Below are 72089 nucleotides of genomic sequence, written 5' to 3' on the forward strand. Positions count from 1 at the left end.
CTTCACCACTGAAAATCCACTGGATTTCAGTGGTGAGAAGGCCAATACACCAAAGTAACCAAAGCTTAACAATGGAGGCACAAAAAGGGCCAAATAAGGCCTTAGAGGGGGAGGTCGACCCCCAACACCAAAACAACCTTAATGAAGTATCTTAAGCATACAAATACAAGACTTTTTTTAGTTATACACGAAGTCTAAATCAGTAAGCAAGATAGGTTAAAGACTAGTGCAAGATTGGGGAATCTAAAGCAAAAGTGTTACCCTTGAAGAACACCTCAAGAACAGCAAGCTCAGCCTCTTCCTTATGATCAAAACCACCTCAAAACTTCAAGAACAAACCCTCAAGACCTCCCAAGTTGAAGTATGGTGTGATGGTGTGTGTTTTAGTGCAAAAGTAAGAACAAATCACCCTTTTAGGCCCTTAGACACACAAATGAAGAGAGAGAGAGGGAGATATAAAGAGAGAATATGTATATCAGATATATATATGTATTTTGCTCTGGTTTTTTGCTGAACCCATCAAAGGAGAAGAGGGGTCTCTTATATAGACAATGCAAAGACTAAGCTTCCAAGGGAAGCTATTCAAAAAAGGGTCAAGGCTTCTAAGGGAAGCTAAGCTAAGGGTGCAAGGCTTCCTTAGGAAGTTGGGACAGGTGTCCAAACTTCTTGAGGAAGCTAAGACAAAGGTCCAAGCTTCCTCAAGAAGCTAGACCAAAAAGGTGCAAAAGGGGCAAAACAGCCACACTCGTGCATAGGGAAGAGGGTCCGTGCATTCCAGCTGGCACAACTGGCTTGCACCATGCCTGAAAAAGGCAAAAATGTGTCACCGGCCAGAAAAGGAGGCCATCGGCCAAAAAGATGGTCGGCCGACCACACTAAGTGCCGACCGGCCAATGATATATTTCACCAATGGCTGGTAGCAAGAATACACGGCCGATGGCCTCGATCCAAGGCCGGTGGGTGTCAGGGGTAGCTAACAAGCTACTCTCTACTCTCAAGTACAAAACACACAAGTCCTTGGTGCAAAACCAAGCACAGAACAAGTAAGTCGAGAGATCCTGAGGCAAGGCGCGTAGCTGAGACCTCCGGGAACTCAAAACAAACACGAACATGGAAGATCACCGAGTGTTCAAACGGTGACGTCCAAGTCTTGAGGACGGTCAAAAATGGGGTGTCTACACATGGTATGCATGACCAAAACAACACAAATCAGAGCTTAAGCATGGTAAAACAAGGTTAAAAGCTTCTTTGAGTTGAGACAAAACATGCAAGAATGATGGTCCAAACACAAGATGCATGTTATGCTAGCATGCAAGATTACTCTACAAATATGTGAAGCATGCAAGATGCTATCAAACCAACTTAAAACAGAGTTGAAGCATGCTAAAATAACACCAAAAAGTTGCTGAAATGGAACCAAAACATACTAAGCAAACATGCTACTACTATGAGCCATTTATACTAGCATACAAGACACAAGGAGAGGGGGGTGTCCCTCTCCTATTTAAGACTCCAAAACCACCTTTCCACCACTTCAGTGGTGAGAAGGTCAAAACAAGGTGGTTCCAAAAGCTTAAAATAAAGGCACAAAACAAGACCAAACAAGGCCTAAGAGGGGGTAGACAACCCACAACACAAAAGTGACCTTAAACAAACATCACAAGCATGAAAAATCAGAACTTTTTACAGTAGAAAGTTAAGCTTAAATCAGCATTCAAATAGGTCTAAAAGCTTAAGCCAAAACAAGGGATTAAAAGGTTAGTTTCTCACCCTTGAAGATCACTTTCAAGAACACAACTCCAGCAGCTTTTCTGAGTTTAAACCAACCCAAAAACACTAAAACCAACTCTTCAGTACCTCAGCAACAAAAGGATGGTGTTCTAGTAGGTGTTTGTGTGCAATAGTATGAAGATTTTACACTTTTGAGCACAAACAAAGGTAAATAAAGAGAGAGAGGTAAAATATAGAGAGAGAGATATATATAACTTTTATCCAAATTTTCAGAACCTCTGGAAAGGGAGAGGGGCCTCCCTTCTTATAGAATTTCAATTCTCAAGCTTGTTGAACAAGTTTGAGTCTTGATTCAATCCCTCTATACATTTGTATGAAGGATGAGAATTGTGCTCACCAGCTGGCACAGCTGGCACAAAAATATATGCAAAAGTAGGTGGAAAGGTCTCGGCCAAAAAAAATGGCCGATTGACTAAAAAGAGTGCCGATCGGCCAACACTTATGGCCAATGGCAAGAAAACAAGGCTGATGGCACAAGGCCTTGGCCGATGGGTTGTAGGGATGGCCAACAAGCCACCATCTTCCCTCAAAAGAAAAACTACAAGTCCTTGGCTCACAACCAAGCACAAAACAGACAAGTTGAGAGATCCTAAGGCAAGGCGCGTAGCCGAGACTTCCGGGAACTCAAAACGAACACGAGCATGGATGATCATCGAGTGTTCAAACGATGATATCCAAGTTTTGAGGACGGTAAAAAATGGGGTGTCTACAGGTGGCGACTCTGTATCTGGAAAAGCAGTCCATGTTTGGCACTTCTTTATAAAAATCAGTTTTCCAAAAACGATTTGCCGGATTTGGACTCTTCGGTGATTTATCGGTCTCACATTGCACTTTGCGAGATTATATTCAGAATCGTGACACGAGTTCGAACTGTAGTAGCCTAGAACAAAACGATTCCTGCCCTCGCGTGCGGAGAGCGAAGTTCCGGGGCGATCTACAATTACCTCTCTATTTTTCTACATATTTTGTTTGGGATGTGTTATATAAGTGCACTTTTTAACTTTTTGGCTAAAAAAGTAGAGAAAAAAAAAATGTATGTTTGGAATAACTTTTTGACTTTTTACAAAAAGATGTGTAACAAAATATTGTAGTAAAATCAAAATGACCATTCTACCCTTGTTGACTTTTTGACTTTTGGGTAGTTGAATTCAAAGGGCAAAATAATAATTTTGCCCTCTAGGCTTCCCCCACAAGCTTCCCCCAAATAATATGAACTTTTTGGCTTTTTTAGTAATTTTTTACCTTTTGGCTTTTGTAGGTTATTCCAAACAAGCCAATGTCAAAGCCTACAAAGCCCCTAGCAGCGATGGCATCCCTTGCTTCTTTTATCTTATTTATTGGGATATTGTTGGCCCATCTATTTGTAAGTTCATCCAAGATTGCTTTACCAATAAATCCATCCCAAATAGCCTTAATAACACCATTCTTACCCTTATACCTAAATTGGACAACCTTGAAACAATCAACCAATTTCGCCCTATTAGCCTCTGTAATATCTGCTACAAAACCCTTACTAAAGTGCTTGTTAGCAAACTTAGACCCTTGTTGACTGATATTGTTGATCTTTTCCAAAGTAGTTTTATACCTGGTCGTATGACTAGTGACAACGTTATTATTGCCCAGGAGATAATCCATACTCTTAACTGCAAGAAAGGCATCTACTATTCCATTCTACACTATTCAAACACTCAACCACAATTAACAAACTTAACTGCAATTTTCTTATGAGCATTTGTAGGGATATTGACTAACTTAACCGCAATTTTCTTTGGGGTGATTCCGATAGTTGCAACAAAGTTCACATTGTGAATTGGGACATAGCGTGTAATAGCAAAAACATAAGGGGGTCTCGGCCTTAGAAAGGCTAAAACCCAAAACTTTTCCTTTTTATTGAAATTGGATTGGAATATCTTGTGTAATGATAATAGTCTTTGGGTTAATGTCCTCAAAGGGAAATATCTTTAGAGGGGCACTTTGTTAAACTACTCTTCCAAGAGAAAATCCTTGCACGTTTAGGGGGGAATTCTCCAAACAATAGGGATTTTAAGGCAAGGCATTTAGTGAGGTATCAAGGATGGAACTAACATTTTAATCTAGCATGATTGGTGGTATGGAGAGGAAACTCTTGCCTCTAAATACCCAAACCACCACCAGATTAATTTTGAAAACTGTCGAAAAGCTCATGGATGATGAGGGAAATTGGGATATGAATCACATCAGATATTACCTTCCTATTAATGCTCTTGACAATGTATTGAAAGTTAAACTCCCTCAATATGTTACTTTTTCTAATAGCCCTCATTGGAAGGGCACTTCAGAAGGGGATTTCTAAGCAGCCGCAACTTATAAAATAGCTTTGGGTTGGGTGGATAACAGTTTGGACATTGAATGGGTGTGGAAACTCAAAATTTCCCAAAAGTTGAAAGGCTTTCTATGGTTGATATTCCTTGGGAGACTCTTAACTAATGACATGAGAATGAGAAGAGGTTTAACTACTAATGTTGGTTGTCCTAGGTGTGGCTTTCATACTAAGGACATGGAACACTTGCTTAGAGGTAGTGGTGTCCCAAGAACATATGGAACATAACCAATCCACATTGGTTATGAAAAGAGAAACTGTTAAATATTAATGTTTGGCTGAAAAAGAACTTGAAACCACATTTGCGTAGGGATCCTTTTTGGTGCTTAATTTTTGTTGCAACACTTTGGCATATATGGAAAGATAGAAACAAATTGGTTTTTGAAAATACTACTCATGATCTTTTTAAAAATTTACATCTTATCCATAGCTATGCCAGAGAGATTTAACAAGTTCATCTTACTAATATTTCTTCAACCCATCATCCACCCTCTTTAGTTAAATGGCTTTTTCTTATTGTAATGAAAATTAAGCTCAACATAGATGGTTGTGCGAGAGGTGAATCAGGGGAAGGAGGATTTGGTGGCGTGTTTAGAGATGAGAATAGAGTATGGCTTTGTAGTTTCTGTGGGAAACTAGAGGCATGCTATAACCTGGAAGCTGAAATGTAGGGAACCTACAGAGGCCTTACCATCGTGCTAGAGAAATGGCTCAATGAGATTATTGTGAAACTAACTTTACCATGGCATGGACCACCTTTGAACTGCCCCTACAAATCCATCGTGGAAGATTCGTGACAATTGATCCAACGGTGCAATTGCTTCATTTGCCATATTTTGCGCGAAGCCAACCAATGTGCAGATAAGTTTGCCAACGTGAGAGCTGATCAAGATGAAATTTTGGTGGTGGTAGAGGAGCCTCCTTTTGAAGTTAGGAGCCAAATTGTAGCTAATATGGTGGGTACTAGGTATCGGAGGATCTAGCCTCTAAAACTTATCACCCTTGCTCTTTATTTCGTTGCTTCTTTTCCATTTTGATATTGTAACACCTCGAAGTAATTAACAATAGTACCATCTCACAATAATTACCAATTAACAACATATTTCAGAAAATGATATTTTTACATTCATACGATCCAATTGTACAAAATATGGTACATGTAATTATACATTCATAAGCCTTTACCCTGAATCTATAGCATGTGTTATAAGCAAAAGATATGAAATAAGAGTTAAACAGATAAATAAGTGCCTTAATGGCTACAACTTTCCAAGTCAATGCTTGATTACAATAAAAGTGAGCTTGAAACTCAATACAAATAAAGCCCTTGGCTTGTACAAAAATAATTACAACATTAACAAAGAAGCTCTTGGCTCTAGATCCTCCCACGCTGCAGTCTTGGCGGAGGCATATCATCAGCACTTGAAAATGATTTTCTATATAGGGTGAGCCAAAACTCAGTAAAGATACTCTAACATAGTATATGGATCTTAACAGAGTTATAGAGTGAATGCATATGTAATGCTTATGTTAAAACATTTTATATCTCTTTCCAAAAACCATGTAATGCCAGGTTTATATCATAATTCATGAAATTATTTCCTTTACAATAGAAAACAAGGCAGTGGACCCAACACTAGAAATCTCTACAAGCACTACCAATTGCCATTTTTACTGGTATTAATCGAAAGGCTCGACACCTATCTGCATGGATTTCTGAACTTTCATCAAAGGCACACAGACTAACAGACAACTACACCCCTACCCAGATTCACCAAGCTATTCACCCATTTTTCTCAAACAAAATACATTTTCAATGTGTTAAATATGTAACAATGCTCAATCCAAATGGATGAGAAATTTGTTTCAATTTGCCTAATTCTTATGCAATTTCTACAGCAATCATATATATCATTCACCAATAGCCCAAAATAGATATCTCTAAATATATAAATAATTTTCGATATAGATATACTTTTCAAATCTCAAGATGGAAGCGACAATACATATCCAACTCCACCACCATCACCATCATCATTCCAATTTCATGGAATCTGACATCATTTCCATTTCCTCTTTACAAAACCAAATATTCACATTTTAACGCAAAATCCCACATTTCTTTATAAATTGATTCAAATGATAAAAATCCACCATTTTACCACCACTCAACCACATGTACAAATCCACAATCATTTCTAAGAAACCATTTTGAAAACCCCTATTTTGATTTCAAAACCAAAAGATTTTGTTCCAAAATCCCCAAATCACCATATTGTTTGGAAAATCAAATAACCAAGTTAAAAACCATACAAAAGTGTGGAGAAATCCCTACCTCGAAGTTAAAAGACAAGAGAGAGAGTGGAGAAACCTCGACGAAGCCAAAAACCAACTTTACTCCGATTAAAATGAAGCTCTAGGTGAGCTCTACCTTTTTCTCAAAGGGACAAGGGTGTAGAGATCAATAGATTGAGAGTATTTGGAGGTTGAAGATGAGTTTTAGAGAGAGAAGGTCTAGATTTAGGGTTTTAAAATGTTTAGAGATAGAGAGATATGAAAAATGACTCAAAAAGTGACTTTTATAGACTGATATACGCCTAGATCGCTCGAGCGACCAAACACTACTTGAGCGACTAGACATAAAAAGAGACCACTCGAGCAAATAAAGTACCGCTCGAGTGAAGAACACCACCCTCCCAGTACTTTTGAAGGCCTATAAAAGTACTGAGAATTCCAAAAGACCGCTTCGAGCACAAAAATGATTGTTCAAGCAAAGACTGCTTGAGCACAATAAACACCGCTTGAACGAAGGATGCCATACTCCCAGTAGTTTTGCAGACTTGCAAAAGTAGTAAAAGTTCTCAAAGTTCGCTCGAGCGCAAGAAAGTTCGCTCGAGTGAACAAACCAAAATCTGGACAACAATAGTTTTAAAAAAAATTAACTCCCAACCTACTTCAAACAGAACCAAGACACTCCAAATCAATCCAAATAAGGAATAAGATGAAAGAAGACATGAATAACCATTAAGACTAGAAATCCCGGATCCAAAATAATGAATGGGTCGGGTTTAAACCAGAATCGCTATAGATGTACCAAAAAAGAAGAAATGAACATAAAAGAGGCAATTTAGCAAATATTTGACTTACACAATTTTAGAAAAAGCAAAGACACCCAAAATAAATCAAACACGAGTTAAAAAAGGTATTTACACGGAGACCTCCTAAATTAAAATGGTGTACAAAGTAATTACATAAATTATTAATACCATAAAATCTCCTTAACGATGTTATCAAAACATGTCTAATTAGCAAAATGTTGCACGGCCCTATATCATTTTACCCTTTGAACTATCATGAAATATCATTTACCTATAAACTATAAAAACGTTCAATTAAACCATTCAATTATTAAAATGTCACACACACACATACACAGACACATACACACACCCCTTAATATTGTTAATGAAAACAATGAAATAACTAAATTGCCTTCTTTTTCTATATCTTAGACAATTGTTCTCATTTTGAAGTCCATCATAAATCATTACAATTTTTTTCTATCAAAAAAATATATATAAGAATCCCTAGCTCTATCTCTTCACCTTCCTACCTCATTTCAAAAAAATTCATCAATTTGGTCATTGTACTATTTTTGTTTAAAAAAAATGGTAAATTACACTTGCCTCCCTTAGGTTTTGCCTAATTGCAAAAACCTACTATGTGGTTTATGAAAGGGAATGGCTTCTCTCTGGTTCATATCATACTAAAGGTTACTATTAGGCTTCTATGGGCCCGCCACGGAGCTTGCATTGATGATCTGAACCGCTCAATGCATAAGACTTTCAAGAACTTTATTCTTATAAAAAATCACGTTGATCGGATATCGATAACTATTTGATCATATCACATTTGTGTCAACGGTAATATAATTTAAAAACTAATTATTAACATAAATGTGATCTAATCAAGTGGCAATCAATATCACATCAACATGATTTTTTAAAAGGATAAAATACTCGACAAACTCTACATATTGAACATTTTAGATCATCGATGCGAGTTCCGTGGTGGGCTCAAGGCCCAACAACACCCTCCAGTTAGTTTTCTCAACTGGAGAGAAGCTTCACCCTTTATGAAATTACAGTGATCTCCCTTGCTTTACCTTACATTATTAAGATTTCCCCTTCCCAGTATTTGACTATAAATGATGTTAACTTTTCTAAGTAAATGACAATAATACCCTTATAATAGAGAATGATTAAATATGTATTATGCCCACATTATTTTTTACACTTACCTGTCCCGAGGTTTTGCATAAAAGTTACCAAAGTCCCATACACTTGTAAACAAATACACATTAATAAATTCACATAACACTTCTTTTACAATGCACAAACAACTTAAAATTGATCATTTTAATTAATGCATTTATCGTTTGAAATATATATATATATTTTTTTTAAATATTATAGCCGAATCATTTATAAAATTGAAGCTTAAATAAATTGGTATGACAATTCTAAATGCTATTCATTTATATTATAGAAAATAGAATCTTCAGTTTGATTGTAAACTTTGTTACTAAATAAGTGATTGTGATTTTTAATATTTTTCTATTTTGAAATTAAAAATATATAGCAATTAAGCTAAGGGCTCTAACCACATGTACAGTTAGACAACTTGGTTTAAATAATTGTATTGAATTCAAATGTAACCGTAAAAGTTATTAAAATTTAAAAAATAACCTTTTTAAAGGTTCATAGTTGTTTGACTAAACTACTCAATTCATATTTTAGTCTAATATATTTTCAAGTATTTCCTCTCAAAATATTAACACTTCCAAATTTTAACAAAATCACTTTTTAAGTCATTTAAAATATACATATATTTTATTATACATAAAATAATCAAAATTTCTATGACTAAAACTTTTATTTTGTGTAATAAGTTTAGAAAGAGGAGTCATTTAAAATAGGGGTTTTTTTTTTAGGGTCCTTGGTATTAAGATTTTATAGCATAAAGGACATCTAATATTTTCATAATGTCTGAGGTCTCTCAAATTGATCCAGAGAAATTTCATCCAGAGAATTTCTCTGAACTTCCCAGAGAAATTCTATCTAGAGAAACTCTTTGCAACCCAGAGAAATTCTCTATTTTTCTTCAGAGAAATTTTGATAACTGAGAAAGAATTGAGAAATTTTGATAACTGAGAAATTCTATTAGGTTGGGCAGATCATGCAGTTAACTTCTAGAAAGAACTGACAGCATTCATATGCTGAAGATACAAGGCAACCAATAGACCTTGCCAGGTTTCTCCAGGTACACCAGCCACTTAAAAGTCAAGAAGCTTCTTCTGTTTTTTGCACTAAGAAGTTAGCACATAACATAATGTCATTGGATTATCTTTTTCTTTTTCTTTTTTTTAGATAACTGAGAAAGAATTGATCTTAGGCAGGAGCACTCCAAGTGTGCAAACTCGGGATAACATAGTCTTATTCGGTTATCTAATACATAATTATTGGGTGGATGGACTTGTTGAACTGATTAGTTAGACAAAAAATTGTACAGTTTGGACTCTCTCTTCCTTGTCCTTTTACTGGTACAAAAGAAAGAAAGAATCGAAAGGATTGAAATTTCAATTCCTAATTTCATTCATACGATTGAATTTTGGATTTGTCGAAGAAAAGAAACAGGGGACGGAAAAAGATTTTTAAATTTTTTTGGTTGGGTAACGTTATGAAAATGATTGAAAATATAATGTTAGGTCTTGTAAAGCATCGTGAATTTGTAAGTCTAGTTTGTTGTTACAGTGTGCTGCTACTCTTTTGTAAGCTAATAAAATGTTAGTTATGCTACTAGCACATTAAAAATGAGGAATGAATTCAGAAGAGAAAAGAGAATTGCAATTTTCTTTGGTTTGATCAATTTTCTCTGGTTGAGTCTTACCTGATCCAGAGAAAATTCAAAAGCACTCCAGAGAAATTCAAATTTTCTCTCCTTTGTTCTTACCTGATCCAAAGAAACTCAAAAATTTTCTACTTTGTTCTTACCTGATCTAGAGAAAATTTAAACCACTCCAGAGAAATTCTTTCATCATCATCATCATCTTTCTACATCAAATAAGCAGTTGTAGCAGCACCATGAAAGCCATAAAAGCAACATAAATGAGAGAGAGTGAGAGAAGAGCAGCGAGAGAGAGAAAAATTTTCTGTAGTGGTTTAAATTTTCTCTGGATCATGTAAGAACAAAACAAAGAAATTTTGAATTTCTTTGGAGTATTTTGAATTTTCTCTGGATTAGGTAAGAACAAAGCAGAGAAATTTTGAATTTCTCTGGATCAAATAAGAACAAAGTAGAGAAATTTTGAATTTATCTGAATCGGGTAAGACTCAACTAGAGAAAATTGAGAAAAAATTCAAAATTCAAAGAACGGAGCGAGAGAAGTAGCTCTGGGGATGATTTGGGTTTTTGGGTGGGCAAGCACTGGGCCTATGATAATGAGACAGAGGAGTTTCAACAATGGAAGAACAACACTTTGAATGTTTTTCCCTCCCGATTTTAAGTCTGCTGCATGAGTTTGATCAAAGAGGAATCCCATTATCTAATTGTTTTGCAAGATTAAAAAAAACAAACACAAAGAAGCTTCCAAGCAATTTCACAGACCTTCTATGCAACAAAAATTAGATTACAACATGGGTTTCATAGATTTTCAACTTTCCAACATGGGTTTCATGGATTATCATAATATCATAAACAAAAACAACATAATCAATCAAACACAAGGAAAATTCTCCAAAATTTCACAAACCCAAATAGAATCCAAGAAATCCCCAGAATTGGGATTCAAATACCCAATATAGAAATCACCAAAACGATGGGTTTTTTCACAAAATTTCACGTATATGAATTGAAAGTAAAAATCAATTATAGGTGACTCAGATTCTTAGAATTTCCAATTCCAAAGTGAGACAAGAACAGAGTGATCTCGTCTTTGAAATCGACGAGAGAGAGAGTGAGAGAAGAGCAGCGGAGAGAGAGATAGAAAGCGTGAGATATATCAAATTTCTCCGTGATAGATGGGTGTTGGGTTTAGGGATCTTAGACATCAAAAAATAATATTGTAGATCTCTTCCATTACTAAAAATGGGAGCAGGACCTTAGACTAATTTTCCCTTTAAAATATACATATATTTTATTATAAATAAAATAATCAAAATTTCTATGACTAAAACTTTTATTTTGTGTAATAAGTTTAGAAAGAGGTATCTTGACATGATCATCAAGTAATTCTCTCTCTCTCTCTCTCTCTCTCTAGGCCCTATTTGGAAATTGAATATTTTCATTCATTTTTTGACTTTTTACAAAAAGGTATGCATAAAAGTAAAGAAAATGATGTGGTAATTTATAGTGACTTTTTAATTTTTTGGCTAAAAATTACACTCCCCAAATGGGCCCTAAATATATGAAGTAGATGTTTAACGAATTTGATTTAGAGATCAATGTAAACCTAAGTATGAAAACTTGCTTTCTTTCTTTTTGGAAAGGCGAAGTTTGAGATTGAAGTCTTATTAAAATTTTGTCAAATATGTTATTATTAAAATGTGACAATGTGACATTATTTTAATATGTGCATTATTGTCCTTTTACGTTTTCAAATGTGGGTATGCTTCATTTGTGAGATTATAATGTGAAATAAGACTTATGGATTCATAAGAATATTTATGGGACTAAATGGTTCATAAGTCAGGGACATAAGACTTATTGGTAAATGCCCCAAAACTTGATTTATTTATAAATTTATAAGAAATTAATTTGTCTATGGAGATAATATATAGGGAATGCCTTTGCAATCATGTAAAACCTCAAGGGGGGCCAAGGTAATTTACCGCTTAACTTATGCATTGCTACAAATGGATGGTCAAGGGCATTTTTGATAGTTTTATAATTAAGATAGCTGACATCATCTTATTTCGTTAGGTATTTTATCAGATATGCAACGGAGGGAAAATTTTGACAATAGTTTTAGAAGTAATGGGAGATTAGTGTAATTATTGAAACTACATGAAAGGCCCCTGTAACTATGCAAAATATCAGGAGAGGTAAGTGTTATTTACCCCAAAAAAAATCTAGCATAAACCCTAATTCTATCCCCTCACCTCTCTATCCCATTGCAAAAAAATTGGTCAATTTCACTATTACCATTAATGGTGATTGATGGACTCTAAAGTGAGAACGAGTGTATGAAATGTAAAAAGATAGGACAATTTGGTCATTTCACTAGTTACGTTAATAACATTAAGGAGTATGTGATAGTTTGATAGTTAAAGGGTTTAATTGTACATTTTTATAGTTTATGGTGTAGAGTGATACTTCATAATAGTTCATAAGGGTAAAGTTAAAGTTTATGATATATAGACACTATAACAAGTAAGAGTTTTTTTAGGGACTGTACTTTTTTTATCTTCAAAAGTGAAATTTGTGTTGCAAAAAATATTTGGGAACCTATTTCTGTTGTCACAAAGATAGCCTTGCTTACAATTTTCATTAGACAACAATGACTTAAAAATTTATAAAAAAAAATAATTATCTAAAAGTTAGGGGAATGATGTTTTTACTTATACTATTAGGAGTGTCCATGGGCTTGATGACACACCTAACCCAACTTAATATTTCAGAGCTTGGGAAGATATTTAGTTCACAGGGCTTGGTTGGACTAAAATTTTCAGTCTATTTTATTTTAGGTCTGGACTTGAAATAAAGAGTCTCAGTCCAGACCGGCCCGGTCATTTATAAAATATTAATTTTAGATTTTATAATATTTAATTACAAAATAAATTAGAAAAATAATAAAAGATTAAAAAAAAATACATATATATATATATATTCTTTATAGAGCTTAAATTAAAACATTCCTTAAAAAATCATATTTATTTTATAATTGAATTTTATTAATATTCTAAATTTAAATATTTATTAAAAGAGTCTAAATATGTTTTGGTGTTGGTCAGAATATGTTTGGATGGTGTTCATGGTAGCCAATTTAGTACATTTGCTTCTATGATTGTGGCTGTGTTTTGCTCTACTTTGATTTTTAAATCTCTTTGTTTGTTCGTTTATGTTTGTTTTGTTTTGTCTTGGCTGAATGCTAGTGTATGATTGGACGAACATGTTCACTGCCAACCTAATTGGGTTCGGACATTCACTATGTTGCTTTTTTGCTTTAGTTTTTTATTTGTTGATAAATTATATTTATTATATCCATGCACGTGTTCATCAATAAAGTTTTTTTTTAATTAATAAAAAAAATTAAATAATTTAATAGTCCTTCGTAATTGATAAAAAAAATTAAATAATTTAATAGCCCTTCGTAATGAAAAATAAAATAAAATAAAAAACTTATATATATTAATTTAAATAGCCAAGTTTAAAATTTAGACATTTTTATAACATCAAACATGAAATGGTTAAGGCTTGGTTTGGCAAGAATGTTTGGGTGGGTTAGGGGTTAAAATAGTCACAAAAAATAAAATAGGTTATTTTAGTAATAAAAAACAAAACATCAAATCCAATCCATAATCATTACAATCCTCTCTCACAAAAAAAGTTAAAAAAGTCAAAAAATTCTTCCCAAATCAGGCTAAAATAGCCCAGGCTAAAATAATCAAAAAATTAAAAGCCAACCCACTTCTCAAACGGAGGCTAAATTAGGCCTAATTTCAGGCTGCACCGGGACTTAGAAAGATGGGTATAGTCTTTGTAATGTTGGGCTGACCCACTCCGATCTTTGTCGACTACTACAGGCTCAATGTTGGGCGAATTTTTAATTTTACAACTTTACAGGCCCTTGATGGTAATTTTCCAACGCCTATAAATAGCCAAGCCCTAATGCCCCTACTGCCCTAATTACCCATTCGCCTTTTCCAGACAGCGCTCTTTTCTCTCTCGAGCAAAACAGCATAGAAACGGCGAAAAAGAGGAATTAGGGTTTTCTTGATTTACCTCTAGGGTTTCAGGTTTCTCCCCTCAACTCTCTCTCTGTTGCTCGTTTTTGTTTTTTTGTTTCTCTATCTTCTGTGTGGTGAGATGTTCTGTATTGTTTCTTTTAGATTTTAAACGCTACAAGATTTGTCCTTTTTAGGAATTCATATCTAGATCCTGGTCAAACATAGCGGAATCACATATTTTTCATGTATTTTGTTTTGGTTTCGTATGTTTCGAGTTTTTACTTCCTTAGGGCATGGACATTGCCAATTTATTACGCGATTAGTCTCTTGTACTATGTATTTGATTTTCACATTACGGTCGCTCTGATTTTAATTATACTTTGTGCTCTCATGATTACATATTAGCTCAATTTTGTCGATTGTCACGATTAGTCGTGTTTTCTTTGGCCTAAAATATTCTATGTTATCAAATTACAATTTACAAATAAAATCTTGTTTGAAATTTTTTTTATTGTTTAACGCACAAACCCGAAAGATCTGTCTTTTCTAGTTGCTTTGTAGGCACAAAATCTGTTAAAAAACTGTTTTTTGGTAGTTTGCCTAAGGTATCATAAAGCAATCTTTGTGTCATTTATGTCTTGAAGAGCAATATATGCACACATATGCACTTTATATTTGTTTATTTGCATTGTGGAAATTTTGACCGAGCTTGCTAGCTTATGGGTAACATTTGAAATTATTCTTTGTGGTATTTGGGTCTCACAACTAAAATCTTGTTTGGAAAAATTATTTTTTAAGGCACAAACCCAAAAAAACCTTTCTTTTCTAGCTGGTTTTTAGGAACAAAATCTGCTAAAAAACTGTTTTTTGGTAGTTTGCCAAAGCTAGTGTAAAGCTCTAATTTTTGTGTCACGTATGTCTTGATGAAGTGAAATATATGCACATTTATACACTTTATATTTGTTTATTTGCATTGTGGAAATTTTGACCATGCTTGCTAGCTTATGGGTAACATTTGAAATTATTCTTTGTGGTATTTGGGTCTCCTTTTCCCCCGGTGTCTTTTCTTCCTTGTGTAAACTGTTTTGAGTGTGTGTTTTAAGGTACAGTAGAAGATGTCTCGTGTGTATGTTGGAAATTTGGATCCACGGGTCACTGAGCGAGAACTTGAGGATGAGTTTCGTGCATTTGGAGTTATACGAAGGTAAAACAATTTTGAGTTACTGTATTCCCTTTAACTTATCATTCGGTTGGCCTTATAGTGAATGATTAAATGTTAGTCTATACAATTCTGCTTCAGCGTGTTGTTTTTTCAATCATAATCAATCATCTGTGTATTTTTTATTTATAATTATCTTGCAATAATAGAAAATGCGCTTTACAAAGTTAAAATATTATGAAGTTGACACTAATATCTTAGTATATTTAATATTTATATAAAAACTTCAAACACAATGTTTTACCTTTAAAATCTCTCTCTTGCTTTTTTAATCCTGGATTTTTCTCTGTTAGCATATATACACACACACATTCGTGCACATCTATATCTATATATCTATAATGCAAACACTTGCGCTGGTATAATTGTCACAAGTTTTTTAATTCCTAAACTACCCTTCTTCCATGACTACCCAATTCAAATACACACCCATGGGCCCTTTGTAATTGCAAATTTGTAACTGCAAAGTTCAAGCACACCCACATTGGTGTGCACACCATCTAGTATCTATTTATGAACACACAAAAACATAATATTCAAGTTTCTATAAATACGGGTGATGTGATGTTGACCCAGATCATAAGGTTCAATATTTTTATTTGAAATACATAACTATATACGTGTATATAATTATCTAAAAATTATTTGACATTTTTCTTTGGTTACCACTGAAGAATGTCTTTGAGGAAAATTTTCATCTATTACAAAATGAGTTCAATAAAGTAAACGGGTTGGTCGGGTTGATTTGTCCACCCCGTACCCAAATTAACACAACCCGCTTAAACTAGTTTATGGGGGTTTGGATAAAGTTATTTTAATACATAACGTGTTTTGACTTGCTTGAACCCTTCTAAACCTGCTTATTTGCTAAGAATTTCATGTATTTGTTATATTTTAGACATGTAACAATGTTTTACAACTTGTCAGGTGCTTATCGTCACTAGTTAGGTGGTGGTTGATAAACTAAACGCTGAGTAGAGAAAAATTCATTTTATCCCCATGTGGTTTTGAACTAAATTGTAATCATTAACTCCGTTAATTACAATTGTGAAATGATTGTAATACTCTCAAGTCCTATGCCTTTTTTTGTTATTTTTTTTATTTTATCTTTCCTCTCCCTCATACACATAAGTTATAATTCTTTTTTTTTTTTGATAAATAACATGAATTATTATTCTTAACAATAATTCAATTAAATTAAACAAAAATTCTTAATTATTTTTTGTAATTTTAACTTTTTAACCTAATTCTAATTTAATTATACTTTAGATCACAGCTAATCTTAAATCTTTAATTATTTATTGTAATTCGTAACATCTCAATTTAATTCTAATTTAAGCCTCGTTTGGGAACATGTTTTTTTAGTAATTTTTTGATTTTTTGACTAAAATATGATGTAAAATAATTAATATGTTTGGGATGATTTTTTGAATTTTTACGAAAAGATGTGTAAAAAGTAGAGAGAAAAGGGGATCTTTGACTTTTTGGTATAGGTGGTTAGCTTTTAGGCTAAAAAGTGTTGTTGCCAAACGAGACCGTAATTATATTTGAGATTAGTTCTTTATTAATTATTTATTTTATATTTTAATTTAGTTCTTTATTAATTATTTATTGGGCGTCGGGGAACTCTTTGTTTAAAGGATTTCCACTCTTTTTGTTAGCTAGAGATTGGTTAGCGGTGTGTGCTTTGTAAGCTTTTGATTGTTTTTAGTCGGTTAGGAGCTTTTTCTTACTGTCTTCTCACTGTTTTGTATTCAGAGGATGCCTCATCCTCTTTTCTCCTTTTTCAGTTTTATTAATAAAGTTTTTGTTGTTGATAAAAAAAAAAATATGTACAAGATGAAATTTGAAAATTATTAATTTTGAATTTCTCTTCCAATTCTTAAATTGTGGTGGTGGAGGCGGCTGCAACAGTGGTGCCAATGGCAATAGTGGTGGAGATGGATGGATATTGGTTGTGGTTATGCTGTAGGTAGAGGCGTGGCGGCGGCGGCTTGTGGAGAGGTGGTTGTAATGGTAGCAACAATCAAGGTGGTGGTGGTAAATGTGCCAACGATGACAATGGTGGTGGTAGTGGTAGTGGTAGTGGTAGTGGAGGTGTTGTAGTTGTGGTGGCGTGATGGTAGTGGTGGCGGTTGCGATGGCGGGGCCGGTGGTGGGAATGCAGTAGTTGTGGTGAAGTCATAACGGTGAACATCAATGCTTATGCATAAGCAATTTTAAATGCAATCAACCTTAAGTGTAAAATCCCGCTACTTCAAACATTCTCAACTTTTAGCCTACATTCTAGCAGTTGCTTGAATTTGTAAGTGATACGAATTGTGGTTATCAAACAAACTTCGTTTATTTTCACTCAATACATTCTGTTTTAAATGTTGAAATGGATTAGTCTTTTCAACTCGTTAATGAAATTGAAGATTTCATTAAAAATATATTTGAATTGACAAATTACTGCTTAATTTAATTTTCAACTTCAAATCTTATGTTCATATTCAGCAAACAAATTCAGTGCCAAATTTTTAATATTATCAAACCTCCATTATGGTTGAAAGAATACAAAAACTTCTAAGAATTTGGTGTAACTTCCAAGAATATGAATTGGCATGTTTAACTACCAGGATGATCAAGCCAATATGTCTTGCTGTCAGTTCTTGTTCAAGAGAATGTTTTGTTTCATTTTCAGAAGCTGTATTCTGAAAAATATTAAGAGTAATTTGTTGAAAATAAACCACCAAAAGATGTCTTTGAATTTATACAAAACAATTTTTTGTACAAAAAAGAAAATAATATGAAAATAATAGAGGCATTGAATTTTCATTATTTTTTCACCAAATTAATTTTTAGTGTTTTCCAAGAAGTAAATTTTGAAAACAAAACCAGAGGGTTCTCAACTAAGAAGCATGGACACGGACACGTGACACGACACGAGTACGACCCGGACACGCTGACACGTTAATTTTCAAAAAATGTAGGACACAACACGTGAGGGACACGCATGAAATATGTAATTTTATATATATATTATATGTTATATATATGAATATATCATTAAAAAGATAATAAAAAATACAATATGATACTAATTCTTATAAATTTATATAGTTTTTGTTTTATTATTGTATCTTAAGTTGTTTTGTTCAAACTTATAATTAATTTCACATATGTCTAATCGTTGGACACTTGTATTTAAGCGATGGACACGTATGTCCTTCAAGTGTCCAAAGAGTATCAAAGTCTTTAAAAAAATTTAAAAAATAGGACACGTTTTGAAGAGTGTCGGACACGTGTCCTGAGAGTGTCCAAAGAGTATCGGTGTCCGACACGGATACGACACGAATACGTCACCTTCTTAGAAGTGTCCGTGCTTCTTAGGTTCTCAACAACACTTCTGATGAGAAGACATTGATGAATTGGCTTATAACTTTGGTGTTTTTTTTGAATATTTTACATGCAGTGTTTGGGTAGCTAGAAGGCCACCAGGTTATGCTTTTATCGACTTTGACGATCGTAGGGATGCGACGGATGCAATTCGTGAACTGGATGGTATGTATTATGAGAGGTGTTCATTTCACTTTTTAAAGGAGAAGTAATGTCTATGAAGTTTCAATTTTATATGCATTTCTTCATGACATTTTTGACCAACAGGAAGTCATCTTCTTACATCTTCCTTTGCCATCCTTTCCTTAAGATGATCATCAGAAAGTTTTGCCTGTTTTTCTAGTCTTTTTAAAGATCTTTCTTCTTCGTCATTAAAAATTGTCCATTTTCAATAATGAGAGAGAGGTGCTTAGATGTTCTAATAGGATTCCTTGCCGTAAATTTTTTTGGTTTCTTCAATTCACTTAATAAAGTGGTTACATTTCATGGTAGTGCTATTGACTATGTTACACTATGTTACGTTTTTGTCCATTTCATGTCTTGCATTTTTTTGTAAATTGTTGTGTTGGCGCGTGCCTGTATCGTGTACATGTATACTCTTCTTAGTTGCCTAGGCTCCTTATTTTTCACTCATTTAAGTAGTCAATTTGTAAAATTCCCATTTTGTTTAAGAAACCGCTTCCATATTTGTAGCCAAGTTACAAATTTACCTTTTTCCTTCTGTTTAATTTTCAAATTTAACAATCATTTGCTTCTATGTTTTCTCCCCTCTTCAAAAGGCATGGTTTAGTTAGTTTTTTTTATGTTTGTTTCCAAAATTTCTTTGTAAGTAGTTGCATATCATTCATGCAACAGGTAAGAATGGCTGGAGAGTTGAGCTGTCTCACAACTCTAGAGGTGGAGGTGGAGGCGGAGGTGGAGGTGGTGGCGGTCGTGGAGGGGGTCGGGGTCGCTCTGGTGGTTCTGACTTGAAGTGCTATGAGTGTGGTGAGCCCGGTCATTTTGCCCGTGAATGCCGCATGCGTGGGGCTTCTGGAAGACGACGTAGTCGCAGCCCCCAAAGGTATCGCAGGAGCCCAAGTTATGGACGTAGGTGAGGTCATTGAACAATAAATTTTCAGTTTATTTGATTTTTTTTCCCCCAATTTTTTTAATTTACTTTGGTTTGGCTGTATTGGTATCTGAGTGATACATCTGTGTTGGACTCGGTGATCTGACAGATGTGCAGATTAGTTTTTAACTTGATTGGAACTGATGTACTTATTCTTTTACTGCTTTGGTACATCGGACCAGGAGTTACAGTCCACATGGGCGATCTCCTAGACGTCGCAGTTTGTCACCTCGTGGACGCAGCTATAGCAGGTCACCACCACCATATCGTGGACGTGAGGAGTTGCCATCTGCCAACGGGTGAAGTTCCTTTACCTTGAGTTTTTTCTTAAATTGAGTATAAAATGTTTTGAAATTGGAGTTTGCATGACTTGTGTTGGGATGAATTCAGATAACAATAATCTTTGTGTCATACATCAACCTTTTTCCCCGATGATGGTGGAAACTCAGTTGTTTATCACGTGAAACATTTTGGTATAGTTATTGCTGTATGAAATGTTTTCCTCCTTCCAATCTATAATATTTTCTGCTACACCATTGATTTAAACTATTGCATAAATAATATCACATAATGTTCCCAAAGTTCAAATAATGTGAGGAGGTTGTCAAAATTCCAAGTTTTCCAAAAAGCTTTATTCATTTGGTGTACAACGGTTGACAGTTAACGGTTGACAGTTACACCCACCGTTTGGTTGCTGGATGGGTGTAAGTTCAGGTTTTCTTCCTTAACTATGTGTTGCATGCAGAAAAATTGATCTTACTAATCCCGAACCTTAATATTTTACATCTCTCAATGTGATTCTGCAAACTGTACTCTCTCTTCCCTCCCCTTCTAAGCCTCCACACACCCTCGGAAAAGAGTTTATGCTTGTGCCTGCATCCAAGCATTCTAATTTGGCATGACAGTCGACACTACACCCTCTGTTGGGTTGCTTGAATGGTTTGCAACAGACACATGGGTAGGTAGATACTGTAGACCACATAGCTTGCTGTATTGGCCTCCCAAGGATAAATGATTGTGTCTTGTTCACATCTTTTTACTCTCTTAAGAAAGATATACTGGCATGATCAATATCATTCATTGAACTTCAATTTAATGCAGAAATGGTCTTAGGGATCGCCGCCGAAGCAGGAGCTAAATTGCAGACTGGGAATTTCACTTTATTGAGGGCTTTCAGATGATTGTGTGTGTTTACTACTATGCTTGGACTTTGTTTAAGTGGGGTGACGCCCTCAGATTCGACTCATGGATTTGGTTAAGTTTCTTTCTTACTTTTATTATTAAGTTTGTTAATTTTCTTTTCCTTCTGCCTATGCACCATAGTTGTTCTTTTGTAGGCAATGGATCTTAAGGTAGCTACTATAAATTTATAAAAGATAAAAAATTGAAAGAACTCTGCTAAAATGTTTATGCTTTTTTGTTTTTGTGTCGAGGTGTCTTCCTGGTTCTGCTTCATTGGTTTTGTGCACCTACTACTCTCTGTGGTTTCTTCGTTCCTTGCTGCCCTGCCCTGCCCTGCTCTGGGATCTTCAATTTTGAATGATTGTGGGTCCCAGCTGGCTACGTTACTAGATGCATGCTTCTCTGTGATTGAATTTCTGCGGCAGTGATGCGCCTCCCTCAAAACTGTAGTGGCATTTCTTTTAGATACTTGTAAGGATTGAGGAGCTGCTTCAATCTGTTCTTCTGGCAGGTATTTAATCTGTTCTACAGAAGTTGGGGATTAGGCGTTCTTGGTTCTCCTTATACTAAAAAGGGATTTGAGTTTATTGGAACTTCACTCCTGGACAAGGGTATTTAAAAAATAATTTAAGTGTTGACTTGTGGGTAGTGAGGTGGGGTATGAAGGGCATGGTTCATGTTTTACTCTCAAAACGTAGTGTCTTGCTTTCTCAAAACAAAATAATTTTTCAACCCCCTTGCTGTGTTAACATTTTCGGCTTGCCTAGAAGATAGGAGAAAGGAGGAAGGGATTTTTATGTCATTAAAACTTCATTGGACAGGAAATTACTGTCATGAAATCTCCAAATTATTCTCATATTCTCCTATCTCTTTGCAAGCAAGTGCATAAAAAAAGGCTTGGAAATGAATGGAGTTTGTGTAGTGTACTGAGCTTTAGGTCCCATAAAGTTTTGTTTTATATATATAGATATTTTTTCTATTAAAACCACTTGATTGCATCTTTTGGTCCGATGACCTTGTCTAAGTACATGGTGTTACTCCCACTTGCGATAAGTGCTCTCCAAATTTAGAGGATCAATGCCAGTTGGTCTTTACCCGAAGAACTTCGTTGATTGCCTTTGACCAAGATCTTAAAAAGCTGACTTGAGATTCCTTCAAGCGTCATTGCATTGCTTCCTTCGAGCTTGTCTTCATTTTTTTTTTCTTCTCTTCATGGTATTGTTTTTATATTTATAGAGTATTTTTTTTTGGGTATGCTGGGGTTAACCAATATGGCTACGATGTAAAGTGGCATCTTAATTCTTTTTTGATTCTGCCGTGTGTGAGCTACTACTAAAATAATCTGGTTTGCATGGCGCTTTTAGTATATATTATTTGTGGGTATCATGAAATTTTCAGCCTACTTTTGAGACTTCCTAAATTGTGGCTTCATAATCAACTGATTGGTTTGCCTGCTTTAGGTCTTTTGAGTCTAGTTGGATTTGCAAAACCATTTTGAAAATATTGACAAACTATTTATAGCATATTATGGTTTGCCTGCTTTAGGTCTTTTGAGTCTAGTTGGATTTACAAAGAAAGTGTATGAAATTTGTATGGTATAATGTGATAGTTGTGTGTCAATTCATTTCAATTCAGAAGAAGATTCATTAAACTGGTTTATTATTTCAATAGTGGTAGTCGCATTATTTTGTGCAGTTTATTTTTGTTTGCTTGTTTTCCTATTTAATTAGAAAAGGGTTTTTGAACTGGTCTCAGTAGCAGGAATATCTCATCCAAATGAGATCTCATTGAGAGAATACCCAAATCAGGGTTGGGGTCTTTTATTGTGACCTCAAAATTACTCTGCTGTTTTCAAGTTTACTTGGGTGGTGTTTGAAAATTGCTTTTTTTAGCAGTTTTTTGTTGGTATTTTTTGTGTTCTTTATTGAAGTTGCAAATTTTTTGGAACACTATTAGGTTCAAATGTGAAAGATGCTTTAAAAAAATTAGAAGACCTACAAATGAAAACTAAAGTAGTAGATTTTATTTTAGTGGTGTTATTTTGAATTTTTTTTGTTTCTCTTAGATTCAAGGGCACCTTAAAAAATTGTTTGTTTGTATGTTTCATCTAAAAAAATTTCGTTAGAAATAACTAAATGAAAATAAATGTGATAATTTTAGCCTATTCGTAATAGAGCCCAAGCTGGTCAGCAAATCTCTCTGCTTTGTTGTAGTTGAGCCGGAGTGGAGTGGTGGGGTATTGGGGGAAAATGGTTTTGTTTAAACTTTAAGGGCATCAACTAAACCGAATATATGATTGATCTAAAAATTAAGTAACTTCTAAAATTGTAGATTCTATTATTTTGCTACTTGTTTTAGGGGTAAATTTGTTGAAGCTCTTTTGAAGTACAAGAAAAAATGTTTATTACCTGTGAAACTAGTTTTGCTGTCCAAGGTTTGTCATCAAATTTAAATAGAAGGAACCAAAATCAAAGGAAGGGCAATATAATTTGCAATTTCTACCTATATTTCAGTCAGGTCATGTTTGTTTGGGTGGATATGAGTTTGGGATTGGATTAATAGTCTAATAAAATTATTAATCCGATGTTTGGTTAAACAATTGAAGTAGGGATTAATTATTTTAAACTTGACTATTAGTTAAGATAGGATACATAATCTAACGGGTCGTAGGATTATTAGTCATGAGAATGTTAATCCAGTCCGTTCAAACAAACATGGTCTAACTGGGAAAATGATAAATGTAAGAAGTATACTGTAACTTTATTAAAGTTGCACATATATAAGTTAACACGATATTATATTAGTAATTTATATGACTTTTTAAAAGTACAAGCAATTTTCAGAGTGAATATTCAACACCAATGTTATCATAGGAATATAATCTAGTTCAATATAATGACATATGGTTGTTGATCACTTTATTATCTTATTTATTACGTTGTTTTCCCCCCTCTTATTTATTGATTATAAAAAATCAATAGGCAATTCAAAAGAGTAGTGCTATTTGCGCCTATTTTTTTTCTTAGCACCCTTGAAAAATTCTATTTTTATGTATTTACTTATCTCAGTACACACACTTAATGAAATTTTATGAATAATTATATCTTAAAGTAAAATGATCATAATGGACATCAAAATCCTAGTCAACTAATCTTATCTCTTCTTTCCTCTCTCCATCTCTCTTTCTACCATCAACAACAAACAAACTCACAAATTTTCTTGTTTTCTTCCACTCTTTATAATCCACAACAGAGAGGAAGATGATCTTAAATGGTTCGTCGTGAACAACAATCAGTCAGTCTCGTCTTCCTCGTCATCATCGCCTCTGCCGCTGTTGCCACAAAACCGCCAACTTTCTGTATACAAGTCTAATATTTGATTTACATCTAATGCACGTGCAAAGGAACTTTATTATTATAAAATAATTGAAAAGCAGTTGCAAGTTTCCTAGAGGCTAGAGGACAAATTACTAGATAGTAATCAAGACACTATAAACTTTTACGTGCTGCAACTATATCCGAATGTTTTCAAATATGTACAAGACAGACGATGGGTAACTTAATTAACCTCCAGAGTACAAGCCAAAAAGTTATTTCAGTTGAAACCAAACTTACATCTTTGGTGCCATTTGCACAATGTGTATCCGGATCCGCATCAGTTTTTGGCACATTATTTTGAACATCTGTAGTCTCCAAAACTTGATTGTGATGATTTTGCTCAATGGCATGATTCTGATCTGCATTAGTCGATTCTCCAACACCATGTATGACATCCCTGTTGTGATGAAAGTGTGTATAATATTTGAGTTAAGGGTTATAATTAAAATTTGTGGTGTATGGAATAAGACAAATAATACTTAATTAAATGCATAAATGTGTACATTAAGAAATGATGTGCATTATTTAAGTGGCTATGCGTGGTGGTCGTTGCGGGGATAGTACGTTATCGTCTCTTCACTCTGTATGTATTGCTTTTGGTTTGTTGTGCTGTGATGAGTTCTGATAATGAAAGGAGTCGTGTGAGAGAGAGAGATGACGGTGTCTCTGTCGGTTATTGATTTTGGCATTGTTTAAGTGGCTATGCGTTATGTTGAAATTTGAAACGTTTGATTGTGAGGATTGATAATGGATTATTGCCACTGGGCATTGAAAATTTTGAATTGAATCTTATATCATGATTATCATCTCCTTCTGTGCAATTCAATAGAAAAGTTAGAAGTTATGTATATTTGCTATTTTTTTGGTTCAAGGAAGGGCGAGCGGTAGCGGGAATGAGGGTGGAGGGCGCCGAAGGATGTCATCGACGATGAAGAGTTGTCGACGAGCAGAGGGGTTGCCAGAAGAAGAAGAGTTGGGGATCTAAAGAACATGGATATAGTTGGTATTAAGGTGGGGGTTTAAAGAGAAGATGTGAGAGAGATTCAATTAGGTAAGTGGGGGTTTAAAGAAGTGACAGATTCAAAATAAAAAGGTAAGGACATTTAGCGGCTCTTATTCAAAATTTATGAATGAGAAAATATCAAGGAGTTGTCAAGTAATGAGACTTCATTTATTAGTAAATCAAAACGATCTTAAATTTTTTTTTTTAAAAAAAAACATAATTACCAATTTGAATTAATTCACTTGTTTAGTTATTTAAACTGGCCTAGTTATTCTTATGAATTGTTTGGTAGAATGTAAGTGATGGTTAGAATGGGATAAGCATGAATTATGTGCAAGCGGGTCAAAATTTAATGGTTGGGGAATGTGTATAATATAATAAAAATAAAAATTAAGAGTACTCATAATTTAAAAAACAATTTCGGTAATATTATAATAAAAAAATGTTTTTAATTTAAGATTTCTAATATTAAGATTTTATAAGATAAAAAACATGTAATATTTTCATAATAGTTGGGGTTTCTCAACATTTTCACAGAAAAATTTTAGTTCTTTACAGAAAAATTTATCTGTGACGAGCTAAAATTTCTCTGTGACAAGTTGAAATTTCTTTAATAATATTATTGAGAGACTTTTAACTATTAAGAAAAAATATATTAGACCTTTCTTACTACCCAATGTTGGAGAGTAATGTTTCATTAATTTTCTCTAAAAAAAATTTATAAACAAACTGATGTAATTGAGCATAGCTAGCAATGTTTTTTCAAATTCGATGGACTTCCAGTCTTACCATCCGTAATTGTTTGAAGATGAAGAAGGGGTTGTTGGAGGTTGGTTGTGGGGGTGCTCTTTAGTTAATAAAGCTGAATCTACTCTTTCATTTGTATATTTTTCTTTAGGATAGTTGGGTGTGGGTGGGGGTGTGGGGAATACCAAGCATAGTCAAATTGGCTGTGTGAGTTGCCACCATTATTTGACTCTTCCTGCTTTCCTATTTTTCATTTGGAAGCCACCTCAATGACTTGGCTTCTCTCTCTTTCTCTCTCTCTCTCTCTCTCAAAATATCAATTTTTTTTGCTCCTTCTCTATAAAATGCAATATCACTTTCTCTAAATAAAATAATAAAAGGGATATCTACGGGTTGATTCTATTGATCAAACTTTTTTACTTATAATACTCTTTTTTTCACCCATCAATATCCTTAAAATGCTCCCTCCTTACCTTCTTCATTTCTATTATCAACACTATCATGACTTCCTCTCTACCCTTGCAAACGATCACCAACGACGACCACCTTTGGCAGATGTCTCCAATTGCTAACAACCACCTTTGACCTTGGTGACATTTTTTTCTAGTAATTTTTTAACAATTTTGACCCATTTTTCAACAAAAACGTCCATCCTACCATGTCATTACTCCTACCACTTCCTCAGATCTGGTAGTGATAAGAAAAATTTTAAGAGAAGGAAAACGAGAATGAAAATCTAGCACTAATAATCAGTATTAAAAATAAGTGAAAATAATTTTTTTTGTATTTTTAAAAATGTTGAAAATTTTAAAATTAATTGTATATTTTTTAAAACGAAAACAATATAATAAATAGGATTTTATTTTCAAAAAAATAAACGAACAAAGAAAACAAAAACGTTAACATCTTAAAAAATTCATCTCATTTTTTCTCTTTAAAAACTTATCCCGGAGATAACTCTCTTTTTTAGTGGAGTTGACGTCATAAATTTATTTTTTAAGACCATTGATATTTTAATTTTAATTTAATTTTTTTGGGACCAAAAGAACACCACCCAAAACACCACAATACACTTCTATTGAATCCTAAATTGGGTTTATTCTTTGAACAATGATGTAGATTTGGGGGTCATAATCACAATACGGCACCACGTGGTGGATATTTTCTCCATGTTGCATGAAGGGGTGTAAATCCGGCCCAGGAACAGTTGGGCTGCAGCCGAAAATTCGGCTGGCCCAATCTGAAAATTTCAAGGGGCGCTGGGTCTTAGGGTCTAGGCTAGGCCTTTGGGCTTGGACTTGTTGTCCGGCCTGCGTGGAGTCTAAATCCATTTTTTAAATTTTTTTTTGAATACGGTGGACAAAAAAATTATTGTATGTAAAATAATAATTTTTATAAATGAAATGAAATACTATAAATTTATATTATCTCATTAGGGAAATTATGGTACGGTAATTGTATTATTATAGGTCATCTACATCACAATTAGGCTAGCACCTATAAGTCTACCAATCATATGCATTATATTCCAACTCAAAATAAAAATAAAAATATTAAAAAATAACATATTCAAGAAAAATTATTAATTAATCATTAGAGGAGTTGGGCAATCCGTTGGACAATTAATCCAGATTGCCCATTGTGATCTCACACTTCTTTGTCATGGGAAAGCCTCGAGAGAATGTTAGAATTGTTTCCAAAACCTTCAAGGAGCAAGTTGATTGCTTGATGATTTTGGGTACAATTTAGACAAAGTTCAATAAATGCAATGAACAACAAACACGCCTCCCTTCTATCATGGAGTGAACTCAAATAGAGAGGTAGAAACGCTTCAAGATTTGTCGAAACATCATGAATTAATGTAGGACAACCCTTGACACAATAGATTCGGTATAGTGTCCAGTTGAACCCCGAGCAATATAACTCATTTTCTTTATGTGGGTTGATTCATTTTAAGCCAAATTCGTTAGTCTTTTTCATCCTTTAACCCATTTAGTCCAAGGTGATTATTACATCCACTAATAGATTACGTCCACTAAGTGAGAAACATGTCAAACGGGAGGTGATTCTCAACATGAACAAGAGATTATGCTGTTGACAATAAACCTTCGTAGAGATTAAGCCATTAAGCATAGATCTCTAGTTCATGTTTTGGATAATCGTCAACCGATTGAAATAACTCTCAAATGAAAGAAATGAATGGCAAGTTGATTTATTAAAATGAAGTTCTTAAACATGGAAGTTAGTTAAAGAAAGGCTAAGAACAATATTCAACAAGCTATGTATGCAAATTTATGAGACAACAATCAAACTAATCAAAGTATGAACTATTTAAATAACCTAGGAAAATCCTAAAATAGCCCTAAAACAGCCCTTAATGGGTGAAAAACAGTGGCTCAAAGTACATGAAAAGAGCCTAAAAAAGCTAAACAATAAAGAGAGAAAACAAAACTAGTAAGTAAGAACAAGGAGGGGTGGCTAACCCCTCCACTTTTGAAACCTTAAAGCATGATTTTTAGCCTCTTTTTAACTCTGAAAAATAATTTAGAAAGCAAAGGAAATGGTGTAAAAGCAATGGTTTGAGCTATAAGTAAAGGTGTAAGGAAGAGTGTTAACTCTCTTTACCCTTTTGGTAGCTCTCCAAACCCAAGCTTAAACACTTGGAAGAGAATCAAAACAAAACAACACAAAACTACAAGAACTAGATAGCAATATATAGAACAAGAAGTAAAAGAGAGGATGACAAGATTATACCTCTCAAAGAAGTGAGCTTTTGCTTATGAATCAAACTAAGTCCCAACACACTCTCAACCTTGAATTATAGTGTTCAAGGCTCAACCAAGGTCTCTAGGCTAAGGTGTGAAGGTGTATATGATGTATGAATATAGGTTCAAGGTGATAGGCTTGTTCAAAGGGTTGCTTGCACAAGAAGAAGGAACTCTCAAGAAGGTGTAGAGGCTTTTTAGAAATTCTTCAACCCTCAAAACAGAGATACAACTTCGTTTTTATAGAATTTGAGCACAAAAGATCATAAATATCTTCAAAAACAGACAGCTGGCAGGCCAACGCCCAGAACAGTGCGTATCGCCATCGAGGTACGGCCGACCTTCAATAGCCACAGCTGGCCCTCAATGAGGCACGGCCGGGCCTCAATGTGTTCCCCTGTTTTCCTGCTTCAGACTCAGCACAGGGTGGCACAATGTGTAAAAGTGGATTTCTTGGATGTAATCAGTGGGAATATGGGAGGTTTGGTATTGTTTTGAAGCTTAAACATACCCATTTCATTGAGACCTCGAACTACGCACAACACCACTTTCATCATCGAGTATACCGGGCAAAGCGGTCGAGCCTTGCGGGCGGTCAAAAATAGGGTGTCTACAGCTGGAAAGCTGAGAACAGGAGAAGCTGGAACGGCGCGCGGTTGAGGTTCAAGGGAGTCAGAGTCAGTTATCTTTAACGTGGACTCGTTGAGGTCTGGAAAGAGAGGTCTGGAAAGAGAATGAGAGAACCGCAGGAAAAGGCCATGTTAGAGGAAAGTGATACAAAAGAAAGGCGTTGCAGAGTGGTGGCAGAGAGAGTTTGTAACTTTTTTGCTCTGCCACTCTTACAGGCCTTGGTGTAAGTAGAGAACGAGGAAGGAGAAGAACACAAGGAAGGTGAAGAAGCCAAGGCAATCGTTGAAAAAATCGAGGGTTTAGCTCTGTCGGTTAGGTGACGTATTTGTTGAAATTGCATGCCAAACACGATGCTTGAAGAAGATGAAGGAAAAGAGAGAGACAAAAATAGGAAAGGGAAGAGAGACATGTATATATATGTATGTCTTTGTATGCATATATCTGTTTGTATATACTTTGTATGTACATGTATATTGATGTATATGTATACTTATGTTGTGCATATTGATGCCCTTGTACATCATTTAAACCTGGTTAAAATCTTCCCCTTCTCCGTATGAGATACGATTAGGTACGCTTGTTGGTTACACCACCTTTGCTCTTTTTATGTGAAACGTGTTCGGATTAGATATTTACACGGTTAAAACCTTTCCCCTCTCCATATGAGATACGGTTAGGTACGCTGGTTTGTTACACCACATTTGCTCCTTTCATGTGAAACATGTTAGGATTATATGTTTTTCCAGTTAAAACCTTCCCCCTCTTCGTATGAGATACATTTAGGTATGAATGTTGGTCACACCACCTTTGCCCATTTCACGTGAAACGTGTTAGGATTAGATGTTTACCCGGTTAAAACCTTCCCTATCTCCGTATGAGATACGGTTAGGTAAGCCTGTTGGTCGCACCACTTTTGCTTCTTTCACGTAAAACGTGTTAGGAGTAGATGTTTACCTGGTTAAAACCTTCCCCTTCTTCGTATGAGATATGGTTAGGTACTCCTGTTGGTTACACCACCTTTGCTCCTATCACGTGAAACGTGTTGGGATTAGATGTTTACACGGTTAAAACCTTCCCCCTCTCCATATGAGATACGATTAAGTACGCCTGTTGGTTACACCACCTTTGTTTCTTTCACGTGAAACATGTTAGGATTATATGTTTATCCGATTAAAACCTTCTCCCTCTTCATATGAGATACGGTTAGGTACGCTTGTTTGTCACACTACCTTAGCTCCTTTCACGTGAAACGTGTTAGGATTAGATGTTTACCCAGTTAAAACCTTTCCCCTCTCTGTATGAGATACGGTTAGGTACGCTTGTTGGTCACACCACCTTTGGTCTTTTCACGTGAAATGTGTTAGGATTAGATGTTTACCAGGTTAAAACTTTCCCCCTCTCCATATGAGATATGGTTAGGTACGTCTGTCACGACCCAAACCCGCCCCTATTGGTTCACTACAAGAAATCAGCTTTTTAGGGACAAATTTATTTTGTCCCTAAAAGTGTAATATTTGTTGGGAAAAACTTTAGCCAACCAATTTCCTCCGTCGCGAAGTTTGTCCCAAATGGTCCGTCCGGAAAAGTCAAAAAATGACTTTTAGAGACAAAATTTTGCATTTGTCACTATAAATAGACTTTTAGAAACAAAAATAGGTGGTTGCAAAAAGTTTTGATTTTGAGACAACCAAAATTTGTCTCTAAAAGTCTATTTAGAGTCCAAGGCAACAGTGGTAGCTATGGAGACAAAGAAACTAATTTTTGCGACAACACAAATTGGTGTCTAAAAGTTTTAATGTTTGCGACAACACAAATTGGTGGCTAAAAGTTTTAATTTTTTGGAACAAATGGTAGTGGTCCGTAAAAGTTTTAGTTTTTTAGGACAAAGGGAAATGGTGGTTAAAAGTTCTAATTTTTGGGACAAATAAAAATAGTGGCTAAAAGCTTATTAAATATTTTTTGAGACAACTAAAATTGGTCTCTAAAAGTTTGATAATTGTTTTTTTTTTTTTTTTTTTTTTTTTTTTTTTTTTGTAACAATTATTCTAAAAATACTAATTTGAACATCAACTTATATTCCTTTCTTGATTTCTCAACAACCAAACATAAAATATATATCACCAAACCATCCACTCATCTCCAAATTAAAATTCAACTACACAAAAAAAAAAAAAAAAAAATGCTCATCGCATTCAATAACAAACAAATACCATGCTCTAATTCATTAGTACGTAATACCTTGATTGAAACAAATATCAATCATATCAATATCCTGTACTAGCATATACATGTAATCCAATCATATCAATATCCTAAGATTCATCAGATTTATTGAATGAAACAAATATCAATTACTCAAACATTCTGAAAAGATGACTTACTAAGAAGAAGAATCAGTAGAGGGTACTCTTCGACTGATCTGCTGCATCAAGAAGTCGACTTTGGCATTGTATTCCGTGCGATCAGACTCCAAGATTTGAATTCTTCCCACCAGCTCCTCATTGATTCTTCGTTGCTCTTCAGCCTCCCTTGTAGCAGCCTCATTATCCCTCTCGAGTTGGGCACGGGTAAGTTTTCCAGATAATGTTGTACTTGGTTTTCGACCACGCCCTAAGCCGCGTATGTAGCCAACTTTTTGTCCAAATACCTCAATAGAAAGTTGCTCATCAGATATCGGGCAAGATCCTTCTTCAATAGCTTTCTCTTGCCGCTTTTCAAGCTTGTACTACAATATTCATTAGTTGAGATAAAATTAAGTATCCATCCACATTTTATTAAGGATATAAGGAATGAAAGTACATAAAGATTGATGTCTTACATGTCTAATCTCAGCATCAGCATGCACCCATGCCTCTTTTTTCTCACTAAAATGCGTCTTTTTGTACAACTCAACAAGTCCAAGTTCCTCTCCAGTGGCACGGTCTCGCTGTGCCATTTATAGCACACATTAAACCTCAATATAGATTACGTTGTTCAATTACAATTACAAAACATAAATTATAGATTCTATAATTAATACCTCATCATATTGCACTTTTCTGAAGGCCTTTGAGCCAGCAGTGTGGAGGACTTTCAACTTCTCCCGATTCAACTTATTCTTGCCACATCTCACCTATTATTAAATGCATAAGTCAGAGTACAAAGTGTTTCTTTTATTATTAAACATTTCTCATCTACAAGAAATATAGAATTGGAGATAGCAGGTTGAAATGGGTTAGTAAATTGTAGAAATGGGTCAGTTTTATGGATCAATTTTCTCCAGTGCTCTATTATGCCATATTCTCGTTTAAGTCTAAGATGATCATGCTTATCTCCCGATTTCAAGTGAAAATGAATAAAAAAAAATACAAAGTAAAGACTTGGCTATTATATGACAACGATATAATAATGAGTAAATCATCTAGATATGGTTCATCATTGTCCTTTTCTTCTTCTTCCTCTTTCTCACCACCAATCATGTGGAATGAAAGCATAAAATCAAACAGATGCAGGTAGACAGGATCAATTTTCTCCAGTGCTCTATTACGCTATATTCCCATTTAAGGCTATGAATAAAAAAAATACAAAAATCTAATTCTCTCTCTCACAAGTTAAAAATCAACAATCAAACTTTTGCATGCCAATCATAATAAATCATATAGTCACAAAAATAAAATACGCATATTTTTCTTAATGCGTAAAGTAGTCTTTCAGAAATTCCTTGTTTAAAGATTCAACAAATTCACAAGCATTTTGCAAATTAATGTGTATTTTACGTCAAACTCGGCATTTAACTTCTAATAGGAACACAATTACTGTTCATACCATAGCATATTATGACACGGAGCCTAGGGCACTTCATATTTAAACCATCATGTTTGACAAAAAATGAGACAAGATTGACAACGTTACCTTATAGTCCTTGTCAGACCACTTTTCGCACAAAAACTTCCACGTCTCTTTTTCCATGTTTTCGGGTGGATCCGCAAGGGCAGATTCCATTGTAGGGAAACTTCTAAAGCGTTGTCGTAGGTCATGGCGATAGCTCTTATACCGGTCGTGCATCAAATTGAGGATAGATTCGATAGCATAGGGTTCATTGGTAAACTTAAAACCTTCCTGTCATACCAAACAAGAAAAAATTAAAGCACATTAAAATCTTCCCTCAAAGTTGTTTATGGTGCGTGTTAATTATTGTGCCAGAAACAAATAAATGGTACAAATAGTGCTATCAAAATGCTTGATGAAATAATGTGGGAAGAGGAAATTTACTGGGAAAATAATTATCCAGAAAATAATTTGCAAAGAGGAAATCTAAATCTCAGCAATTGTACCACTTACCTGAAGGTATGCAACCAATGTTTCTTTATCCTCTTCACTAATATCAGTCCACGATGGCACATTTTGTGGGGCAAATTGCCTAGTGACAATCCCTAATTCACTGGTAAATTTTTCAGATGCTTCACCATATGGTCGTCCACTAACCTTACAAATCTGAATAGGCAATCGCACCCCTTGATTTTTTAGCTTGGCCAATTTGAGGCTTCGTGACTTCCCACGTCCTCTCTTACCCTTGGATGTGCCTACTAGAAACAATGAAAAAGTATCATGTTAATATATAGATTGAAAAGACGAGAACCACCAACCAAAACAAAACATAAACTTAAAATATTTACAAACCATCAGTGTTGCAATGTGTGCTAGAAGTATCCGAGTGTGAAACTTGTGACGTAACTTCATGTACCGATTCTGATGTAAATGGGTGCAGTGTAGATGATCGAACTGATTTAATGGATGCATGGGGTCCAGGTGTTGATTGAGTGGATGAGCGAACTGATTTAGTGGATGCATGGGGTGTAGGTGCATGGGGTCTAGGTACATACCCTGCTCGTCCTCTGCCTCTTGTGGACATACCTGTTGAGAAGTTGAGGGTATATACATCATATATTGCTACACTGCATATATACTTATGCATATATATTAATAAACAGTATACATCATTAGATTTAGTACAAGTAACCAGAAATTCCATGTTCGATTAGGATAGAGATAATCACAAACACGGCACACACAACAGCAACAGCCCACGTTGGAGTTTGCTCAAGTGACCTTTGTCCTCCATAACTAGACATGACTCTCTGAAAGTAATGCAACTTTTCTAGTAGAAAAAAAAAAACCAGCTCCAATACAGGCTTGTTCTACTTTACTATCTGTTTTCTTAGCTAGCCAGAGCAAATGGGAGGGAATAGAATAATGATAATAATGATAACAATGCTGTAAAGAATTGGTCATATTTTACTAGGTTTACTACTGATATGAGTGATGCTATTAATCATTTTTATGTTATCGGGTGTTACAAGCTCATATTAGTAAGAACATGAGCAACACAGACCTTTAGGTGACAAGCTCTTCAACCTTAGTTGGGTTTTTAGGTGGTTTTTGGTTGAGTTCTCATAATTTTTTTTAAAAGTTTTAGAACTTGGTTTGGCAAAAAAAAAATGAAAAACACTTATTGTTTTCGTATAAATTTCTTTTTTTTTTCTTTTTTTTTAAAAGAAATAAATTGTAAATTTTCAAATTCTTTGGGTCATTATTGTTCCTTTGTGAGGGTAGGTGGCCTAAAAGACATCGGAGCAATATATAAATTAGTGCTATATACCCGTTTTGTTTTTTTCTATCTTAACCTATTCCTATTGGTTCTAGTCTCTGGATGAATTTATGGCTGGTTCACTCATCCTTGACTAGGTCTTTAATTCCTTTATGTATGTACCCTAGTCCAAAACTATTTCCCTAGTGTGAGTTTAATTAATTAAAAACTTAATTTGATCAACTATTAGTCAACATGTTGAAGACTAATTCCTAAACATTTGAAAAAGTTAATTTTACTTGCTTCCCATTAATTTTACTGGCTGATGCAGCTGCATTCATAAAAAGAGTAGTCAAAGTAAGCAGCAGATAAGAACCTAAGAATGTCTTGTATGGCATAGATGTTAGGTGATATCTCTTGATATGATCCACAAATTAATCATCATCGAAGAAACAGGGCATTATCTCATAGGGATATGAAGTAGGGTTTTTCATAGGTCCATCCTTTGTACCCACAATCAACTTTAGACATGCCCATATATAGTCGGATGGGTTTGTTGGGCAACCCAGAAATTGCCAAACACAAATTTAATCCAAATTCCAAAATCATGTTTGGTAAACAGATACAGAAAAAGGAACGAAGAAAAAATGCATTTTAAGAAGACATATGAGAAGATCAACTTAAATCTGCCAAAACATAAGCATTTGCAAAAAGTAACTGAAACAACTTTGTTTTGGTCCCTGCCTGGACAAATTACCAAGATATGATACATGTGACCTGTTAGGCAATCTTCATAAGCAAACATCCATAAGTGATTAGAAAAGCTTAATTAACACCCAGAAAAGGACTAATATTGACCTGCATATAAACCTTCACTCCTTAGTCCCAGACTTGCAGTTAAGCATAATTGCAAGGAGACCTTTTCATAACTAATATTCAAAGATGCAAAATATCCTTAGTAAAATGGCACATTCAGTAAATAACATCAAGTAGATTTGTATAGATTTGTATTTTTGAAAAAAATAAATAAGATTCATATTGGCAATTCAAGAACTCTTCAGCACATAGAAAAAGAACAACATTAATTTCACTCAACCTATATAACTGAAAGTATAAAAAAGGGGCATTTCCAACGAAATCAAACAATATATACAGAATTTCAAAAGCCTTAGAAAATTAAATAGCAGCAAATTTCATTGACTATCATCACTATCATAATCAATCATATCATCATTAACTTCATCATCTTCAAGATTCTCCTCATGGAATTCGCCATCAATATCAACACATATCATTTCCATGTCTTCTTTGCATAATTCTATGGGTTGATCATCCATGTGCACTGCATTTCCAAGACCAAATGATTCAAATTCTTGGTATGGTTCATCATTGTCCTTTTCTTCCTCTTCCTCTTTCTCTTCCTCTTTATCCCTTTTCACTAGAATGTCATATATTGCCCGAGGTATTATTCTTTGTACAACTCGATAATTGTTGCCAAATTTCATGTCTTTCATATAAAACACTTGTATAGCTTGGCATGCTAGCACAAACGGTTCATCCTTGTACCAAGTTCTTGTAACATTCACACTAACATATTTATAATCATCAAATTTCATTCCATTTTTTTCATTGCCAACATCCCACCAATCACACTTAAAGAGGAACACCCGATTTCTCCCTAGATATTTCAACTCGACTATATCTCTAACAACTCCATAAAAATCAATAGCTTCTCCTTTATGGTCACCCTTAACAACCACACCACTATTTTGAGTTTTTCGGTTCATGTCACGATCTTGAGTGTGAAATCTGGTCCCATTGATAATGCAACCACTGTATCGTGTCACTCGACTATCAGGACCTCGGGCTAGGTTCATAAGTTGATTGGAAACATCCATGGTCCCTTCAAGTTGTTGCTTTGTGACCTAATTCCATTTATGATGTGAAATGTATTAGCATATACTTAGTTACATTATTTAAATGCACAAATAAGGTTAAAAATTTACAGCTCTTACGTATTTTAGAAACCATGTATGAAACTCTGATTCCAGCCTCTCTTGAACATTTCTCAAACCTTGTCTCTCAAGTTCATCCATGTATTGCCTATAAATTATTACACAACATTATTTGACACAAATAGTTGTGAAAGTAGTAGAATTCACAATGAAAATTTTTGCAGTGAATATAATCATATGGTGGTTTCTTACCTCACATACGGTTGAACTTCATCACAATTATTCAACACATACCATCGAGCTTTCTTCAAATCTTTTAAATTCAACACATCATTAACTGCAGCTCCTATTCCACGTACTTTTTGCTTAAATACAGAAATATTTCCATCTTGTGTAGCTTTAATAGGCCCATCATAATTCCGCTCTGGTCTATTAAATTTTGTCTCACCTTCGTTGAAGTACATAGAGCAAAATGTAAGAGCCTCATTATCAATGTAACCTTCAGCAATAGAGCCTTCTGGACGGGCTTTGTTACGCACATAGCCCTTAAGAATATGCATGTACCTCTCAAATGCATACATCCACCGGTATTGCACCGGTCCAGCAAGGATTGCTTCACGTGATAAGTGTACGCATAAATGGATCATAATATCGAAAAAAGACGGTGGAAATATCTTCTCAAGCTTGCACAAAATTAAAACAATATCTTTCTCAAGTTGTTCTAAGACATCAACTCTCAATGTTTTTGCCGATAACTCCTTAAAGAACAAGCAAAGCTCAATTAAAGCCTTGCTCACATCCTTTTTCAAACATCCACGTAGGGCAACAGGAAGCAATCTTTGCAAGATAACATGGCAATCATGGCTTTTCAACCCTGTAATTCGACAATCACTAGTGCTCACACAATGTGATATGTTTGATGCATAGCCATCTGGCAACTTAATTGTACTCAAGAATTCACAAAAACTCCTTTTTTCAGTTGGGGAGAGCATGAAGCAAGGAGTGGGTAGGTAGGTTTTTCCATCTACTTGCCTTGGATGTAATTCAGGCCTTATACCCATAGCCACTAGATCAAGACGAGCCTTGTATGAGTCCTTGGTTTTTCCATCAACGTTCATCAATGTTCCCATCACACTATCGCATACATTCTTTTCAATGTGCATAACATCGAGGTTGTGGCGAACTTTGAGGGTTTTCCAGTAAGGTAACTCAAAGAAGATGCTTCTCCTTGTCCAATTTAAATATTGAGGAGAACGTTTTCACTTCTTCCCACGTTCATCTATCTTCCCAAATACTGTCGAGTCAAGATGCTCCAATTGTCCCAAAACCTCCTCCCCAGACTACAACTTGGGTTCCGATCTATGCTCTAGCTCACCATTGAATGCCTTGCTTTTTCGTAAAACATGATTATGCGGCAAAAAACGACGATGTCCCGTGTAACAAGTTTTCTTCCAATGATGCAAGTATTGGTGAGATGCATCCTCATTACATGAAGGGCAAGCCAATTTCCCTTTGGTGCTCCAACCGGATAAGTTACCATATGCAGGGAAATCGTTGATGGTCCATAACAATGCGGCACGTAATTGAAAACTTTGGCCATTTGATGCATCGTATGTTTCTACCCCTACCTCCCATAACTCCTTTAACTCATCTATCAATGGCCGTAAAAACACATCAAAGTCAAACCCGGGAGCCCTACGCCCAGGAATAAGCAAAGGCATCATAAAAAATGGATCCTTCATACATTTCCATGGTGGTAAATTGTATGGGACAAGAAAAACCGGCCATATGATATATGAGTTACTCATGTTTCCAAACGGGTTAAAACCATCGCTAGCTAGTCCGAGCCTAACGTTACGCGGATCTTTGGCGAAAGACTCATGCTTTTTGTCAAAGTCTTTCCATGCTTCAGAATCAGCCGGATGACGCAACATATTTTCCTCCTCTACACGTTTATCCTTGTGCCACTTCATATCAATAGCCGTCTTCCTGGATATGAATAGCCTTTGTAGCCGTGGTTTTAAAGGAAAGTATCGCAGAACCTTGTGAGGGATCTTTTTACCTTTACCTTTACCTTTACGAACCTTGTATCTTGGCGCTTTACAAGTAGGACACTCATCTTCATTTTCATACTCCTTCCAAAAAAGTACGCAATCGTTCTTGCATACATGTATTTTTTGATAGTCGAGGCCCAAATCTCGAATTATTTGTTTAGCCTCATTGTAAGAGCATGGAAGCGTTTCACCAATGGGAAGTGCCTCCTTCAACAATTCCAACAACATTGTGAGTGATTTGTTGCTCCATCTATTAAATATCTTTAGATGTAGCAATTTAACCATGAATGATAGTTTGGAGAATCGTTGGCAATCCGGATACAAATCTTGCTCCGCATCCCTCATTAATCTTGCAAATTTATTTGTTTCTCCACCACAACTACTTGGTAAGTCAGGATTACGACTACCAGATGCTTCTCCCACATAACCAAATGTGGTTGTTCCACTTCGTATGTCATGAATAACTTCTCGCACCTCGGTATTGGGACTATTTGACTTCTCTGTCACATTGTCAAGATATTCGTCATTTTCATTTTGTGAGTCATCATTATCATTCAACTCAAAACCTTCCCCATGATACACCCACCTAGTGTAACTCGTGACCACCCCATATGCATACAAATGAATTTCAACTTCCTCTATGGTTTTTTGAATATGGTTGTTGCATCTATAACATGGACACCAAATCTTATCTATCTCTGGTTTCATATGATCACGAGCAAACAAGATAAATTCCCTCACCCCATCAATGTACTGAGGTGACCTTCTATTACGAAGTTGCATCCAACTCCTATCCATGGTGCAAAAGAACTAAAGAAGAAAGAGAAAAAAAAAAAGAAAAAGAAAAAGAAAAAGAAGAAGGTAAAAGCTTAAAAAATAGGAAACATAATGCTACAATTTTCGACTCTCATAACACAAGCGAATCAAAATAAATTTAACAATGCAATCAATCGAATTGGCATCTACATTTCCAAATAACACAAATATAATAAAATCAAACAAATCAGGATTAGATCAGACCATATCATCAAAGCAAAAGAAACATCAAATTAAGCATTAATATAGGGATTCTACGAATTCTTCATCACCACACAATCACCCCCTCAAAAAATTCTAAATGGATAAATCTTGATTTTAGATATTTAGGTAGATAGATCATTGGTAGTCCCAAACCCTTGCTTTTGAAAAACTCTAACCAAGCAAAGTGATTACTATCGTTTTATGAGAGCTAAATCCAAGAAGATACATGTATAAATCAACAATATGTAAAGAGCATATAAATAGTAATACAAAGAAGAATAAATTACAAGCTCAATTAATCCTCGTATCATCTGTATTACGAGGTAGACTTCATAATCGAAACCTGAAACAATTTTGGGCCTTCAATTAATCCTAGTTTTTGAAGGTTTCCTTCAATATTACTTCATTTCCATAGAAAGGTGAAGAGGTGAAGTGTGTCAGTTTGTATGTTGGCCTACGCAAGTTGCAAAACTTTCTTTGTTTTCCTTTGTGGGGGATGACAAGCAAAGATGGCTAACTGTCTGCACCGATGTATTTAATTAGCGAGGGACAAGGTTGTTTTGATTTGTAAAACATGCATACATTGTATCTAAATGAATGGGGTTTTGTCACTGATGGAGCTGATAGTAGCAGTGAGTTTGTTATATGCATATCATGAAAGGTAAGACTAGTTTTCATATTACATTTTGCCTCGAGCAATGTAGTTGCCAATTTTCCATCTCTGAAAGTGAAAAACATTAATATTTTTAACCCGCAATTTTTGTTCTTTTAAACCTTTTGTGTGCTCCTGTGTTTGCCCTGTTTTACCTTAAGTTCTAGTTCCCTCCTAAACTATAAGAATCACTCTAGTGACAACAAAAGGTTGTAAAATAAGGAAGGAAAAAGGAACAATAAAAATGAAATTAATGATCATACCACTAAAATATGCAATAGCAATGAGAAGGGGAGATGTAAAGAGGGAGAGAATAAACCTTCATCATCATGACTGTTATATTTTAAGGCAATTGATGGGCATTCTCAATTCTTTTATTCAGTTTACTTCCAAACTACTTATCAAAGCCTTTGCACACATGAAAAGAAATATTTGAAAATTACAACTCTTTTTTTTTTTTTTTTTTTTTTTGAGGAATCATGAAAATTACTACTTAAAATGTTACTTTTCTCTTTCAGCACCATAACTATATGAGCTCACTAAAAAGCATTCTCTTGGAAACTCCCAGGTTTACAAACAAACCTTGGAACAGTTTAGATTATGATCTTATTATATTCGTGGAACAACAAATTTCAGAGCATATTCATCATAGCAAATAAGCATAGGACTGAATTTGATTACAGTCACAAAATACCCTGAAGAGAGAAGGATATAACTCTTGTATACACTAATATGGTAGTTCCTAATATATCAGAACTAAAATAATTATTAATAGCATATCTTCTTCATCAAAGCATGTAAACACTAGTTATGATCTCATTCGAAATTACGAGCCAAAATTGTTTCATAAAATTTCAATAATAGATCAATGTTATGAGATAATTAGAAAAAAAAAAAAACACAGATCAATGTTACAATAATAGATCCTAATGTTCGGAAAACCAAATTCAAGTATAAATTGAAACCAAACAATACAAGTTCCGAGCAAACAAACTGAAGAAACACAATCTCTTGAATCAATTTCATGCCGAAACAAACAAAAAGAAATATGAACTGTGAGAAGCAGAAAAAGCATCAACAAACGACGATTGTTCGTCTAAAAATGAATGAATCGAAGACATAAAAACATCATCAATTTCGTATAAATTTTAGCTCAAACAAATAATCGATTAATCGATCAAACCTGTGATTGAAATAGCTAAAATAGCTGTTGAGAGAGATCAGATTAGGGATCGAAACTGTCGGGGACGAAATCCACAAACCACCGATCAGAGTCTCTAAGAGCAGGGATGAAATCAACAATGAAATTAGGGATGAGAGAGAGAGAGAGAGAGAGAGAGAGAGAGAGAGAGAGAGAGAGAGAGAGAGGGGGGTCTGAAGAGGAAATGAAATCCCGATTATAATTGTGCAAAGAGTGAAAATATAATAAAAAAATGTATGAGTTGGGTTTATTGGCAACCAACTAAAGAGGTGCGTAAAAAGTCATTAACTCTTTTGCAACCAAATAGCTTCGTTTTAAAAATAAAATAATATGATTAAGTATTTCTTTTTTTAAAGTCCTTTATTTTGTCCTTAAAAATATAGGTTTTATAGACAAAAAATTTTTGTTCCTAAAATTTTGTCTTTAAAACCTTGATTTCTTGTAGTGGTTTAGCATTGTAACCAGCCAGTAATCCTAAGATTACCGAAGGCCTCTGAGACAGATTAACATAATATTATGGGCTACCAAAAGCAAATAATAGATATACAATGTCCATTGAGCTGTTCAAACTTATATGAGGTAGAAAAATTTGAAACTTTTGATATACATATCTACACATCATTCTCACGTCATCATATATATACAGATTAGACAAAAAGGTACTTAGCCCTATTTACAAAATAACAAAGACTTGTTTAACCAAATAAGAAAACAAAACTTGAACTTAGTCACATAGCCATAATCACTTGACATATCTGAAACCTCCACAGGAGGCACATAGGTTGGCTGACAAAAATAGATTCTAGGTAGACGCCTCTAAGCTTGGTCACATGCTTGATCACCTACATATATTAATAATACAGTGAGCTGGAGCTCAGTGAATAATAACAAAATAAAGGGTTTCAATGAATGATGTCCATCACAGAGTCAGAAATCAGAGTTTATATAAAAAACGGATTCTTATTAGAAACAGAGTCTTATGTATATTCAAATTTCAATCAGAAACATATTCATATTCATATTCTTATTCAAATCATATGTAGAAATCAGAGTTCATGCTTAATTTTACATATTACATCCGTTAGTGCAAACAGATCACATACATAGTATCACAGATCATACTTGTCAGTTCCATAAATCAAAGCAAAAAATGTGCTGGAGTAAAGCATACACATGCTAGATCAATAGGCCAAAACACCAAATAAGCTAGGCTAGTGAACAAGCTTGCACTACAAGTGCATAAACCATGCAAGAGGTGACTTTGTCGACCAAAATTAGAGCTAAGGCATGCCAAAATATGAGTAAAAGCCTGCTGGAGTGGAGCCAAAAATATGCTAAAATGGTGGTCCAAAGCATAGAGCATGTTAAGCTAACTAAGAGGATTGCACTACAAGTACATGAAGCATGTAAGAAGCAACCAAACTAACCCAAAACAGAGTTATATCATGTTAGAATAAGGCCTAAAACATGCTAAGATAGAGCCTTATGAAGGTAGAAAAGCATGCCAAAGTGTTAAGCCAACAACACATGCAAACAAAACACAAAAAGGGGGGAGGGGGGGGGGGAGGACCACCCCCATCCATTTTGGGTCTCAAAACCCACTTTCCACCACTGAAATTCCTTTGGAATTCAGTGGTTAAAAGGCCAAAACAAGGTGGTTTGAAAAGCCTTAAGAGATAGAACAAAGCAAAGGAAAATAAGCCATCAAAGGGGGTAAACCACCCCTAACTCAAACAAAGCCTCAAACAAACATTTCAAACACTCAGAAACAAGAGTTTTTGTAGTTGAAAGTAAGGCCTAAAAGAGCATGCAAAGGTGGCCCAATATGCAATCAAAATAAAGCTTAAAAGGGGGAATATGACTCACCCTTGAAGAACAACAAGAACAACAACTTCTTGAGCCCAAAACCAGCTTTTAGACCTCAAATATAGCCTCCAAGAATGTCAGCAACAAAGATGGTGGTGTTTGGCTAGGAGTCTCTTTGCAAAAGTATGAAGAAAGTTCACTTTTAAGCACTAAAAGAGATGAGAGAGAGGATTCTAGAGAGAGAGGGAAGGAAATTTGCTCTCAAAATTCTGAACCCTTGTGAAGGAGGAGAGAGCTCCCCTTATATAGAATGTGCAAGCCAAAGCTTGCTTGAATCCCTTCCTACGTGTAGGGAGGATGCATTCTGTGCTTAACAGCTGGCACCAAAAATATCTGCAAAAGCAGAAAAAAGGCCACAGACCACTTAAAGTGGTCGACCGACCACCCCCCCTAGTCGACCGACCACCTTAGGTGGTCGACAAGGGAAAAAATTGGTTGGCAGGGGAGAAAAAGGGTCCACAAAGAGAGGAGAAGGTGGTGGCAGGTTGCAGACCACTTAGGTTGGTCGACCGACCATCCACCCTAGCTAACAGACCACCAAAAGTGGTCTACAGGGGAGAAAACTGGTTTACACCCTTGTTCCACCCTCAAAGCAAGGGGTAACAAGGTTTGGTTCAAAAACAAACCAAAAATGAAGAAAGACAAGAGCCCGCAAGACAAGGCACACAGCCGGAAGCCCCGAAAACTAGTCTACGGGCCACTACAAGTGGCCTACGAGAGGGAAAGGTAGCCTACGGCTACAAAAAGTGGCCTACAGGCCTTTCTCTCCCTCTAGGCAAAGGCACCAAAGCATGGTCCAAAAACGAACCAAGAAGAAGAGAGTTAAGAGGTCCCGAGGTAAGGCGATCAGCCGAAAACTCTGAAAATCCAAAACGAGCACAAACATGCGCAATCACCGAGTGCACAAACGATGACGTCTGAGTCTTAAGGTCGGTCAAAAATGGGGTGTCTACACCATGTTCCTTTTTTAAAAACATAGAGCACGCCGAGGGCTTTCTATCCATCCAAGGGGATCACATTTTCATCCAAGTTGGAATTTTGGGTTTCTTCTCTTCTTGCTAGAAGTAGGGATTCCTTACTTCTTTATAATATTTTCTTATAAATAGATGGGTAGTAATTTGTGTATTGCATAAAAACCTCTTGTTAAAGATATTTTCTTAAAGGCATAAAAAGGAAGTTAGGGTTTTCTAAATCAGTGAGTTAAATGTAAGATTGAGTTGGATTAAGGAAGTTTTGAGTAGTTAGAACATGATTTTGTGCCTCAAAGTAGAAAGCCCTACATTTTGTTTAACCCTAGTTATGGACTTATTTTTTTTTTTTAAAAAAAAATGAGTACCTATTTCAATTGATTTTAAATTCTTGAAATTTAGCGTATGATTGGTTAAGATGAGTATAAGTAATGAGACTTAATTGTTGTGAGAATAATATTGGTATGTGAGGGTTATGTTTGGGAAAAGTGATTGTTGAAAATTGAATTAATAAAGTTTTGGGAAGTGTAGGATACCAATTGCCTTATATAAGTGAATATAAAGAGTGGGTGTTAATTGTAGAGAAGTAAAGAATATTGTAGAGAACAAATGGTAATTGTTTCTAAAGATAACTCTTATGCTTATTAAGGAATGTGTTGTTCGTTAATTGTATAATGGAATCAATGAACGAGATGTTGGTTGTTTATCCATGAGATGTAATAAAGAATAACATGACAAATTGATAGATTGTGATATTGGAATAAGGGTGTGACCGATAAAGCGTAACGCTCGATAGAGGTTCCTCATTCCTTCCGGAGTAGTGCCCTGAAAGCGTGTGGTCTATTGAGATGTGTGAAGGTTCCGCGTTCCTTTTAGCTTATGACCGATAAAGCGTAACGCTTGATAGACGTTCTGCATTTCTTCCGAAGTAGTGCCCGGGAAAAGCGTTCCTCTCCACTGCAGGAGTTGTTTTTTGTCTGCTAAATTGTGAATGTACAATGGCTGTTCCCCCCATTTTCTCTTTCTTTGCTGTCTCTTATCTACTACTTCACTCTGTCGGACTAGAGAAAGCGCAGTCCTGCCACTGTGGAAATCTTTGGCAGATGAGTTTCCCTTACTCCAACACCACAGTCCTTCCACTGTCCGCCGTCCATGCACGAAAATATGTGCCAGACAATTGACATGTTCAACAAGCTTTGATTTTGTTTTTTTTCCTTCTCCATGATTATGTATTTTAATTAATTAATTAATTTATTTAAGTTTGAAATAAATTCATGAATTGAACTATTTATAAATATTAATAATTAGGATATGATTTTTTAAAATTGAAAGTTAAATTTAAAAATATTGTGAATACATATAACTAAGTATACACGACTGTATCGTATGATAGAAATTAAATTATATGTTGATCATGCTAAATAATAACATATGCACTCCTGGCGTGGATTTGTTAAAATATGTGTAACATTATAACATGCTAAAATATAATATTGACAAAATTGAAATAGCTCTAGCATCAATCAAAGAAAGGAGGCCAATTTCTAAGAGATATGGATGTTGAAACCTGAGTAAAGGAATGATGAAACAAAAAGAACTAGAATGATGAAAACCGAAACTCTCTAAAAGATTTAAGAGGGAATTACACTAATAATCTGTATAGTTTGGGATTTGTATCATTTTGATTTTTACTTTTTAATTGTGCAACAAATAATGTTGAATTTTGAATCTTGTTTTAAACAAAGACAATTGAAAACACAATTGCTCCATTTTAAGGACAAAGTCGTCAATTTAATAAAATATAAATTAGTTTGATAAAAATAAATGTCAAAAAATTATTTTTGAATTTTTAAAAATTATTTCTACCCACCAAAGATAAAATTATATAAATATGATAAATCTTTTATATTTTTATTTTTTACCAAATTAATTTTTAGTATGTGTTTGGCTGATGATCATGTAATGGGTGATTATTTTTGTTGACATTTTTGGATGGTTATCATGTGATAGATGGTTGTATTTATTGTTAACAAATTTTTTTTTTTTTTTGGTTATCATATAATGAATGGTAATTTGGATTTTAATGGATAATCGATATATTTAATATATAACATATTTTTAGTTTTGAATTTTTTAATTTAATGAATCGGTTTAATAATGACAACAAAATTGTTGTCATATTTGACTTTTGAAAAAATATAAACTAATTTAACAAAATTAAGTATAAAACAATTATTTTTTCCCTCCTAAAAAGATAAAATTATATAAAAATAATGTGTTTTTAAAAAAAAATTTCATCAATTTAATTTTTAGTTTCTTAGAAAAAAAATTGAAAATAGATTATGAAAACTAAACCAAGTAGAGTTTTATAACTAAGAAAGTGTCAGAATTATTCATTAAAAGAAAAATCATTACATTTCAAACAACATACAAGTTAATCAATATAAAATAAATTGTATAATAACTTTGCCCTTGAAATGGATCATTTACAAATGAAACATCTTTAATTATCTTTGGTTAGAATAAAATTTAAAATTCAAAGTTAAATATATCATAATTAAAAAATCAACGACTAAAACTAATGTAATTCGCCCAAGATTTAATTCCATGTCATATGTATATGTCTTGTGCAAAAAAAGCAATGGCGACACCACATCATCATCGATATCACTATCCAATAGTTTCTTAACATTTACCCTTCCACGTGTTTGTGGCAAGTTACTTATACTTGGAAAGTAGGATTCACCGATTTATTGTTGGTTAGTGATATGACGGCATTAGTGTCAACGTAACACTGAATTTTTAAATGTGCTATGCCTTTACTCTAAAAAATTGGATGATGTGGCAACTTCTTAGTGTGTGCCATAAAACCCACCTTTTACAGATAAATCATGAATAATTTATTCTCACCCACAATATAGTTTGTTTGCTATGGGCACATATTGGACCCATCTCACCGTTTATTTTGTATAGTTTATTGAGAATATTATTTTTATTAAAAATAAGAATGTTTGATTAATTTGATGCTTTTTTTCTTTTTGCAACGGTATTTTTTCAGTAAGTCCTATAAAATAAACAATTTAAATTATTAAAATGGACTCAAGGTCTGCTTATAGTGAGCTAATAGCACTTTCTGGTTCAAAAACTAACTCTTTTTTAAGTGTAGCTTCCCTTTCTTCATAAATGTCTAACTGATGTTTTTCTCCTTGACAATAGTTTCAAACGTAAGCAATATAATATAATAATGGTTTCTGTAGCTTGCTTTTCGTACTCTTTTCGGATACGACTAGCCTTATAGTTCGGACTTCTATGATTCTGAATCTGATTCCACAAGTGCAATGTGAAATAGATAAACACAAATGAGTCAAAATCAGACAATTCTTTTGGAAAATCGATTTTGAATCAAAATGTCAAAAATGGACTGCTTTGCCAGATTTCAGAGTTGCCACCTAAATATTTTTAGAAAATTTAGAAAACCCGAGGCTCGTGCCAAAGGCCATTAGTCCGTCATCACCAAAGTGTCTCGGCTCGGGAACTTAGGTATAAAAAGGGAAGGTCATGAATTAAGCGCCCTAGTCGCCCAATCAAAGATCTGTCTCTACTAATCATAATGTGATTTTTATTTACATTATATGCTCTTGTTTCGATTATTAGCTAATTTACTATGTGATACACAGAAGTATAGACTAATTTTGTAAAAGTTGGAACATTTTGATTTCATGTGTGTTTTTGAATACGCGTCACTTGAAAAATGTGAGTTTGTATGTACATTAATCAATTTATCTCAACTTTAGCAATTAGCCTTTATCCACCGACATTAAAACAAGTATCTCAATTAAGCAACTACCCTCATGGTATTATGCTTGGTATGACAACAATCACACTTATGCGGTATGCTAAAACAAAAAGTGCTCACCTAGTATTCCAATGGCAAGCCAAATAAAGAAAAATGATTAAAAGATATGCATCACTACTACAAAAATAGATAAAGATCACACTTTTTTTGTGTGATGTATGTTATTTAATCACACCTTTTAAGTTTTATCAAAGTGTGATCTTTGGGAGTGTGATTAAAAGGGGTCATTTTTAATCACACTTTTTAAGTGTGCTTAATAACATTTAGATCACACCTTTTAAGTGTGATTAAAAATATTTAGATCACATCTTTTAAGTGTGATTAAAAATATTTTGATCACATCTTTTAAGTGTGATTAAAAATATTTAGATCACACCTTTTAAGTGTGATTAAAAATATTTTGATCACATCTTTTAAGTGTGATTAAAGATATTTAGATCACACCTTTTAAGTGTGATTAAAAATATTTAGATCACACCTTTTAAGTGTGATCTTTGGAAGTGTGATTAAAAAGAATCATTTTTAATCACACTTTTTAAGTGTGATTAATAACATTTAGATTACATCTTTTAAGTGTGATTAAAAATATTTACATCACATCTTTTAAGTGTAATTAATAACTAATAAAATATGTGATAAAAAAAGAATTCGACATATTTGAAAAATAATCAATATTATTTTTGTATGCACATTTGAAGAATGTAATACACACTATATATTATATTTTGAATCATAACCACATATTGAATAGAATAACGTCATATATTTCATAAATGGAAATTAAATATTCAAAAGTATATACAAAAGAATTAAATAAAAAAAAATTAACTGTGTTTACATCTATTAAAAAATGAAAAAACTTAAAAAACTAAGTTCTTTAATTCTTGGACCATATTTTGCATCTCTCCAAAAAATTTCTGACCTGAAAAATGAAAACACAAATTAATCCAAAAACCACTGATGCATATGAATAAACTAAAAAGTTAATTCAACAAACTAAAATAGGAACATTAATCATTTCTGTTTGATCTTAATCATTTTGGAAGTAACTTCCCTGTTAACAATTAGATGCCATAGCAGCTCAGTGTCAATGACATTGTAATTAGGAGGTCACTAATGAACACAGTATTTAAAAATGATAAATCTCAATACAGCTCGTGTACGATCTTTTTGTGAATATATATTATTATTACTGTTGAACCATAATTTTAGGTACCCATAAATAAATAAATAAAAACTCAAGAAACCTTTGGTGCCTTGGGGGTTCCTTGAGCCTTTGAAAACACTATTCCTCCATCCCCCCTCCAGCCACTCCCTCACCCCCTTTAGCCACCCTTTCCCTTCCCGGCGACTACTTCACCTTTCCTGCAACTCACCAAACATGTTTTCTTATTTTTGTTAGTATTTGTTTGGAAAACATGTGTATATTAAACATGTTTTGAGTTTTTTCTTTTTTCTTTTTTCTTTTTTGGGACAATATGTTTCCTGTTTTTTGTTTACAAAGAAGAAACAGAAAATTAGTTTGAGAGTAAACTATAATGTTAAATACTAATTACCAATGGATGTAATGAGAAAACAAAGGTGGAGCAGAGTCACATAAAATACCATGGTCATCAAAGTCTCCTGCAGTCATGGTGGCTAACAAACTGTTGTTGACAAACTCAGAATCCTCAAGGTTGGAAAGAGATGTTCTTGCTGAGTTACTATTTGATCCATCTTTCTTCCTCTTATGCTGAGCAGCTGCCCCTATTAGCTTCATCCTCAATTTACTTGGAGATATTATACCACCCTACATTACCCATTTATTTATACCACCAAAAAAAATTTAAAAATCAAATACCACATTCAGGAAAAATACCCAAAAAGATTAAAAAGAAAAAGAAATTCAACATTGTAATAGAATCATTTGAACACTAAAGCCCCCCATTCAAGAATTTCATTCAAACACCATAATGGGTTCTCTTATCTTACTAATTCAAAATTTGAAAGATTTGTTTAAACAAAAATCAAATATTTAGGAAACCCATCAAGAATTTCTCTAAATTTCTTCTCTGCTGTTATTTAGGTCCATAATTTCTTCTTCTTCTTTATCTAATAATGGATTGGATCACCTAATGACTAAAACTATATATTATTTTCTCTGCTGTTATTTTTCATATCTAATTTACTCTTTGTTAATTTCCCTAGCCTTAAAGCATTGTCACCTAGAGGTCAAGTTGGTGTGTTCTTTCTTGTGTGTTTGTTCTTCTTGTGTTTTGAGTCTTACCGATTATAGTTAGGCATTATGGATTGCTAACACCTTTGACATGTATGAACAAATTAAGTGGCTTTACTAAATGTGTCGATTCCCATCTCTTTCATTGATCATGGTAAACCTCATTCTTCTAGACTTGAGATGAAAGAGCTCAGCAACACTCAACAATCTCCAAAAATCATAGAATTAACATATCATCTCTTATATCACACCTCTAAGTAGGATTAATCATTGATTGGATTCACCACAGAACTGTTATGGTTCTTGAATAAATGCAATTAAGAACACAATCCCAATCCTACTGCACTCAAGGAAGTGCAAGTGTGTTTCCTTTTCAGATATCTTTCAAATTACAATGATTTACTTTATGAAGTATAAACAAGTATGTTCTTTCTATAAGAAAAAACACAAATAAATGAGTCAAAATGAAGAGAAAACCTCAAAAAATAAATAAACAAATAAAAGCGAAGGAAGAGAGCAGTTACAGAACTAGATGGTCTGGTCAGAAATATCTCAAGAAGCTTTACTCATCCCGTTGAGAATTACTCATCCCTGTTGAGAATAACAATTGTTACAACAACGATAAAAAGAAACTTTGAAGTAGTCAAATGAAATGAATCTAGAACAACATTCGGAACAAGCAAAGGTAGAAATCTATGCATTAGAAAATAATGAACACTTAACTGATTCATACAATTGGAGTGTGATCTATTCAGTTTTACACCTGTACATATGTTCTCCCCTAACAAATTGAAACAAATGCTAGTTATGAAAACTATATAAGTGCTGCAGCCTACAGGTGCTTTCCAATCCTCAATTAGTGCTACATAATGTGAAGTTAAAATTGTAATTCAAACCATCAAATCCAAATAAACTTGGTGGAGAAACACACACACACACACACACACACACACAAATTAAATTATTGGTTTCTCCCAAATAATTTGTTGTGCTGTGCTCTAAGTAGCACTGACACGTGACAAGGGCACCGCTTTGACACAAGGCCACATTGATTTTCAAAAAATGCACGACACGATATGTCTGGAACATTTTTAAAAATTATACTTTTATAAATTTATTATATGTCAACTATGTGAATAGCTTATTCAGAGGTAATAAAAAAAACAAAATAACACTAATTAAAATTAAAAGGTTATAAATTTCATAACCTAAAAACATCAATATATCAATCACATGACCATTAATTGCAATATAAAGAATGCAAAATAATAGTAGAATATAGAAATACAAATGATGAATTCATTTTATTAATATTTGAAAATATATTCAGGTTCCACACGTAGAGCCCACATTTAGGTTCCACACACATGTTGTCAAAGTAATCGGGACACCATCCAGTATACCAATTACACTAAAATAATATCCACGAACTGAAATTACAAGCACACAACCACCAATCAAACATTTCGCAAATGCACTATAATTTAAACTATTCCTTGGCACTTTTAACTCAATATTTTAATTTAAAAATCAAAAAATCATTAAAAAAATCAAAAAAATCAACAACTTAAAAAAAAAAAGAAAAAAAAAAGGTCAAATATTGTGTTTTCTCTATACTTTTTGTACATTTTTCTGTAAAAAGTTAACAAGTGATCCCAAATATAATTTTTTTACCTTATATTTTTGTCAAAAAATAAAAAAAAAATTACTAAAATAGCATGTTAGGCAGAAAGTTACATATAACTCTAAAACAGGGAAAATTACTCCCTCCAGTGTTTCTGAAATTTTAAAAATTAGAGTTCTAAAAGGAACGAAATGCTCAAGGATTGCTTGCGCATATTTACATTATCTCGATATGGAAGAAACTGAAAAATAAAATAAAATAAATTGATGCATAAATAAATGTAATTTGGTGACACCTATAACAGAAAATTGTCGATCATATGTTGTATCACATCAGCTCCGGCGGAATTCACACAGTAAGTTTTTACCTGCACGAGCAGAACAAAAGAAAAAGGTCACTCATTAGAAATGTTGATACTACTATCTTTCCCAAACAAGAAGAGATGATAAACTACTTTCTTTCTCTTTTATCTCACTCTTATACTATCCAAACAAGAAGAAGATAAACTAGTACTACTATCATTTCTTTGTTTACTTCTCTCCTATTTTGCCAAATGGATTGAAATCTGATTGTGCTGACCCTCTTTCATCTGGAGGGGAATTCAAACTAGAGAGTTCCAATCCATTTCAAGAGGTTGACCTCCAAACCGCATTTTACTCATTGAGGTTATTATGTTGTTCCTTGATTCTGTAGTTAAAGTAAAGAGAAAGAAGAAACTTGCCTGAATAGTACTGTGCCCCAAAAGTCTTTGTTTAGTTCCACTGAAGTCAATATCAACCCTTTCCCAGCTCATTTTTGTGAGACCCCTGATCATTGCCTCTACAATTGGACGCAATGAGGAAAGAGTGTGAAAATTAGGGAATAATCAAGAACAAATATTTTACTTACATATAGAGCTCAGAATAATTGGACAATTTGAAATGATGGTAATGAAATCATATTGAACTTCAAATCCTCAAGAGCATAATGAAAATTTCATTTACTTGTATAAAGTTCTTCACCAAATAACTATTCTAGAACTTCTAGTATTACCTCTTCAATTTCTCTTTTTCCATTTTCTTTCCACTTGCTATAACAAATCAGGTTGTGTGTTGTGTGTGTGTGTGTGTTTTTCTTCCAGTTTTGACTAAACCAAGACATGCTAGTTCGAAGCCCAACCTTGTTTCACACTGAAATTCATTTTCAGTTCTTTCATTCTTTCACTAACTGGTACATGCTAGAACAGTCTGTATGCTTGGAAATTGAGCTAGCCCGATACACCTAAAATAATCCAGTACAAACCAGAAAATTAACTGGAACTGTGTTGAGTCTCCATTATTCCAGTTTCCTGTTAAAATGGTATGTACCAGCTGGTACAACATGGTGTTGAGCGGGATTCACAATATTGCCGGTAACTTTTTACTCTCTTTCACAATTCCAGAAAAACTAAATATACAAGTGAAATCTACATTTAAAATGAAGGAAAAACCTTTTTTATTTTAATTTTTAACTTGGTTTTTTAATGGGAAGTAATGGTTCTTGAATCTTGTAAGATTAGTGCTGTAGAACATGAATAACATTGACAAAAATTTGGTAACTAACCTTCCATATCAATGGTCTTGCATACATTGACTTGGCCCTCTAAAGACATTTCTTCTTGAGTATTCACAGGTTTTGCTAACTCCACATTTACGACATGCGGGTATTTGTCAATTCTTGATAGATTTTGACGCTGAAAAAAAATAAAGAAAAAAAAGTAAGAAAAATTGGAAACACAATTCTAAAGCTCCATAAAGATTAAGAATTACCTTTGGGAGCTCACTTCGACGCCACAGTGATGATGTACTCCATCCAACAAGATCTAAGAGGAAGTGTTAAGTTCTTCACATAAATTAGAGGATTTCAAAAAGAAGAAAATTGGAACAGCCTAACTAGTTTTTCATGTATTGCTTGAGCATATGTTTAAATGTCCTGACATTTTATCTCCAAATATTTTCCTACATAAACAAGTAAAAAATAATAAACAAATGTATATAGTATGGCAGGATACGATCATATCGTGCGTTAGCGTAGGCAACCCGACGCCTAAAGGACCGTAGAGTAGATCTGCAGAGACAAGACAAGGAGTCAAGATAGGTTCTATATCATTTGTAGTCACAAAGAAACATTTGTTTGACTTCTGATCAGAATCTATTAAATTCACGAGGGCTCACGTAATGGAAGATCATCAGTATCGTTGGCCATTTGAAGTAAAATAGGAGGTTTTTCATTATCACCATCTCTCAAGAATAAATGTTTCCCTGTTCTTCCAAGCAATGATGATGCATGAGCAGCTGCTTTCTCCAGGGAATAAAAGCCGCAAAATGAAAATATATCCTAAAAGAAGAATGATATATATACATCCTAAAAAAATAAAAATAAAAATAAAAATAGAAACTCGCGGTTCTCAGCATTTAACAAAATCCAAATGAATTACCAACACCAAATGAAGATTTATAAAAATAAAAACTAATGAAAAGAAAAATAGTATTCTGCAATAAGGATTCAAAAACCAAATTCATAAATCTATTAGATGTCATGACTGCCACATTCAAATGCTCAGATCAAAATTGTCCACATTATTTGTTTTTGTGAGAATCCAAATATTCAACATCATCAAATCTTGATAAGAAATAGAGAGAAAAATAATAAAGAGGAATTCAGGACTAATACAAAAGCCCAATACAGTAATCATCTTCCGATATCAAGATCAAAACGTATGAACATCATAATCACCAGTTACAAACCTTCAAAAACAAAAACAAAAATAGAAAATAAATTTATAAAAATGATATTTTATAATTTGAGAGTGAAACAAATAAGACCATTAAGCAACTGACAGACTGACCATCCAATCTCTTACAATACAAAGAAGAAGAAACAGAAAACCCAATTGAGATTATTACCCAAATCTGATGAATCTTTAGGTCCAAAGAAGAGAGAGAATAGTCAAAATCAAAAAGAAACCACTCCAAAAGTTGATACTATTCAAATGAAAAAACAAAGACAACCCACAAAGAAAAAAAAGCCCCCAAAACATCCCAGGAATTTATAGACAATTGATCTGGTGACTTGTGAGTCCACAAGATCCTCAATAGTAATTTCATTTTCCGAAACAGTAAACAAGATCCTCAATAGAAAAGTGAAGAAACTGAACCTTCTGAGCAATCTGAGATTGCTTGTGGACTTCACGAGCCTCTTTCTTTCGTTTGCGCTCGAAATGATCATGGCGATAGCCATTTCTCTTCCTGTGAAGCTCTATGTAATCTCCTTGAGGCTTAACAAATCTTAAGAGATTAGGGATTTTTGGTTTTGGGCCCCGGGGGGGGGGGAATGGAAAAAAAAAAGCGGGAATGAAAAAAAAAAGAGAGGGAGACGGGGGTGGATAAAAAAAAATTAAAATCTTTTTTTTTAGGGTCACAAATAAAATTTAAACAACAAAACAATGTCGTTTAATTTTTTTTTTTTTTTTTTTTGTGACGAGGGTTACTATTGCTAAAATTTTTTATTTTTTGTTAAAATAATTTTTTTTGTAATTAATGAAAAAAATTTCATTTTTTTTTAGTTACTAAGATTAAAAATTTATTTGTTTTATTTTTATTTTAATTAAAAAAATATTATTATTATTTTTTATTTCGTAGAAGTAGGGGTAATATTTTAATGAAAAATATTTTTCACTAAAATAAAAGTTAATTTTCTATGGTCAATGAAAAATATTTTTCTACGGCCTATTTTTTTTTGTTCTAAAAATTATGAACTATTTTTTTGTGGCAGAGGAAAGAAAGCGACATTAGTGGTGGAGGTGGTGGATAAGAGATGATGGTGGTGGTGGTAGTGATGGTGAAAGATATTAGTGGTGAAGTTGTGGTAGTGGTAGTGTAGATGGAGTGGCAGGGGTGAAGGAGAGGTAATGGTATGAGGGCATTTTCAAACATTTAATGCTGTTCTAAATTTTTAATTCTAGAAAATTAGCCTTTTCATATAGCATATGCCAATCAATTGCATTAAACATATGCATAAGCTCCCTAATTTGAATGTGTGTGTCTGTGTCAAACCTAAACAAAAATCAAGCATATATATATCCAGGGACAAAATCGTAATTTTAGCTAGGGGACTAAGCGGGGCGGTGGCGGTGGCGGTGCCGGGGCCGGGGGACGGCGCCGAGACCGGGTCTGAAACACCTATCCCCGTCCCCGGCCCGGATATCATCAGGGATGAATTTTTGAATACCATTCCCGGCCCGTAGGGGATATTTTTCGGTAAATAACCACTGAATTCGGGGTCGGGGGCTCGGGTCACCGTCGGGCCGGTTTCAGATTGCCATCCCTAGACGTGGGTAAGGAGGAGGCATGTTTGGGCGGGAAGGTATATATTTAGGATTGATATAAAATTAAAGGGGTTATCTGAGCCATTCATGTGAATACACAAATGAATCCTGACTCTTGAAATGTCCTAGTAGGACAATTGTGTCTAACACATTTTCAAAATTCGTTCTGCTTTATTAGATAGATTTGTTAATTTTATGATATTTTTACCATTATTTTCAGTTTTTAATTTATATTTACAAAAATTTTAAAAAATGTCATAAAAACTTGTTCGATACTTTTTTATATTTACAAAAATTTAAAAATTTTACTAATAAATTTTTTTTTCAATTAATTTTTTTGTAACTGATACTAACCAATGGGGCAATTGGTAATGCTACTTTAAACCTTAGGGAGAGGATTGTAATTAATTTTTAAAATGTGAAGGGTGTCAATGTAATTTATCCACTGAGGGCAAAATTAGTATTTAAAAAAATTAAATTGCTAAAGGGGAAAATCTGTAATGAAACTTTAAACCTTAGGGGGGAAATGTAATTTCCAAAAGGTGAGGGGAGAACTGTAATAAACATAAACCTCAAGGGGGTGTTAGTATAATTTACCAAAAAAAAAGTTAATTGAAAAAAAAATTAATTGAAAAAAAAAATTAATTGAAAAAAAAATTTGCTAGTAAAATTTTTAAATTTCTATTTAAAAACCAACGTAAACTTATTTTTTGAATTTACATTTTTTCCTCAAATTTACAAACTGAGACAACCATTTATAAATCAAAAAAATTATCAAACAAGTTTTTATGACAGTTTTTTAAATTTTTGTAAATATAAATTGAAAACTGAAAATGAAATGGTTAGGGTCTGTTTGGTAACGTTTACGTTTTCAGTTTATATTTAAAAAAATTTTATAAACTGGTTTTTGTTTATTTTTAGAAAAACATAAACTACAAACACGTTTGGTAATTGACAAAATGTTTAACAAAATTTAAAAATATAAAAAAGAATGAGAAATGGCAAGTGGCGGCGGAAGATGGCAGTGGAAAGTGGTGACGGTGGGTGGTGGGTAGAGGTAGTGGTGGGTAGCGGGTAGTGGTGGGTGGTAGCGGGTGGGTGGTGGTGGTGGCGGGTGATGGGCAATGGTGGCAGGTGGGTGGCGGAATGGCAGGTGGTGGTAGGTGGTGGCGACGAGTGGTGGTGGTGGGTGGGTGACGGTGGTGGTGGTGGTGGTGGTGGTGGTGGTGGGTGGGTGACGGTGGTGGTGGTGGTGGTGGTGGTGGTGGTGGTGGTGGGTGGGTGACGGTGGTGGTGGTGGTGGTGGTGGTGGGTAGGTAACGGTGGTGGTGGTGGTGGTGGTGGTGGGTGGATGGGTGGGTGACGGTGGCGGGTGGGTGGTGGTGGTGGTGGTGGTGGTGGCGGGTGGTCGATGGTGGTGGCAGGTGTGTGGTGGTGACAGGTAGGTGGCGGGTGGTGGTGGCGGGTGGGTGGGTGACGGTGGTGGCGGTGGGTGGGTGGGTGGGTGGATGACGGTGGCTGGTGGTGGTGGTGGTGGCGGGTGGTCGGTGGTGGTGACAGGTGTGTAGCGGGTGGTGACAGGTAGGTGACGGGTGGTGATGGTGGGTGAGTGAGTGGGTGACGGTGACGGTGGCGGGTGGTGAGTGGTAGTGAGTGTATGGTGGTGATAGTGGTAACGGGTGGTGGATGGTGGGCGTATTATGGGCGTATTATGGTGGTGGCGGGTGGTCGGTGGTGGTGACAACTCAATCTTCTCCAAAACATAGCCCTAGATTTGGGGTTTGAGGGAGGGAGGAAGGGAGGGCGTATTATGGGCGGAGAAGGATGAGAGTTTGATCCATGGTTTGGGTTTGGACTGGTTCAAGTGACTGCTAGGGCTCGTTTGCCCTTTCGGCTGCTCCTCCGCCGAGCGGGAATAGAAAAAAAAAAAGGTGGGGAAGGAAGCGGGGCGGGAATAAAAAATAATTGTTTTTTTGTCAAAAATAAAATTTAAATAATAAAATAATGTCGTTTAATTTTTTTTTTTTTTTGCGACGGGGTTGTCGTCATCAAAAAAATTTATTTTTTGTTAAAATATATATTTTTTTGTAGTTAATGAATTTTTTTTAAAAAAAATCTTTTTTTTTTTTAGTTACTAAGATTGAAAATTTATTTGTTTCATTTTTATTTTAATGAAAAAAATATTATTATTTTCTATTTGGTAGAAGTAGGGGTAATATTTTAATAAAAAATATTTTCCACTAAAATAAAATATAATTTTCTGTGGTCAATGAAAAATATTTTTCTACGGCCTATTTTTTTTTTTGTTATTAAAAATCATGAACTAATTTTTTGTGGTAGAGGAGAGGGAGTAGTAGTAGTGGTGAAGGTGGTGGATAAGAGATGGTGGTGGTGGTGGTGGTGGTGGCGGCGGCGAAGGAGATTAATGGTGAAGTTGTAGTAGTGGTAGAGTAGATGAAGTGGCAAGGGTGAAGGAGAGGTAATGGTAGTAGTAGTGGCAGTAATGGTGAAGGTGGTAGATAAGAGATGATGGTGGTGGTGGTGGTGGTGGTGGTGGTAGCGAAGGAGATTAGTGGTGAAGTTGTGGTAGTGGTAGAGTAGATGAAGTGGCAAGGGTGAATGAGAGGTAATGGTAGTAGTAGTGGCAGTAATGGTAGTGGTGGCAATGGTAGTAGTAATGGTAGTCGTAGAGGTGAAGTGGTGACAGTGGTAATAATGGTGGTAGTGGAATGGCGTTTGCAATAGTGGTGAAGATGGTGAAGGAGATGAGTGGTGAGAGAAAGAGAGATGAGTGAGAGACAGATAGAGGAGAGAGAGAGAGAGACAAAGACAGAGTGATGAGCGAGAGAGAGACAAAGTGGTCGCTAAAAGTGCATTTTCTTGTAGTAGATAGATAAATCAAGAGGGAGCTCAGTAAATAGAGAAGACGGAAGAGAGAGAGTGAGCAACGCGAACACAGAGGGAGAGAGAGAGAGAGAGAGAGAGAGAAAGAAAGAAAGAGAGAGAGAAAGGGACAAAAAGATAAAGAGATAGAAAGTGGGAGACAGAAAAAGAGACTGAGAGAGAAAAGAGATGAACGAAAGAGACAGAGAGAGAGAGATAGAAAGAAGAGAGGTGAGCGAGAGAGACATAGAGAGAAGAGAGGTGAACGAGAGAGACAGAGAGAGAGATAAAGAATAGAGATGAGGGAGAAAGACAGAGAGAGATGAAAGATGAGAGAGATAGAGAGAAGAGAGATGAGCGAAGAGATAGGGAGAGAAAAGAGATGAGAGAAGAGATAGATGAGTGAGAGACACAGAGAGAAAGAGAGAGACAGATAGACAGAAAGAAAAGAGTGATGAGTGAGAGAGAGAAAGAGAAGAGAGAGAGGAAGATGAAAAAATGGGTAAAAAGATATAGACAAAGAGAGAGAGAGAAAAAAAAAGAGCGAAAATAGATAAACGAGAGAGAGACAAAGAAAGATGAGCGAGAGAGATAAAGAGAAGAAAGACAGAGAGAGAAGAGAGATGAGAGAGATAGACAGAAGAGAGATGAACGAGAGACACAGAGAGAAAGAGAGAAAGAGAGAGAGACAGACAGACAGATAGAGAAGAGTGATGAGTGAGAGAGAGAGAAAAATAAGAGAGACAGAGACACAGAGAGAAAGAGAGAGACAGACAGACAGAGAAGAGTGATGAGTGAGAGAGAAAGAGAAGAGAGACAGAGACAGAGAGATAGGAAGATGAAAAAATGGGTGAAAAAGTTCCGCGTCTAACGCCTCATTTTCTAGTAGTGAGTCGTCTCTATCATTCATGGGTAGAATAGAGGCGCGGATTTGGGAATTGTATATTTTATATAAAAATCAAATTGAAATATTTTATACAATCACACCTATTTGGGGAGTGTGATTAAATATATATATATATATAATTATACTTATTTAAAAAGTGTGATTAAAAAGTAGTAATGTATATATAATCACACTTTAATTAAAATGTGTGATTAAAAAAAATATATATATATAATCACACTTATTTAAAAGTTTGATTAAAAAGTAGTAGTGTATATATAATCACACTTTAATTAGAATGTGTGGTTAAAAAATATATAAATAATCACACTTTAATTAGAATGTGTGGTTAAAAAATATATATATAATCACACCTATTTAAAAGTGTGATTAAAAAGTGGTAGTGTATATATAATCACACTTTAATTAGAAGGTGTGATTAAAAAATATATAAATAATCACACTTTAATTAGAATGTGTGATTAAAAAAATATATATATAATCACACTTGTTTAAAAAGTGTGATTAAAAAGTAGTAGTGTATATATAATCACACTTTAATTAGAATGTGTGATTAAAAAATATATAAATAATCACACTTTAATTAGAATGTGTGATTAAAAAAAATATATATAATCACACTTGTTTAAAAAGTGTGATTAAAAAGTAGTAGTGTATATATAATCACACTTTAATTAGAAGGTGTGATTAAAAAATATATAAATAATCACACTTTAATTAGAATGTGTGATTAAAAAATATATATATAATCACACTTGTTTAAAAAGTGTGATTAAAAAGTAGTAGTGTATATATAATCACACTTTAATTAAAAGGTGTGATTAAAAAATATATAAATAATCACACTTTAATTAGAATGTGTGATTAAAAAATATATATATAATCACACTTGTTTAAAAAGTGTGATTAAAAAGTAGTAGTGTATATATAATCACACTTTAATTAGAAGATGTGATTAAAAATATATATATATAATCACACTTAATTGAAAAGTGACATAAAAAATAAATATTATCACACTCAATCAAATTAAGTGTGATTAAAATATCAATCTAATTTTTTTTATCACACTTCCAATAAAAGTGAGATCTTTTTTTTTGTCAAAGTGTGATCTTTAACTATTTTTGTAGTAGTGCATGCTCTTAAACAATGCAATGTGACTAATACAACGCACACATTTGTGCAATTTTTTGTAGGCTCAGCTATGAGTATGGTATATGATCCGATTCAAGACATGATAAATCACGTTTTCAAGCAATGACATTGAAATTGACATTGGTTAGAATGACGAGCCGAACCCAAATGTACATGAAATAAGTGTATGCAAACATGGAAATGCTAAGTAAATATGATATTCTGCGCTACTATCATAAGCAGGTAAATAAAAGGGAGAAAGAAATGGGGGTTAGAAGACATACACCATTATTATATATTTTGCCCTCAGCTAGAAGGTTTGAATGAGCGTCCAAGTGTCCAGATTAAGCTAACTATTACAAAGCCATATGAATAAATTGAACTACATAACTAACTAGCTAAGCTAATTGACTACTTATTACAAATTCAAGGGATTTATTACAACAAAGATATTAGGCTAAGCCATAAACTAGCAATCTAAGTTAACTAGCTATGCAATTTCAAATAAACAACATTAATAACTACAACAATAACTAATTATAACAATAATAATTAATTACAACAATAATTATTCATAACAATAATAATTAATTGCAAGTAGGCATAATGATCGCATGCACAATGCCTAGAAGCTGCTCTGTCTGCTTCAGTCTGTAACGCCCCGAAAATTGGGCAGGGTATATTTATTTATGCAACAAAACCCACCTTATAGACAAACACATATATATAGTTAACTATTCTATACATCAATTTCCATTAAATCCCAAATGCTAAATACATGTTGTTCACATCTCAATACCCCAGTTCCAATCCCAAGCATACATTTTACAACAAGTATGAAATGGAAGCGAAACAGATAATAAGTGCCCTCTGGCTTACAAATTTATCCAAGAACATTCTTGGTTACACAAAATGTAGTTTCAACTCAACGCAATTACAACCTTGGGCTTACATTCAACAAATAACAATAAAACAAAAATGAAGCCTCACTCCGAGTCCTCCCAAATCAATGCCTTAACGGAGGCATAGCACCTGTACCTGAAATGATTTCCCTTATAGGGTGAGCCACAACCCAGTAGAGATATACTACACAATATATGAACAATGACAAGATTAAAGAGGAGTATGCTCATGCCATGCTCATGATAAAACAGTTTATCTCTCTTTTTATAAAGCATGCAATGCATGCTGAGATGCAACAACAGATATAAAACCATTTCCATTTTAAACCATATCTGTTACATGAATATGGGCCTTGTGAATCTCTAGGTGAGTGTTTGCAAGTAGGCCCTAATGTACTACCACTGCCATTTTTACCAGTAAACTGGAAGGCTTGACACCTAACCGTGCGGTTCCACAGCCCCTGCCCAGATTCACCAAGTATTCATCTTTTTACAAATAGATACATTTCCAAACATTTCTAAAAAATAGATACATTTCCAATGAAATGAATGTAATGCAATGTCCAATGCAACAAATGGGGAATGTGGTTCAATTTACCTAAGTCTCATGCATTTTTACAACAATCATGGCTATCCTCTACCAATAGCCTAAAAGAGATATTTCTAAACGGATATTTAAACAATTAAATTCCATAAAAATTTCAATAAATACAATCTATTCCACATCTCATCAAATATGAACAACTACACTAGTTTTCATATCACAATCACGTCCGATAGCCTCTCAAGGTCCATTTCTAACTGTGTCGGTTTTATTCTAACAAATACATTAAGCAAAATAATATCGTTAATGCCTAAGAAAATATCATTTTCTTTTCAAACTCATACTCCAAGCATTATTTAACTATGACATCCTATTTTGATCAAAAGCCCCCAACATTAAATGTAATTCCTTTGTTTTGTTTAAAAATGCTCTTTTGGTCACACAATGGTAAAAATTTCAAAACCAATCGAGTCGAAGTCCGTTTTTGTTCAAATTTAAAACATAGCTCTTTCATAACCTTACATACATATTCCAAGTTTACACTTTCGCAATTTGGGCATCAAGTCTTTATTTTTCTTAAAATTTCCCTTTCAAGCAAATAAATCACAAATTTTTCAAAAATTCTGATTAAATTATATACAACTCTAAACTCCATATGATCAAGTAAAAGTGCATAAAGAAATGTAGGAAAAATCTCCACCTCAAGCTAGAAGAGGAAACAAGCAAAAATCCAAATTTTTTATTTAATCGACTTTCGATTTCCACCGGTCAAAATGTTGCTCTCGCCAAGCTCTTCATTTTGATCTCAAGAACATGGGTCTAAAACTGCTCTCTTCCAAGAAGTGCTTCATACTCGGTGTCGATAAGAGGGTCATTCCGTATTGGGACGTACCCCGAATAAGGATCCAATTGAGGAACGTAAACAAAGAATAATATAAGTCTAGCTCCCATGGCCAGAAATGTCCAGACAACTCAAAGAATAACACTATTATGACCACGAGATTGCCAAATGCCAAGTAGAAACACCTTTTTTCCTCTGGAAAACATTAGGATATGGCTATTCCGAACCTTTTAGACTAATTCATGCACACAAACCCAATGACAATCAACAACAAACTACAGACCGTAAGTCCTTCACAACTACTTTCAGTGCACACTATTTCATCAAGGGGTCCAATAAGTCCTCCAAAATCATCATGGGTCATACGCCTATGAAGCATTAGTTCTACTTCTCCATCTTCAATGCTGGATCCACCAGCGGCGCGATCAACCAAGACTGAGAATTCAGATTTCTTGTCCCTTGTAACAATTCCAACACTGAGTGGATAATAGTTCCCTGCAACGGGTTGACGAACTGCAAGAGACCAGTCCCCTCTATAATCTCGAACCTGTTTTAGAAAGTTCCTCCCATTGGAATCAGTATAAAACACCTTGTCTGTAACCATATTTGCTGTCATCCGTGAAATGACCTCTTTTCCTACACCATCTTCCGTAGATATAGGACCAATCGTGTATTTAACTTCAGCATGTTCTTTGTCTTTGTAAAGTCTAACCACCTGATAGATCCATGAGTTGAACTGCTGATGAACTTCATCGGCTAAAGGTCCATGCACAACCTTCAGGGCCACTGATCTTGTAATCACATTGGGACGAGATCCATTAGGCCGGAAAATGTATGCACCAGAACTCTGTGGATTGAAGTGGTGTGAGTAACACGCTCTTGCTGAGCGGGGATGTTTCAGCCATGTGTTTAATGGCCAAAAAAGAAAATGTATCATCTACATACTGCTTTTCGGTGCCACTAACTCAACATCATGATGTTGAGCAATTGTTAAAGCATCAGCTAAAGTGTAAGTGGTGGGTCCCATTTTATTCCTCCCTCTAAAAATTTCAATTGCTTTGCAAGCAAATAATATCTACTCATCACTCTTACGTAGCGTTTCAGAGAAGGCCTGCTAAAAAAAAAAAAAAATTAGGTCATTACAACCTACCCTTCTTAAAGAAATTTCGTCCTCGAAATTAAACTCAAGTAATGTAATACATTCTACAGTCACCCACAAACTCACTCAGATACTTACCATTGCATCAACAAAATTCTTTGACCTCTTCTTGAGCCAACAATTAGTACACCGGTAACGAACCAAATCATTACTTTGCACCACAATTGATTATATAAACCCTTACTAGTATAAACTATTAAATGATTCTTCTATCCACATTGATAACCCACAGCAACAAAATAGGATCTAATCCCTTAAGTATAACAAAACGACTCCCCAGAATACTAAGACGCCATACCTTATTGGCGATAACCCAACTTCAACAAACTATCTCCATCGCCTAATGCACAATGCATCCCATGGCCAAAATAACTATCACTACTCTGAAACCTTAACAAAACGAAATAATAACTCTTCAAAAGCACTAACCACCAACTCAGACTGTGACAGTCAACTATCACAAAACAGACAATACCTTACCAACACTATTCTACATCACACTAATATTACAATAACCCACGAGATCAAACCCAAATTAAACAACTTTTACTATACTAACTCGCTTATTAACAAGTATTAATATTGCTCTTTAGGCCAGTTAACAGAATAGTCTACCTCTTACTCTAGAAGTATACAAAACCAATCACAATAAGACACATATAAAGATTAACACTGAAACAGTTCTAAAATTCCCAAATAGTTAATAAATAAATTAACCTCGTTGAATTAAAATCAATTACAACCGTAGAAACATAATCATGGCATGATAACACAGCCTCCCAATTAAACATAAGAGATTCACCCTACTCCATAACATATACAATGTACATCCTAATATCAAAACAACATTTCTATCACAATTCCCAAACATCGATAAAAAGGTCTGAATACTTCTCACGGACTTCAACCTCACGTTCCCAAGTCGCCTCCTCAACCCCGTGGTGTCTCCGCAACATTTTCACCAAGGGATAAGTACGAACAAAAGATACACAGATACATTTGGAGAATATGCCGTTATTGACAAGGAATATCCTGCCTATGGATGTCAATGAGCATATGCCGTTATTGCGACGGAATATTCCGTTAGCTGACATCATCGCGCATAAGCAAAACACGCAAAAAGGAAAGAAAACACAAATGCAGGGATACGGGGCTTCGAACCCCTGACCTCAGGCTTTGTCCTTTGGTCCCTCAACCACTGAGCCAAACCACTGAACCCAAGTCACTCTTGTGACAAAAATAGTCGAATAAATGTATATAATGCATAAATATACAATATAGATACATATATGTATACAAATTTTCCGCTTCTCCCTCTTCCTTCGAAGACTACGTCTGACACGCGGCCTTGCTTTTGCGTCAGTTGGTCGGCAAAAGCAGACCTCCTCGATTTGTAAGCTTGCCTCGGCTCTCTCTCCATTTGTCTTCTTCTTTTCCGTCTTCTTCTTCGTCATCACTTTCTTTCTTGTACTTAATCACTCTCTTCTCCTCTTCTTCCTCATTCCCCTTGAGAGAGACAGAACATCGAGACTGAGCGGAGGAGAAAAGCTGCCTCAAAACTCAGTCTGTTCTCTGTTATTTCTCTATGACTCATTTCTTTCATTTTACACTTCTCACTACACATGGCCTCATCTCGTCCCCTCACTCTCTTTCCGGACCTCAATGATCCAAGCTCTCCTGGACCGAGTGTCCCTACTCCTACTCTTCCTAACCTTCCTGGACTGAGTGCCTCTGTTCCTACCCTCTTAACTTTCCTATGATGTCAGTTGAGCAAATCATGGCTACTCAATCTGACATTGAGGCCAACCATTTCACACTGAGATCTTGCATGGAGACAGTGATTGAGGTTACCAAATTATCTCACCGGCTGCAGAATAGGACCAGGGAAGTATAACAGTTAAATGCCTAACTTTATCTGCTCCAGTGCATGTACAAAGATGCGCGAGTAGAGATTTGCGCACTGAAGGTGGAGAATAAGGAGTTGAAATGGAAGACAACCGTCATGACCCGATTTGGAGCACCTTCGTACTTTGCCTTTGACAGCCAGCAGGGAGTCAACTCCCTTGGCGGTTCTGTACGCATTGAGGCAGGGCCTTCAAAGGTCACCCCAGGCGACAAAAAAAGGAAGAGCTTAGTGGGAGAGTCGAGTAAGTGAAGTCGGCATGTGGCTGTTATAAAAAACAAGATCCCTCTCTCTCTCTCTCTTTTTTTTTTGTTGACTCTGCAATCAAGGATGTCATCCCCTGACTTCAATAAAATCAAATTTTTTTTTTTTGCACATCAATGACGTAACTAGCATAACACTTTAAGCTTGAAAACAATTTTGTTTGACTAAATTTGAGAATGATTAAATTTTGAACTCTGAACTGGACATTGATTCCATATTGATCTGAATCAAAATCATGGTTTAACGAAAGAAAAACGAAACAAAACAATCCAAACACACTTATATACACTGACTGGTATTAACGAAAGAAAAACCATGTAAATCAATACATTGGCAATAGAATTACAGAGCAAGAAGGTACTTCTCACAACCGAAGGTGCTGGTACTGACTCTAGCGTGGTAACAACATACACACGCCTAAAAGGTCTCTGATCCACCTGTTCCCCTCCTCCTGCGCTAGAATCTCATCCGGTATTGGCATTTCGTGCCTCATGGGCCTACCATGCCTACCACTCCCCCTTCCACGTCCTAACATCCTAATAAAGGTAACACTCGAGATTGGCACAGTCACAATTGTGCTGAAACTAATTCACTCACGTCCTAAGGCAATGGACAACAGTTAATTCATTCCACATAAGCACATAGTCACATAAGCACATACAGATTTTATTTCTAGATAATGATTGTCCCATGACATTGCTAGAGTTCCAATCAGAAATAGCAGTGATCATGTGCTCTTCTAATTGGACTTCCAGGAACTCACAGACCCAATCAACATCTCAGAAATCAAACCCCATACCCATATAATCACGTAAGCATGTTATCAGATAGCACCTTATTATACATATATTTCTATCAAATGAGATAAACCCACTGTGGTACTAACCACTCCCTACATACCCAAAGCATTCGAACCTGGTACGCTCTGATACCAAGTTGTAACGCCCCGAAAATTGGACAGGGTATATTTATTTATGCAACAAAACCCACCTTATAGACAAGCACATATATATATAGCTAACTATTTCATACATTAATTTCCATTAAATCCCAAATGCCAAATACATGTTGTTCACATCTCAATGCCCCAGTTCCAATCCCAAGCATACATTTTACAACAAGTATGAAATGGAAGCCAAATAGATAATAAGTGCCCTCTGGCTTACAAATTTATCGAAGAACATTCTTGGTTCCACAAAATGTAGTTTCAACTCAACGCAATTACAACCTTGGGCTTACATTCAACAAATAACAATAAAACAAAAATGAAGCCTCAGCTCCGAGTCCTCCCAAGTCAATGCCTTGATGGATACATAGCACTTGTACCTGAAATGGTTTCCCTTATAGGGTGAGCCACAACCCAGTAGAGATATACTACACAACATATGAACAATGACAAGACTAAAGAGGAGTATGCTCATGCCATGCTCATGATAAAACAGTTTACCTCTCTTTTTATAAAGCATGCAATGCTGAGATGCAACAATAGATATAAAACCATTTCCATTTTAAACCATATCTGTTACATGAATACGGGCCTTGTGAATCTCTAGGTGAGTGTCTGCAAGTAGGCCCTAATGCACTACCATTGTCATTTTTACCAGTAAACTGGAAGGCTCGATTCCTAACCGCGCGGTTCCACACCCCCTACCCAGATTCACCAAGTATTCATCTTTTCGCAAATGGATACATTTTCAAACATTTCTCAAAAATAGATACATTTCCAATGAAATGAATGTAATGCAATGTCCAATGCTACAAATGGGGAATGTGGTTCAATTTACCTAAGTCTCATGCATTTCTACAACAATCATGGCTATCCTCCACCAATAGCCCAAAACAGACATTTCTAAACGGATATTTAAACAATTAAATTCCATAAAAATGTCGATAAATACAATCTATTCCACATCTCATCAAATATGAACAACTACACTAGTTTTCATATTACAATCACGTCTGGTAGCCTCTCAAGGTCCATTTCTATCCGTGTCGGTTTTATTCCAATAGATACATTAAGCAAAATAATATCGTTAATGCCCAAGAAAATATCATTTTCTTTCCAAACTCATTCTCCAAGCATTATTCAACGATGACATCCTATTTTGATCAAAAGCCCCCAAAATTAAATGTAATTCCTTTGTTTTCATTAAAAATGCTCTTTTGGTCACAAACTGGTAAAAATTTCAAAACCAATCGAGTCGAATTCTGTTTTTGTTCAAATTTAAAACATAGCTATTTCTAACCTTACAAACATATTCCAAGTTTACACTTTCGTAATTTGGGCATCAACTCTTTATTTTTCTCAAAATTTCCCTTTTAAGCAAATAAATCACAAAATTTTTCAAAAATTCTAATTGAATTGTATTCAACTCTAAACTCCATATGATCAAGTAAAAGTGCATAAAGAAGTGTAGGAAAAATCCCTACCTCAAGCTAGAAGAGGAAACAAGCAAAAATCCAAATTTTCGATTTTATCGACTTTCGATTTCCACCGGTCAAAATGTTGCTCTCGCCAAGCTCTTCATTTTGGTCTCAAGAACATGGGTCTAAAACTGGAAAAAAAATGCTGGCATCCCTCTCTGGAAAAACATGCTCTCCTTCAAGAAGTGCTTCATACTCGGTGTCGATAAGAGGGTCATTCTGTATTGGGACGTACCCCGAATAAGGATCCAATTGAGGAACGTAAACAAAGAATAATATAAGTCTAGTTCCCATGGCCAGAAATGTCCAGACAACTCAAAGAATAACACTATTATGACCACGAGATTGCCAAATGCCAAGTAGAAGCACCACTTTTTCCTCTGGGAAACATTAGGATATGGCTATTCTGAACCTTTTAGACTAATCCATGCACACAAACCCAATGAAAATCAACAACAAACTACAAACCATAAGTCCTTCACAACTACTTTCAACGCACACTATTTCATCAAGGGGTCCAATAGGTCCTCCAGAATCATCATGGGTCATACGCCTATGAAGCATTAGTTCTATTTCTCCATCTTCAATGTTGGATTCACCAGTGGCGCGATCAACCAAGACTGAGAATTCAGATTTCTTGTCCTTTGTAACAATTCCAACACTGAGTGGATAATAGTTCCCCACAACGGGTTGACGAACTGCAAGAGACCACTCCCCTCTATAATCTTGAACCCGATTTAGAAAGTCCCTCCCATTGGAATCAGTATAAAACACCTTGTCTGTAACCATATTTGATGTCATTCGTGAAATGACCTCTTCTCCTACACCATCTTCCATGGATATAGGACCAATCGTGCATTCAACTTCAGCATGTTCTTTGTCTTTGTAAAGTCTAACCACCTGATAGAACCATGAGTTGAACTGCTGATGAACTTCATCGGCTAAAGGTCCATGCACAACCTTCAGGGCCACTGATCTTGTAATCACATTGGGACGAGATCTATTAGGCCGGAAAATGTATGCACTAGAACTCTGTGGATTGAAGTGGTGTGAGTAACACGCTCTTGCTGAGCGGGGATGTTTCAGCTATGTGTGTTTAATGGCCAAAAAAGAAAATGTATCATCCACATGCTGTTTTTCGGTGCCACTAACTCAACATCATGATGTTGAGCAATTGTTAAAGCATCAACTAAAGTGTAAGTGGTGGGTCCTATTTTATTCCTCCCTCTAAAAATTCCAATTGCCTTGCAAGAAAATAATATCTACTCATCACTCCCATGTAGTGTTTCAGAGAAGGCCTGCTAAAAAAAAAAAAATTTTGGGTCATTACATTGCCACTGTTCTCTGCTTCTGCAAAAAACAAAACACTCATTGCTTGCCAAACATTGGAAGCCGGCCAGCTTCAAATGATATCCGTCCGGGTCCAAATAGTGCTGGTTGTACCCCAATTTGAGGCCAAAAAATGTTTCATGGTCTGAAGTGAGAACAGTGCAGACAGAGTCCCTTCTGCCCCTTTCTGTCATGGGAAATTCAAGAGAAGAGCGTGTTCGAATCCAAAATCACCAATGAGCACAATTGATGGCTTGATGATTTCGAGCACGTTTGGACAAAATTTAATGAATGCAATGGAAAACCACCCATCCCTCTTATCATGAGGGCTCAAAGTGGGAAGTGGACAAGTACCAAGTCTTATCAACATATCATGGATTGATACGTGACAATTCCTGGGACGATGGACTCTGCATAACGTCTGGCCGACTCTAACCAACTCTGAACATTTTCTTTATGTCGGTTTAGTTCATTTTAAGCCAATTTTATTAGTCGTTGCCATTCTTTAGTCAATTCATCCAAAGTGATGGTTAAGTCCACTAAATGAGAAGAAATATCAAACAAGAGGTGATTCTTGACATGGAAGAGAGCCTATGCCTTGACGATGAACCTTCGTAGAGATTAAGCCATTGAGCATAGGTTTCTTTCCCATGCCTTGAATAACCATCCATTGGTTGAAATGACTCTCAAACAAAAAAAGGAAAAGAAGAAACGAGGAAGGTTGTAGAAATGAATGCTAAATTGATTATTAAAATGAGACTCTTGACATGAAAACTAAGCAAAGAAAAGCTATGGACAGCACAACACAACAAGTAAGATATGAGGACTTTCAACCCAACAAGCAAGCTAATCAAAGCATAGACTAATTAAATAAACTATGACAGCCCTAAAACAGCCCCTAATATGTAAAAACAGGGACCAAAAATCATGTTAAAGAGCATAACAAGTTAAACAAAAAGCAAGGAAAA

At 34.9% G+C, this 72089-nt stretch overlaps 3 protein-coding genes and 1 long non-coding RNA gene across 9 annotated transcripts; 2 read left to right on the top strand and 2 right to left on the bottom strand.

The window, feature by feature from the left end:
• The first annotated feature begins 13932 nt into the window (after window positions 1-13932).
• LOC114261802 (serine/arginine-rich splicing factor RSZ22A) lies at window positions 13933-21198 on the top strand. 2 transcript variants are annotated; one of them, XM_028202117.2, is made up of 6 exons: window positions 13933-14166; window positions 15201-15301; window positions 18771-18859; window positions 19550-19787; window positions 19988-20104; window positions 20907-21198. In XM_028202117.2, exons 2-6 carry the CDS (start codon window positions 15213-15215, stop codon window positions 20941-20943), a joined length of 570 nt encoding a protein of 189 aa, XP_028057918.1. In that variant the 5' UTR covers window positions 13933-14166; window positions 15201-15212; the 3' UTR covers window positions 20944-21198. The 2 variants fall into 2 exon arrangements, with proteins under 2 accessions (XP_028057918.1, XP_028057919.1); XM_028202118.2 differs by having other exon boundaries at window positions 14050-14166; window positions 15207-15301.
• Window positions 21199-21365: 167 nt separating this feature from the next.
• Window positions 21366-24596, top strand: LOC145801293 (uncharacterized). The gene is made up of 3 exons (XR_014342557.1): window positions 21366-21498; window positions 22743-22796; window positions 24240-24596. It is a non-coding gene; the product is annotated as an uncharacterized LOC145801293 (long non-coding RNA).
• Window positions 24597-31705: 7109 nt separating this feature from the next.
• Window positions 31706-34535, bottom strand: LOC114292785 (uncharacterized). Of its 2 annotated transcripts, none has more exons than XM_082892239.1 (6): window positions 34169-34535; window positions 33830-34071; window positions 33401-33607; window positions 32529-32621; window positions 32328-32435; window positions 31706-32234 (listed from the first exon to the last, which is right to left on the bottom strand). In XM_082892239.1, exons 1-6 carry the CDS (start codon window positions 34518-34520, stop codon window positions 31890-31892), a joined length of 1347 nt encoding a protein of 448 aa, XP_082748365.1. In that variant the 5' UTR covers window positions 34521-34535; the 3' UTR covers window positions 31706-31889. The 2 variants fall into 2 exon arrangements, with proteins under 2 accessions (XP_082748365.1, XP_082748364.1); XM_082892238.1 differs by having other exon boundaries at window positions 33830-34074.
• Window positions 34536-49405: 14870 nt separating this feature from the next.
• Window positions 49406-55831, bottom strand: LOC145801294 (uncharacterized). Of its 4 annotated transcripts, none has more exons than XR_014342558.1 (8): window positions 55662-55831; window positions 54516-54571; window positions 54274-54326; window positions 54068-54197; window positions 53208-53305; window positions 52782-52853; window positions 51392-51453; window positions 49406-50436 (listed from the first exon to the last, which is right to left on the bottom strand). XR_014342558.1 is itself a non-coding variant. In XM_082892241.1 (7 exons), exons 1-6 carry the CDS (start codon window positions 55742-55744, stop codon window positions 52782-52784), a joined length of 492 nt encoding a protein of 163 aa, XP_082748367.1. In that variant the 5' UTR covers window positions 55745-55831; the 3' UTR covers window positions 49406-51453. The 4 variants fall into 4 exon arrangements, 2 of the variants coding, with proteins under 2 accessions (XP_082748367.1, XP_082748366.1); XR_014342559.1 differs by having other exon boundaries at window positions 51387-51453; XM_082892241.1 differs by having other exon boundaries at window positions 49406-51453.
• Window positions 55832-72089: the final 16258 nt, after the last annotated feature.

The sequence above is a fragment of the Camellia sinensis genome, chromosome 10, assembly GCF_055761805.1.
Source record: "Camellia sinensis isolate YWXY chromosome 10, ASM5576180v1, whole genome shotgun sequence".
Classification (NCBI taxonomy): domain Eukaryota; kingdom Viridiplantae; phylum Streptophyta; class Magnoliopsida; order Ericales; family Theaceae; genus Camellia; species Camellia sinensis.

Coding starts and splice junctions, on each gene's coding strand:
- LOC114261802 (XM_028202117.2), top strand. CDS start 15,213: ATGTCTCGTGTGTATGTTGGAAATTTGGATCCACGGGTCACTGAGCGA. Junction 15,302..18,770: donor GCATTTGGAGTTATACGAAG/GTAAAACAATTT, acceptor TTTTACATGCAG/TGTTTGGGTAGCTAGAAGGC. Junction 18,860..19,549: donor TGCAATTCGTGAACTGGATG/GTATGTATTATG, acceptor TTCATGCAACAG/GTAAGAATGGCTGGAGAGTT.
- LOC114292785 (XM_082892238.1), bottom strand. CDS start 34,520: ATGGAATTTCTGGTTACTTGTACTAAATCTAATGATGTATACTGTTTA. Junction 33,608..33,829: donor CATTGGTTGCATACCTTCAG/GTAAGTGGTACA, acceptor TTGGTATGACAG/GAAGGTTTTAAGTTTACCAA. Junction 32,622..33,400: donor GGTCTGACAAGGACTATAAG/GTAACGTTGTCA, acceptor ATTTAATAATAG/GTGAGATGTGGCAAGAATAA.
- LOC145801294 (XM_082892241.1), bottom strand. CDS start 55,744: ATGGCTATCGCCATGATCATTTCGAGCGCAAACGAAAGAAAGAGGCTC. Junction 54,572..55,661: donor AATCTCAGATTGCTCAGAAG/GTTCAGTTTCTT, acceptor TTGTCTCTGCAG/ATCTACTCTACGGTCCTTTA. Junction 53,306..54,067: donor CAAGACCATTGATATGGAAG/GTTAGTTACCAA, acceptor GTCCAATTGTAG/AGGCAATGATCAGGGGTCTC.